Raw genomic sequence first — 72089 nt, 5'->3', positions numbered from 1 at the left:
GTGATGCAATCTGAGAAGGTCTCAACTAGCCCCCGCTGGCTTTAAAGAGGGAGAAAGGGGGCCACAAGCTGAGGAAGCTGGGGAGCATCTAGAAGCTGGAATAGGCAAGGAAACGGATTCTTCTTTGGAGTCAACAAGAAGGAGGCTGACACCTTGATTTTAGCCTCATGAAACTTGTACAGAACTGTAAGATAATAAATTTGTGTTGCTCTAAGCCACTGAGTTTGTGGTAGTTTTGTATAGCAGCCATAGGACCCAATATGTATATCAATCTGTGTACATGCAAATTGATATAAAAATGTTGTTCGATTACCGTTAAGGATGCATCTAAAAGAGAAGATAAGTAGTTTTTCTATGGGAGTGACGGTGGGGCTTATAGCTCTACCATCTTTTAACAGCCACATAGCGGTATATATTTGAACTCTTAAGGAAGTGGAATCAACAGAGAGTAAAAGTAGAAGTTGGCATTAATTCCCCAATACCACTTACTTCACATTTTGGAAATCCAATTTAAAACTATAGACTCATGAGATTGAATAACGGACTTGACAAAGTATTTATTCTGCTCTGGCTGAGAGAAGTGGAGGTGGGAGTTGGGGGGTGGAGAAGGCAACACTGTCCAAAGCTAGTGCTCATGCCATAGGACTTGCTTCTAAGAAAGGAAGACACTTGCATTGGTGAATTTTGAGAATTCTCTGATCTGCCAAACAAGGATTTATTGAAACTTTCAAAGTCAGATTCCCCTTTGATGCCAGAAAAATTATATACGTTCTCTCCTTTCCCCAATTTCACTCTCCTTTTCTCTCTTTTAAACATTTTAACTGTAAGGCGTTATATTGCTAGTATTGTTGAGTTTAAGTGGAAACCTAACATGGGATATTTATTTTTGTGATATTATTTTTGAAAAAAAGTAGAAAATAATGAGTGCTTCCAAAAATATTTTCCCTATTGAGCTTGCATTTCTTTTGCTTTGTTTTTGTTATTCTGATTTGATCTCTGTATGGACTGTGGTTTCACAGCTGAGCCTATGCTAAGCCTGACCCTTCCAAGAGAGTAACATTTTTGTATATTCTTTTGGCAAAATACATATTCAAAGATTGATATTCCCACTTTTCTTGGGTGCTTTAATGGGCAGTTTGACTCGACATCACAGTTCTCAAAGTCTAAGAGGATATCCTAACTTGGACAAAAAAAAAAAACAACAACAAACATATATACAGGGTTAGGAAAAAATACAATGTGTAGGAGCTAAAAGGCTTGATTTTCTTGGCTGGCAAAATATATTTTATGCAATTCCAGAGTTGAAGTAAAGACAAATGAATGTCCCCATAGTGTAATCACCGAGTTGAAAAATCAGGTGACTTCAGACTTCAAATTCCCTTTTAGCCCAGTAAGTTTTATGTTTTTTTTATATTTTGGTTGGTGGATGAGTCAATGTTTAAATGGTCATTCATCATTTACCATATAAAAGAAAAGCTATTACCTGAAACTCATTTTTACAGTTGCAGGAAAACAGAAATAATCATTTTCAAGGACCTAAAGCTGTTTCTTGAACAATGTCATCATTTTATCCTTATTTTACTTACTATTTACTTATATATGAGCCAGTTTTTGAGTCTGTACCCTGCAAGTTCTGGCTGTAAACAGTTTCCACCAACTTTGCAGCAAGTGAGGAAAGGGAATTTGACTTTCCTGAAATCAGAGTTATCTTTCAGACAGACTCAAAGAACTAGACCAAAGGCATAAAGGCAGCTATAAGCAGGCATGGCCCCCATCATGGGCCATGCAGGGTTAATTCTAGATAGCTAGGAAACTACATAGTTAGGAGGCTATTAAAGTGTGTCTACAGGAAGTTATTGCCCTTATTCGCAGGGTGGCCCTGTGGTTTTTTTCCAGATATTTCAATAATCGTCATTTCAAATGTATAGATCTGAGTTTTGTGAATATTTGCTGTCTTTTCTATGAATGAAATGAAGTAATCTATTGGTATGCATAAAGTAATAATGATATATAAGGAAGTTGGACAGTGGTCTTCATGAAAACTGATAAGAGTGCCTTCATGGAAAGTCTACAGGAGAGAGGGCTTGGTGCTTTAGAAAGAGTATAGACACTCTAGAATCACCTAGACTTGGTTGCAAGTCTTCCTCTGCTGTTTAATAACTGCACGAATACAAGCAATTTAGTGGACCTCTTTTGGCTGTATTTTTCTTAAGTTCATAAACAGGAGAAGTAACACTGTATCAGAGAGTAGCTGTCAGTGTGAAATAAAACATTCAAAAAGCCCTGCTAAGCTAGCTGATATGCCATAGGAGCTCAATAAATGTTAACTCAATCCTGCTTAGTCACTCTGAGATCCAAGAATTCTCTTTGGTTGGGTCAGAACAACAAGCCAACTATGGATACTCTTGAAATGTGATCCCGGGCTAAACATAATTCAAGCCTACACTAAACCATGTGGAATATACATAATGTATCTTGTTTTAGTCCCAAATCCTCACCTCTCCTTCTCTCTTCTAGGAACACCTGTTGGGTACCAACCCAACAATATATCAGGGACCATGCTAGACCCTTGTATGTTTCATTTCCTTTAATCATTATAACTGAAATAAAGGAGCAGTTGTTTTCCAAGTTACTACAGAGGGGACTGAATTTCTGAGAAACAAACTAGCTCAAATTTGCACAGCTAATTAATCAGAATTCTGTCTTCAAATCATGTCCCATTTTACCAGTCTACCTCCTTCTAAGTTTTGTGATGTCAGAAAAGTTTCTGAGGTGTAGTTTCCATAAATCATCCAGAGTGTTTACCATAGCAAATTAATCAACACATAAACAAAAAGTAGAGTCTTAGTATTACTCTGCAGCCAATGGATATTGGCAACACAAACAATTTTGTGCTTCTCTTGGCTAACTGGTCGATAGCACTGTCCTGGGTGTCAGAGACATGGTGTCATAATATGCCAGGCAGGGAGGAGAACCGCCACCAATGATCAGATGGTCCATAGAGAGAATGTGGGAGGCAAAGCTGGAAACGGGCATAGAACTAAGCTGAAAACAATCACAAGGCTAAGAATGTGGACTTTGTTCTTAGTGGTTTCCTGCCGCTGCCTTGTATCTATACTCATGTCCACTTTTCTACCACCTTTTCTAGGCTTCCAAGAAATACGAGCAAGAGGACAAAGTTACCACATGTACATCGTTTATTAAAGTGTCTGTCCATTTATTAAATGTTGTTCAGATCTGCTTGCACTCTCTGATCAGCAGAGCCAGATAGTGTGTAAACACCTAGGACCCTTGAATTCCCTCCCCTGAAGTCTAGACTTAAGTTAGGCCTGAGCAGTTTTCTGTTTTCCCAAAGCCTTTCTATAACCCACGAAGTCCTCCAAGCCCATAGTTTTCATCCAAGGAAATAGAGAAGGAGAGGAAAGGAGGGTGATGCATTAGACATTTTTACCCTTTCACTTTCCCTCCCAAGAGCTGAGGTCTTAGGCTCCCATGCGTCCCTATGAATCCACAGTAGACTCTCCCTAAAGGTAGAATAGGCACGTAATGGCCAGCAAGGACCCTTTTATTACAAAATACATTGAGAAGGTAGTTGCACCTTTATAATCAATTACTTGGTAGAATAAAGAACGAGAAAATTTTAAGATGAAACTAGTAACTTGCAATAGAAGCGAATCTGTATTTTAGTTATCAGAAGGACACTTATGCACATTTGAAGAATAGAGATAGTGATGTATCTAGTTGGGAGACTCAGCCTCCAGACAATTCTTAGTGTGTTCAATGGGATTTAAGGACCCACTGAAGTCTTTATGCAGCCTCCCCACAGGGGACAGACTCAACCACAGGTCAAGAACCCCTACCCATGGTAATGGGGAGCTACTGAAGATCATGATGAGTTATAAAAAATGATGTTTCAAGGAAATAGAAAGATCACTAGAGATATAAGAGGCTGACTATAGGGAGACTGATTGATGCTTACATTATTCTAAATATGAGGTTTGGGGGTCCAGGCCTAAGTAGTAGCAATAAAAACAAAATTTAGTTGACAGATAGAGAGGATTGGTACATTTGTTTTTTTATTTATTTTTATTTTTTGCTACTTGGATGTTGGAAGAAAATGAGAGACTCCAACTTTTCAAGTCCTAGTGATAGGGAGGATGATGGTAGTGAACCATCTTCTTTGGAGAAAAGATAATGTCAGCCCCAGCTATCTTGAAATAATGGTAGTATATTTGCTAGGTGGAAGTAGGGATGCTCAGCAAGCAGTTAGAAGTATGTGTTTGAAGTTCGAAAGAAAGGTCATGACTATGGATGGAGGTTATGGAGTCATTGCAGAAGAAACAATTAAGACCATAAGAGACCAAAAATGTACTCTTTGAGTGAAAGAATGCAGAACTGGACCAGTTAAAGATGAATCTAGAGTCTACCAGGGCCAGCCAACTCTTCCTGTAAAAGGCCAAAGAGTAAATATTCTAAGTTTTGTGGGCCAAAGGTCTCTGTTGCAACTACTTAACTATGTCATTGTACAGCAATATGTAAATAATAAATTGGCATGGATGTGTTCCAATAAAAAGCTATTACAAAATCAGGTGACTGCCTAGATTCGGCCCAAGAACTTTAGTTTGCTGACCTCTGGTCTAGAAACTTAAGCTCCATGAGGGCAAGAACCGTGCCTATTTGGCTTACTACTGTATGCTGGATGAAGGCTATGTTGAGATGATTATGTCTGTATTTAGCTTTGTTGGGGCAACAGAGAAAACCAGGAGCATCTAATTGTCATGAGAACTGTCAGGATTGTGTGATATAGACAAAATGAAGAAAAGAGTGTGCCGAAAAGAAAAGTCTAGTAATGATGACTGTGATAGATTTTGAAGAATGAGGAGTTAGAAATTATTTTGGCAATTAAAACAAGTCAGATACTGAGGTATACATGATAAGAATAAAAGGTCACCGGAAAGGTATCAAAGAAAAGATATAACCATGCAAAATAACCTGGGTGCGGGACACAAGTAGCTTAATGGAGGAATTTGCATGGTTTAACTCCAGTAGTTAGGGTGCTTAACATGTTTAGATTTTTAGTCAAAAGATATTATTTTAATTATAGCCCCAAATCTGTGGATTAAATTTTTATAAATCTAACAACATGATTTTGCGAACTATTTGAGGGAGAGTCAGTCAAACTTGTTTTTTGATGTTATGTAGATGAAATAACCAGCTTGCCTGATTTTTTTAAGTAGTTGTGTTGATATTTGTCAAGAACTTTCTTTAGCTATTTTTCTCTAAATTTGTGAGCTTAACTTTTATGAATTTCCAACTTTGCATTATGAAGTCAAGATTAAACATATGATTTAAATATTTTCATTTTATTATCAGTTTCCAACATTTACTTATTCCTTCCAGATTATCCCACACAGAGCTATTGGAATTACTCCATGATGATTTCAAAGAAAATTTTCTTCTCTAAACACTCTTATCCCAAGGTAAATTGATGGATTTCTGATGAATAAATTCCAGGAGGAAAGCATCAGCATTTTTTACTTCAATTCAGAGTATTTAATTCCTACACCCTTAACTGTGGCCACCTGTCATTCTAAGTTTATGCAGTAATGTTTAACAATGGAAAATTATTATTTTTTTCATACAATGTTGATCACCTTTGTGTCATTTGATACCTAGTGTGTTTAGTTTGTTATGCCAAATGCAAGTGGGAGAAAAACAACACTATAAACATGTCTAATCATGTCATTGAAGCTTTTCTTGGAATAATTGGAGTGTGATGATGGAGCAGGGAGAAAAGAGGGAATGGAAATTGAGGAAAAGGGTCTCAGCCTGAATTTTCCAAATTGGCTATTTATCTGGTTAATTCTTCATCTTTCCTCATCACCATGTCTGAATTGAGAAAATCTTCCTAATGATAATAAACTATGTCAAGAACAGATGGCTGATTTGATGTGATGAAAATAGCTGTGTCAATTGAGGGTATTTTTTTTTTTTCTTACCCGTTTTGCTTTTCATCACTCTGGGGTTGGTGGTTCACGTGTTGTTTTTTTTTTTCTTTTACAGAATCTACCCAATGTAATATGGTGTATCTCTCCCCAAAAACAGAGTAGACCCTTTTCTCTGAAAGAAGGGATGGAGAAATGGTTTAAAAAAAAAAAAAGCAATTATCACTTTTCCCACCTTTTCAGCTTTAGCTAAGTTACTTTTGGAAGGATCAGTTTATAACAAATGTTTAATGTCAGGAATTTTGCAGTTTCATAGGCCCTGACAGCTTGGCATGAAAAGAGGTGGCATTATGTCAATTGTAAATGAGTATGCTATTTACATACTAATTAAACTTTGCACTAGTGGGGTGAAAGAATGTCATTTGGAGCACCCCAGATATTCTGTTTATATCATTGTTGTCTATATAAAGAGCCTATTGTTTGGCATGTCACAGCCTCATTCCGTAAATGCCATCTTATAACCTTGAAGTACTTAAAAAATATTGCCCCACTGATGGGCAAAGCAAACAGAATCACTGTATCTAAAAGCAAAGGGAATTCTCAGATTCACCTTGCTTCGTAATAGCGCCAAATTTGATGATGGTGGTGGTGGTGGTGATGGTGATAGTAATAGCTTTTATCTATCGCTTCCTCTATGCCATGCCTGTGGCATTTTGCCAAGTGATTTTCATATGTTAACTTGCTTTCTCTTCAAGGTAAGGTGGGAATAGTTATTACACCCTTTTTACACATGAGGAAACTGTAGTTGTACAGTCTGTGAGGACCTTAGGACTCCATTGTGTGCTGTTATTCACCATACGATACTGCTTTCTGCTCTGCCGTGTCACTGATCCACAGAGGGTCCCCTGATGTCAGATGTGGCCAGGGTTACTGAAAACATACCAAGGGCAGGAGCGTTGCTTATCATCTCAGTCCATTTACTTAAGGAAGGAGGTGAGAAACAATAAACAGCATATGCGTATTCCCCAGTATATTATTCCTTATTTATATCAGAGGTACGTCACAAATACAGGCTCACCCTACATACATATTTACCACTGCCTTTCAGCTACATCTTCTCCTATTTTGTACCAAGGCCGGATGCCCAGTCTGTTGGTCGTGCTGTTACATCCAATTCCACGTGTGCTCTAGGAACCTGACTCAGGAACACTGGTAATGTGTCTGTTAACTTCTAAAATGAAAAATGATTAATAGCCTATTGAGCAATTTTATTCTCCTGCTTCACGTCTGCAGAATGTAGTTTATTGGATTTAGCTAAAGACATTTTTTCTCACTGGATGAGGAGCAGAATCAACGTTATATCATACCTGTGTGGGAGTTGGCGTAACAAGATTTGCAGCGATAAAGAGCAAGATCAGAACTTTTCCTGGCTGGGTTGGTGGAATGAGCTCACCATCCGTGTGGATATTTATACCCCACTGTCGAGAGTGCAGATTTGGCACTCCTTGGCATTGTCAACAGAGTGCTGGTCTGTACTTCTTTCTTCTTTAAAAATGACAGAACAGAAAGCTTAGATAGTTGACATTGAAATCACTTGCCAAGAGAGGGTTGAACATATGATCCTGTAGAGCTTTTTTTTCCTCACTATTTTCAACAATCTTCAAGGTTGAAATAATTCCATAATAGAGTCAAAAATCCAGGGGAAGAAAAGAAAGAAAATATACTTCAGCTCTCCATCATTCCAACTACCATACCACATTTCATGAAATGTGACATAGTTTTGCTCCACAACCTCGCCAAAGGAAAAAAAAAAAAAAAGGAAAAACCTAAATTTTAAGCTGATAACTCGAATGGTTCCAGAGATATCAACTTGTGAAAAGTCACAATTTTGTATTGTGCTGAAAAGCCACCTTACAACACAGGGACTACCATCACTCTTTAATATCCAGCAGAGCCCCCCGCTGTGCTTTGTCAGTCACTAGCAACATCCAAGTCTTCCCGTAAAAGTAATTCACACTTTTTTCACAACACTGTTGCTTTAATTACCACTGAACTCTGCTGATGCTCAGGCAGGCCTGGCAGGACCAAGGGAGGGTCAGAGCCACAAAAGAAGCAAATAGCTTTTTTCCTCCTTACTTTATTATTAACAAACCATCTTTGATGGAAATGTTCCTAGTTCTGAGGCCTAGACTTAACTCTGGGTCCCTTGGTGTATTCGTTATCAAAAGAGACCCACAGATGTCATTCTGAGAGATAGAGACGGAGAGAAACATTACCTATAATCCTAATTAGAAATTAGAAATTTTGGTAAAGGACAGACTTAGCTATTCAAAACTGGCAAACACTGATTGCATTTCTCATATAGCTTTCATTTCCCACAAATGAATATAGATTTCGTACTGTACCATCTTGCTGGACAAACGTCAATTTATCTACTTATTTACTGTGGATTTTTTTGTTTCAGGATTAGTTGACACAATAAATCATGTACCAAAGGAAACTACAGAACTGCCAAAATCTACCAGTGCATAAAAGTGATACAAAGAGCCTATGTATGCTTTATAAATAATATGACAGCAATATGATAGGCATAACATCTTATGTGCATAAGGCACCTTTCATTCCATGTCACAAAATATTTCTCCAATAAAACTGTCCCTGTGAAACCAGCTTTCACAGTCTCTTTCACATAGAATATGAGGGTGGCTATCACTAACTTCATACATACTTTTAAGGAAGAAATAAATAGGTCTGTGACCCTAGGCAAATGTCTTAGACTGCTAAGCTTTCTCCTGGCTCTAAAATTCTACATTTAAGACATTATAACCTAAAGTTACACCTGCATCATCAAGTAATTAATGCTACTGTTGTTTATCATTTATCATTTACTAATTCATGAGCTGATTTGTCACCACGGTGCAGGGTTTAGCTTGAGAGTGTGGTGCTATGATAAATTAATTAATATAGGTGGAATAATCATCAGCTCCTTTGCAGTCCAATTGACTCATATTCCGGGTCCCCTATGATTTGGTCCCAACCTTTTTAAATAGATGTCTTTACTCTCATCTATGTAAACCCTATGGTTCAGTGGTTCCAAACTCTGATTGATCATCAAATTTTCTTGGGGGAGGGCATTTAGTAAATTGGAACATCTTAGAAGTGGGATGTGGAATCTGTCACTTTAAGGGGGTTCTTGGAGTTCCAGATAACATGTTAGGTTTGAATAATTTCTTGAATCAAACTTTTCTGCTTATTTCCTTACTTCCAATATTTCTCAGCATCTTCTGCAGAAATCTTGCTCATCTTTTGAATCCTACTTCAAATAGCACACGTCTCATATAGGATTTACTGGTTTCTTCAGCTGCTAATAGTCCCTGCCTTCTTAAAATGCTGATAGTCCTATATACATTACCCAAGACTTTTTAAACCTTGTACGACAAATTGCCATTACCCATATTTTTCTCTTTATCTGTGTGCATACGTTTGTCTTATTAAAATATAAGATTTTTTCACCCAACAATAGGTTACAACATTCTTCTTTGAATTCACATAATATAGAGAATGCATCCTAACTGTTGGTGGAATGAATACCTGAATTTTATGTAGCATGTAAGACTGCAAGCAAAGTTAAAACGACTAACCCTTTTTATATGTTCATTTATATGACACAGACACTGTGTAGCAGGCTGATTTTTTTTCAAAGGTGGCTGACCCAACATATATTCCATCCCATGTGGAATATGCTATCCCAACTCCTTAAAGTGTAGAAAATTATGTTGAGAATCTCCCCACTGAGAAGTGGGGTCTTTGTTCTCATGCCTTAAACCTGGGCACATCTTTATAAATGCTTCAACTAAAAACACTGTGATGGAAGTGACTCTCTGTGACTTCTAGAGGTAGGTCCAACTCCTTCCTGGATCTCTCTCTTGGGAGCCACACCTTGAGAGCCCAGAACTGATGGGGAAGGAATCTGGCTGCTGTGGAGCCTCCATCCTGGAGAGATATCAAAGGAACTACATGGTGATTAAAAGACCCTCAGTGTTCTCCGTCCCCCAGCAATTTTGTTAATGTTTGGGGCCCCAAACATCATGTAGCAGAGAGAAGCCATTACCAGTCTTCCCTAATTCCTGATGCACAGAATCCATGAGGGTGACATATGGCCATTCTATGCCACCATATTTTGGGGTAATTTCTTACTTAGAAATAGTCATTGGAACACACCTAATGGGAGGCACTAGAGATCCAGAATGAGTAAGATAAACTATGTATCCACTTTTATGAACGTTATATTTTATGATAACAAACCAAAACAAATACACAAACAAGAAAGAAACCTATCATCTTGTTAATTTAAACTGTTCTGTTTATTTTAAGGGCTTTATTAAGGCATATTTGACAGACAATAAATTGCACATATTTTGAAGCACAGAAGTTACACAAGTTTTGACATATATATGCACCTGTGAAACCATCACTATGCTGAAGATAATTAACATATCTATCACCCTCAAAGTTTCCTCATCTCCCATTGCAATCATTTCCTGCACTCAAGCAACCACAGGCCTGTTTTCTGTCACCTGAGATTCATTTGCATTTTGTAGAATTTTATATAAATTATAAACGTACTGTGTTCCCGTCTTTGTCTAGTTTTTTTTTTTTTACTCAGCATAATTATTTTGAAATCTATGTCTTTGTTGCATATACCAATTGCTATTCCTTTTTATACTAAGTACTATTCCATTGTATAGATATGTTACATTTTCTTCCCACATTTGTGTTGTTTCCAGTTTGTGGCTTTGATGAACACAGCCGTTGCCATAAACATCATGAGCAAGTCTTTGTATGGATATATGTTTTTATTTTTCTTGAGTAAATAGGAGTAGAATGGTTTTTCCTCTGTACTGTAGCCCAAGAACTCACTCAAGGGAGTGAGGTGGAGCAAACTTAGGGTTCGCCTCATTTGCTTCCCGTCTCTCAGATATCATTCACTTTAGTTGCTTAATGTCCAATGTCTTCAAAGCTGTATATATAGATTCATAAATTCTTCCTTATTTTCAGTTGTTTCCGGTGGGAGGGTAAATATGGTCTGTGTTACTCCGCTTTGGTTCTGTCTCCTTTAAACTCCCTCCAGGTTAAGGAACTAAGAGGCAGAAGAATATCCACCTCCTCTTTGTGTCTCCCAGAAATTTGTTTTACAAATGCTATCGGGCATTTGTGCCCTGCTGTAGAAGGCCTCTGGAGTTGGTCATGATGTCTGGTGTAAGCTCACAGTTTTGCAGCTTACTAGCTGTGTGACTTTGAATGAGTTACTTAGCATCTCCAAGCTTCAGCTTTCTCATCTCTATCACTTTAACATCAATAAAAACAACAACAGCGGCAGTAGTCATAAAAATAATAGCAACCATAATCATTTCATAAGGTTGGTATAAGGTTAGAAGACAACTCATAAAAAATACAAAGCACGATGTTTGGAACCTCAGAGGCTCTCAATAAATGCTGCTGATTATTACTTGTATGATTTTGGGACCACACCCTCAGAAAAAAGAGAAATGGTGTCAGATCCTTGGATAAAAGGAATATGGCAAATAGCCCTAATATTGTTGTGGAAATACTTAGTAATAAAAGGAGGTGCCTCGTACACTATGAGTAAAGGCTCTGGGTTTCATTCCTTTTTCCAAATCCCATCACTAGAGAATTGACATTCTGCAAGCTTTACACACAAAAGCTTCAAGAAATTCAGTCAACTCATGTTAGGGATCTGGGAAAAGAACTTAAAGTTCGGTCAACAGAAATGATCCTCTCAGAGAAACTTGTTCTATCCACTAGGGCTGAAGGAGGGGAGATGTGATGTGGAGCCTAATGCAATTTGTAGAGTGAGTTTGCAGAGGGAAGCTCTCCATTTTGAACTGATTGAGGGTTTTCTGATTGTGCAAGCTCAGTAGCCAAACGGGTAGGCGAAGGCAGAGAAGGAACTTCTTAGACTCAATTTGCTGGTGAATACAATTTGTAAATAGGACGGTATTAAATAGCTACTTCAACTGTGTGTGTGTGTTTGTGTGTTGTCAGTGGAGAAATGAAATGGAATCTCAAATTTTTTTCTTTGTTTTATGGCGGTTTGAATCTTCATGTATGACCTGGTAGGTATAGACAATGTGGACTGCATGAGAGTTTGAAAGATCTTTAACTGATTGAAAAATTAAAATGATTAACATTAAAACCACAACAACCACTTTTTAAGGACGCTTCTTGAAATTGTGTCTATGCCAAATGCAAGGCTCCCGTGTGCTCTGATATGACTGGGGCCACCTGAAGCTGGTGAAACAACAAAGAGGAACTTTGATGCCCAAACAGGATCTCTGGGTTGTAAGACAGCATTTTTGATACTTCTCCTTGCAATACTGTTTCTAGATCCAGGCAGAAGCCGCCCCTGCCTTAACCCTGTGCTTTGCTGAGCTCATTGTGTTACTTCTTGGTCCCATTTTAGTTCTCATTAATGAGTCAGTTGTGCAAAGTACCAAGAAACATTCCCAACTGGATCTTGAACTCCTGCCCCCTTCTAGGCCATGCTCAAGATATACTAGACCCCCAAATTCCTGACCCAGGTGGCCCTAAACCCACTTCTAGGGTCTGTGCAGTCCTCTCTCCTGGGTCCATTTTCTCAGAGGTGGACCTTACCAATGGCCTCTACACCCCCAAGAGCTGAGTTGTGGACTGAACATGGAAATGTAGGAAGATGTGTCCACACACATTAGGAGCCTCATAATGCAGGGATGGGAAGAATAGGCTGGAGTAAGGCTTCCCTCTTCTGCCAATTCCAACAAAGAACTCCAAGGGGCCCAAAGATTCTAAATTGACACCTGGACTTCTGGATTGTCATTACATTGTTCTTGTATCCATCAACATAAGAAGATAGAATCCATTTTAGTCAATAGTTTCCTAGTTTGAATTGTAATGTTAAAATATTTTGCCACTGCAGTATGTGGGCCTCCCTTTGTGTTCTTCCTCCAGGCCCTTTAAATGTTAGGGGTCATTCTTACTTTGTGATAGGTTTTTCTTTCTCTTGGTTGCTTATCTTCTTCCTGTACAATGGAAAGATAAAACAGAGGTCAGAGAGACAAAAAACTGATGAGTCAGCCAAACCCTTCTGTCCTAAGGTGTCTACCTTACGATCTGTTGTGTAATCACCACATCTGCAGCCTTCACAGACAATGAAATGCTTTCTTCTTTGGCACCTTCAGAGGAGGGTCAGTAGCACGGTCTTTAAGTCCCAGAACCCCTGGGTTCCTAGTCAGCCTTAATGTCTTCCCTATCCTCTCCACAAGCTATTTGAGATTCTCCACCTGCAGCATGGTTGCCAGTTGGTAATTTTCCCGTGGGAGATATCATGTGGTCTCAACACTGTCTATTGCCATCACCCTTTCCCCTCGTCCTCCTGCATCCACCTCCCAGTGCTCTTGGTTACCTTTGACGTACCCCCCACGCACATCTGGGGAGGTGGGGGAGTTCCTCCCCAGAAATGTTGACTTCCTTATCTTCTATCTTGTGAATACTGTCATCTTTTTCAAGTTGCAGCTTAGGATTTCCCTCTTCTTAGGGAACACCTCTCTGATGAAGTAGGAAGGAAGGAGGTTTGGAGTCATATAGCCCTGGATTCCAATTCAGTGCTTTGTTAACTTACTGACCATGTCACCTCACGCAGTTCACTCAAACTTTCAGAGCCTGAGCCTATCCATAAATAGGTATGAGGACTCTTCCCACATGTCTATTGGGATGATTAGGTGATGTGAGTGATGTAAAGCACCTGGAAGGTGTTTAGATCAATTCCTGATGTTGATGACTCAGGTCAACATAAGCACTTCTTCCTATGTGTTTCCCTGGTTCATAAAACAAACCCCAGATTCTGAACAGCAACATAAAGACACCAGGCCATGAAAAAAAAGTATAATGTATCTAAGGAAGGGCTACCAGCTTTTAATGGCTGGACTTTAGGGTACATTCAGAAAATGTGCTGAAGAGGTAGACTGAAACCACGATGAGACAGGCATTTTAGATTAAATGAAGAAATTTGACCTACTGCAATTTCTTAGAATTCCTGGAGTGGATGTGGAAACTTCCCATCTTCTTTAGATAAAGCATAATTAAATATCGTAAAACATTTCGGTTTAATGTATACGTGGTGATGATGTGTTGACAAGGAAAACTTTGGGACTTCATTGCCTACAACAGTGCAACAGGTTAGTGTTACCAAAGCATGCTTGCCAGAAGATCAGTGATAGGCTCTAAGAAAATAAGCTATGTCAAACATGGTGTCGTGCTTTGGATTAAGTGAGACTATTGTGTTGTTAATTCACATTTCCCCCCAAACTAGATAAACCATTTCATAAGGAATTTTCTTAGTGCTTATATTTCAGAATGAAATTCCTATGAATTTGGGATACTAATGATTTAGCCACATACCAAGTTGGAGTTTCTCCAGTGTGCATGTGCTTCTTATGAAAAGGAAGAAGGCAAGTTGCCAATCAAAAGGCTAGTTGCAGATTGAAGGCAGAGACCCGACTGGTGATAATTGTTGGCACAATGTCCTACACACAGACATACTCAGAAAACGCTATTGGGTCCAGTCAAGTCTTCCATATGACAACTAAGAGCCCTCCCTTGAAGACATGGCTTCAAGACATTTCTTTAACCTAGAGCTGAAAGAAAGGCAGCAGTATGGACAGTCTCCAATTAGCCAGAAGATTTTAATCTACTTTGCAGAACTAATCGAATGGTTGTGCTTCCCCAGCGTTCACGTGAATTGCACCCTAGCTGGAGGTTAACGGACTAAACAATAGTAGCAGCAATTAAGTGGATGTAAATGAATGTGATAGGCTAATTCTCACAAGGAGAACATCAATGTGTCAGTGTCAATGCTCTGGTGCCTGGAATAAAAGAGGAATTGACTGAAATGAAGAAGGTAATATGTAGCAATTTTGCTCAGATGTATATGCTCCAACTTGACTGTTCGGAAATTCCTTGGATGTAAGCAGGAGGAATAAAAATAAGTAACAACAGTAGTTCTCTTCTGTATAGCCTCTTGTGGGAGGGGAAGAAAGAAAACACCACACTTTCATATAAATACATTCAAGGTATTATACCTCACGGTGTACCTTAACTATGAAATAGATTGCAGGATATGGAATTGAGGAAAACACAAATCTACTTACAATAAGGGGAAGGACAGTTTCACGACCTGGGAAGCTGAGAATTCAAAAGAGGACAAACTTCCCTGGCCTTTTTCATATTTGGAAATGGAGACTGATCGACAGAATAAGCAGGCTGTAGAAGTTTATCGCTGCAGGGTTTCAGCAGAGTCTATCTAGAAAGACGGAAGTTGTGGAACAATAGGAAAACTTGAGGTTTTGCTTGCATTCAGCAAGCACTTTGGTACTTTGGGGAAATTTCTACTTCTGTAGAATGGGGTGTGGGGCTTGGCGGGAATGTGAAATCTGCAAAGGTTTCTGTAAATTCTTTAGGATCGAAGCATCCACAAACATTGTGTGAGCTGTTTGAAAGAAATGGGGTATTTCAATGCAATGAATATAGCCTGACTTCTTGCTTCCTGCTCCTCAGGGCATCTCAAACTACCTCTGGAATGCACTGGGTGAAGGAAGTCCTGTGTCCAGTCTTTTGGCAGGGGGTAAGCCACAATCTACCTTTCCTCATAAGTCTTCAGAGGACATCCCTGGGTATATTAGCTTCCTAGCCTTTGATGGACATATCATAGATGGGCCTGATTACTATCACAATGCTTAGTCTGCCAAATATCAAAGGATGGAAAAGGAGAGCACACCAGATGTGTAAAGGAAGAAAGACAGCGCAGTGTATGAGATGTAACAAGTCTTCTACTGGAGAATATTTTCTCAAAGGCAACTGAACGATTAGAGTAAACCAAGGGAAATCGATCAAGATTACCAGAGAGGTATATTGAGAGAATGAAAAAAAAAAAATCCATCATCTGGAAAAGAAAGGTGGATATGTATATTTATAAAGTTGTTTTTAGAGAACGTTCAGATGATTTTTAACAAGCATAGAGAATTCAAAGTTTTGAGAGTAGGTGAAGTCCAGTGAGGACCCAAATTATCTATCATGATACAAATATATTAACATTGAAACCGAAATAAAGCTATACATGAAGGAAGTGACCGAATAGTTTAGTTTTTAACTCTTCTGTTCCTTTTTAAAATTGCTTAATAGAAATCTATAAGTCCTCGTGTCTGCCGAGATCAAACCTATGACTTTGTCTCCTTATATGAATAAATTTTATTGGGAAAGTTTGAACTTGAAGAGCTAAATTATAAGGAGTAAATACAAATCCAAGTTTCGTTAACTTAGTTGCATAGCTGATTTAGATCAGTCTCCCTGCCCCATCTTTTGTAGACAAAGCCTCAAAGAAAGGTGAAAGTAATATTAGTGACATCTTATTTGGCCAATTTAGATAGAAGTATGACAAATATTATGCATTAGCAATTCCTTTCTAATGAAGCAAGAGGTGAAACAAAGGTGACGAGTAGTGTAAGTTGGACTTGCATGCCTCGATGATTTCAATGGAATCAGGCATTTTTTGAAGCACAGAATCTTTGAGGTTGTAATGCATCTGACCTGTATATTTACTGAATGTTTACACCTACATGTGAGCTGGCAGGAGGGAAGAAAAGAGAATGTAAAGTAAAAAGTTCGGGTAGTTTTAAATATTATTTGCCAATCAATTTAACACATCTATATACCGTAAAATACTCAAATCATTCTTATGAGCAGATAATGTGAAACAATAAAGCATGGGGTAATAAGGTAAAGCACACAACATACATTTAAAAGGAAGGAGAAGGTAGTGGCACAAGTTTGGCTCCCTTGAGATAGATTACTGGTTTTATCTGGAGGTGGAAGGCAGTGCCTTAGACACCCCTTATATCATACGACAAATGTGGAATTTGAGGAAATGTTCATCTGTTTTGCTATTATTTACACAGGCATATGGTCCCCGAAAGAATACACTCTTTATCTGTATAAACTAGGTAAATCTGTGTTTGTATTATGCTAAAGGTGAGTCAAGGAGATGGGTTAGAACTAGAAAACTTTATGCCTTCCTTTTTCGTAAGTCAGTGAAATACCAGGTCCAACGATTACCATGTTTCTGATGAAATGAAAAAAACAAAAGGTGTGATAGCAGATTTTAAAATAAATTCTGTTTTTGGATTCCTGATAAAGAATAAAGAAAATAGTATTTAATGTACAGCATGATTCAAAATAATTGAATACTAGAAATATACTAGGAGAGTACATTTTGGGTGCTCCATCCCACACAGAGGAAAACCATATGAGGAAAAGATATGTTAATTAGTTTGCTTCTATTCATCATTTCACTATGTATATCATATCAAATCATCATGTTATATACCTTAATATATTCATCTTTTATTAAACCCAAACAATAAAAAAGGAACATAGTCTCTCTTTGCTCGAATATACTTCTCTCAATTTCTGAATTTTGCTGCCATTTCCAAGGGAGTCAGGAGGGACTAAAAGGGAAGTTGAAGATATTTATCTTATTTTTATGGGAGAAGAAAATGTGATTCACTTACCTGAATATAAACAGTCATCATGCATGGAGGTCAGCATACATAGCATTAATTTGATTCTTAAAAAGGTGTGATGCCCTTAGGTTTGGCAAAACCAATGCAAAACATCTTGCATGGTGGATAAAACAGTATGAATTCTTTCCATCACGCCAAGAGCTACTTTAGATACTTGATGTATATCATCCTATTACATCATCATAATAAGTCAGTAAATTAATGTCATTGATTCCACTTTAGAAATGAGCAAACTGTTCCTCAGCGAGGGTAAGAGCCTTGTTAATGCTCTCCCAGCCAGTGAACAGCTAGGGCCAGGATTCCTACAGGTGAACTGCCCACTGAAAGGGCATTATGAAGTCGATGATGGTAATATGCATACATTTTGGGACAGCAGTCATTGCATTGAGTAACATTATTATCAGGAAATATCTTTGAGTTTTAAGATCCATCAATACATAAATGGCTTCTTCACAGGTGTCTTGTCATTGGAAGTATTTTAGGTATCACAAAGAATAATTTTATCATGGATCAAAATGGACCAGATACCTGAATATATCTCTTTGGAGGGGGGGCAAAATCAAATTCCCATGTTAATGCAAGGAGTATGATAGAAGGAAGGAAGGAATGAAAGAGGAAGGAAGGGAGAAAGGAAAGGAGAAAGGAAGGAATGAAGCGAGGGAGAGAAGGAGGGAGGGAGGAAAGATTAAAAGAAAGAAGGAAGGAAGAAGAAAGAAGAGAGAGAAAGGAAAAGAAAGGGGGCTAGGGTAATATCTGTCACCATTATAAATGTTTTAAAAACTGTTTCTCGATACGGAAGGACATTGATGCATTTTGCTAACAATGGTATAAGATATATAATCTATGTATATTCAAGGAAAAATAACCTGAATTAATTGCAGTAGGAGGCCATCAATGCAAAATACTGTTCTATGCAGCCTTTGACCTTTATCAAAGATGAAGTGATTAAATAAACTATTAAAGACACATCGATTAAAATGGATACACTGGCCATTCTGAAAGCCATTCATTCCACGTGCCATGTGCAAACATAGAATGTTTCCCTCTAGGAGCAAGACGCACTTGCTGATCTGTGGCAAGTTCCAACTGTTTCACCCCAGGTTTCATGCATAGCTTTCTATTGGGTGCATGAGAGCACACTCTACTTAGACTCTAAAATGGTAACAGATTTACATCATTCCGAGCGTGAATTCCTATACATGGACCAGGTGTGCTTGCCAGTGGGTTTGCGGCAGGTATTCACCATTCCTGGTCTATGGTCTTAGCTTGACTTCTTCTAGGAAGGAAAACAGTCTCAGATTCCTAGGATTCTGCATCAGTTGCTGTGTACCAATCATTGACTTCTCTGTGTGTGATGTGAGGTTAATGAGAAAAGACAGTTTGCTTTTTTTGCCTCAATGTGTAGACGCCACTGAGCAAACTTACCCAACTGCCATTTGCTTGAGACTAACTTCTGACATATGGATCAGATTTCAACACACAAGCAGACATGCACTGGTTTCATATGAAGCAAGCGTTCACTTGATATCCTGTGTACATAGCAATATATATGTAACTAATCGAGGGTGGAATATACCAAGCTGCACTCACACAGCCGTCCACCTAGGATCATGAACTCTATTCAAGTGAACCAAACTGAAGACAGAAGCTTTCTGTGATGCAACAGAATATTTCTAAGGAACATGAGTGACTTTTTAGTAGTCTGAGATGGAATGAAAAACACAGTCACAGTATTTAAGGATGTACTAGAGTAAGAGACAGTGAGTACAATCATCCTCTCCCTGCCCCTGAGCTCCCCCCACCCCCGCCCCCATGACCTCATGATCTTTCTTAGCTTTGTCCTGACCACCTGACCTTACAGAGCTCTACCTGGTCCAGACAACCACATAAACCCCACAAACAAATAGGGGGTTGGTGCAGCCTTTTCGGATTTAGGATCATGTTTAAGCTTATGAATCAGATTTTTCTATGTGTGGACATGACAACGATGGAAAAACTGTAATTTAGGACATATTCTCTTTATCCTTTTATGTAGAATTTCACTTTAATGTGATGCAAATGACAGTAAGAAATACATTCAGTGACTGTTAAAGCCTTCCCATTAAAAATTCTGTATGCATTTTACATTCTAATTCATGTACAGTCAAAAACCCTGATAAAATCACAGTGCTGATTTGGCTGCTGCACTTATCGTATTAATGAGGATACTTTATGCCTTTTGAAAATTGGGATATGGTCCATTATGTGATTGTAAATGATGTGATTGTATCACATAAATTTGTTATTCAATCCCCCCCTCCCTCCAGTCAGCTTTGTATATAAGAAGATTCATTGGTGAGCCAGAACCGAGGGCAGAGAACTGAACTGCAAATTACTTTCCTTCTTTTGTCTTTTTTCCATGTATAGGAAAGAACATAATAAACATGCACATGTGTGCGTGTCAGTATTTATGTATATTTTGTCTTCTCATTTTATAACTTTCCCTAAAAACCAGAGAGTAAAGCTCAAAGTGAAAGAAAGGAGCAGACAGGCCAGAGGCTCGCAGAAGTACACGGTGACTTCTCCCACAGCCACAGCTACTCCCTTCGCTTCTGAGCTGATCCTAGACTGAGGATTTTGCTTGAAGATAGACCTTTTCTTCCCCCCTCTTGCAACAAGTGAAAGGTTTGAGAACTGTTGTTGTTTAAGGTTTCCTGATTTTGAGTTGCATTTACATTCCTAAAAAATACCAGCTCCTCTTTCTGTTTATTTATTTTTCTGTCATGCCTGCCTAATTAGTCATCATTTGCTCCCACGAGCACCTAGTGAGAGTGATCTATGAACACAGCTGCAGGGGGCCTTTGGCTTCTTTCTGCCCCTGTACCTTCTGTTTCTGAATCCTGCCATAGACGTCTACCTTGGTAAAGGTCAAAGAACTATTTTTTCCCCCTCACCAGAGACACAAACACCTCCCCAGCCATCAATATCTTCAAAGTCCCCACAGAACGAATTAGAGCATTGCCAGCACAAGTGGCCTTAGAACACTCAGGTTAAAACAAAGGAGGGGACCAGTGGCCCTCAGCTGAGTCCCTCGTAGTCTCGAAGGGCTGCACACTTCCTTTCCTCTTTAATGATGGTCTCCGGCCTTGTCATGCAGTTGTTTGAGAGTAGTCCACAGACCACAGAGTGTTCTTGTGCCCAAGTCTGGGCAATTGTCCATTGTTGCCTGCGCTTCTGTGTCTCTTAAACATTTGTCTTGGGATTCCTAAGCAATTTGTAGGCTGGATATTTTTTTTTCTTTTATTCCTTCAAAAACTTCTCTTCTATTGCCTGGAACCTGGAGAAGTAGTGGTGCCCCTCACAGTGGAGCAAGCTCTGGGGTAGAGTCCTTAGAGTTTGTAAATGCAAATGCCCAAGTTCTTGGCACACACCTGGCGATTTCACATTTCTGACTTTTTCTTGCTTATCTTAAAAGCTGAACTTTAGGCTTTATCAAGCTCTGTGTTTTCCCAGAGTTCAGCTATTATGGATGAAATTGCTTTTTTTCTTTTTAAGGTCTCTGTCATGTTGCCACATCAAAAATACAGTACCAGGGCTCCTGGGTGGCTCAGTCGGGAAAGCTTCCAACTCTTGATTTCAGTTCAGGTCATGATTTCATGTTCGTGGGATTGAGCCCCACATCAGTGCAGAGCCTGCTTGGGATTCTCTCTCCCTCTCTCTCTCTGCCCCTCCCTTACTTGCTCTCTCACTCTTTCAGACTAAATAAACATTAAAAAAAAAAATACCATACCATATGCTTCCTCTCCCTTCCCCCACCCAAAAGGAGAGATGCTACAGGGAACAATATGCCTAGGAGAATACAAATATTATTGTAAATTATATATTTTAAATGGCTTGTGGGAAAAGAGAAGTAGCTTGACTGAGATATACCAAAAGCTCATAGCGGGTCTTTTGTGATGGGAGGTAAGTTTTTTACCTTATTTCAGATTCAAGACCAACAAGAACTTTGTACAATCTTCTGGACAAAGCTTGCTCCATCCTAATCTGTGCAAATCCACTCTGTTCTGTTGACTGCTCTCCTTACTAATCAGCCCTACACAACTGTACCTTTCTCAGGAGTTATACACACTGCATTTTTATGCTTCTGTTACTGAGTGGCCTTTTTCATACTTTTGCTTTATCTTGCATTCAATTACTCACAACTTGGTCTGTAGAATAGGATACCATCGTTGCCTACATTTAAGCAACAGCACATTATGTCATCTTGCTTCATATATTTTACTTCTATCTCTCTTAAATGCAGCGCATTTGAGAAATCTTGGCTCTGCCTTTGGGGAGGAATCATTTACCTTCTTTCATTCAGGCTGAAAGTTGTCTCCTCACTCCCTTTGTTAATAAAAAAACTTATTTACATCTTCTCAGATCCTATTAGCTCGATTGCCTAATTCTTGTAGTTTTAAGAACAAGTCATTTTCTTGCTTTCAATCATTGCTGGTCTATTTTATGGGTTCCACAAGGCCACATTTATATGTCTGCTTACTTTCTTTGGAAAGCTTTTTCTATTTCACTCTGACGTGCAGCATCATGTGTATGGTCCATTTCCCTCCCACGAATAGGAAATATGAGGACATATGGCTAAACAGTCTTCCTGTAAAAGAGCAGAGAGGAAGATATTAGGCCTAGCAATATTGCCCATTGGGCTCTATGTCTGAGGATGAGCATATTTGATTCTATATGAATTTGCTCGGGTCTTTCTTCTCTCTTGTCTTTTCTAGTGTCTTAATACTTCCTTAGAATAAATTTTCCCACCTAAGATGGAACTCCTCCTTTCTCTCTTGACAATGCCGAGTAAATCAGGGTGTGGAATATTACCCATGAAACCCACTCTCTGAGAGGTATTGCTGGCTGAAGCCACGCTGTTCATACACCATTCTATACCCAACTGTGGATAATAACAGAATTGATTTTACCCGAGGAAAGACAAAGGAACCTCGGGGCTGCTTTCTGCATTATTTTGTTCTCAGGTTATTCTGCTCTGAATGGTAAGATCTCTCACCAGAATACTGGGTCACATTTAGCTTCCTTTATAGCAAATCCCCTGTAGGGTAACTTCTGGCATTGGGCTATGAGGTATTATTGTTCTGTGCCCGTGTGTGTGTGTGTGTGCGTGTGTATGTGTGTGTGTTATCATCAAATTATAACATAAATAAGTTTGTGTTTTCAGATCCCATGAATACCCTTCTTCTTTTTTATAACTATTAAGAAAGTAGATTTTGAGCTAGAGACTAAAACCTGGCTTTCAGGTAGTGTGAAAGGTGGGTTTAAAGAAAACTGTTCTTTAATAAATTGTAATATGACCATGAATAAGTCAACCTACATAAATTATAAGGGCAATACTGATAATAGCCACTATGAAGTGGGTGCTTAGTATACCTCATGGATGTTCCAGTTGTCTCCAGCTTATTAACTCACCAAATTTTCACAACTCCTTTAGGTATGTATTACTATTATCTATCCCTATCTTCCAGATGTAGAAATTGAGGCATAGAGAGACGTTTTACTTGTTCAAGCCATGGGTGGTAAGTGGCAGACCCACAATTCAAACATGTGGCATTGGCTCCTCGATTTTGACTCTTAAGTACCTCATTGAGAGGAAACTCTACAACCTTTCATATAGTGGTCATCGTATCAGCAAGATCTTTCACAAATAATTTAAGGAAATTCTGATAAAATCACGTGTAATGGTAATGACTTCATTCCTAATACTTGTGATTCTTTTCAACTACATTATCCCTTAATAATAAAACAACCCAACACTCTATCCTGAGTGCAAAGAATTCTGGAAAGTTAATAACATATAATGGTGATAAGGGTGGTGGCCTTTAAAAAAAATTCCAAACCTGGTGTGTTTGTGATATGATTCTTTTACTATTGCTTAGAATTCACGTTTCCATCTCAACATCTACGTTCTGTTGGTGATCCCTGATTCACCTTTATGAAGGTGAATAGGTGCCTAATACTCGGCAAGGGTATCTCTGGAAAGCTCAGAGAAAGAATCAGCTAGAAATCTCAGTTGTGCATGACCAGACGTGTGTTCCAGGGCTGATCTTCATAATCATAATTCTCTGTTTACAGAGAAAGTTAGCGAATGTTTAAGGGTCCGTGCTCATCGCAGCTTTCTGAGCATTGTTAACTTTGGGTCTAGTTCTTTTAGCTCATTGCTCCAGAGTTGCCATGAATGCGCTTTAAAGTCCTACATACACACAAAGAATGTATTAGATGTTCTGGAGTTGTGAAAGTTCGAGGAATATTGGATTTTATGTTTCATATAGTATCTATTACTAGCTGACTATCACTTGCTTCTAGCTCACAGAGAATTAAGAATAGTGAATGGAATGTTTTGCTGGTTTTGTATGTGTATTACCCGTTGGATTGTGTGAATAAGCATCAAATTACTGGTCAGGAATTACAAATTAGTACAATTTAGCGTAAATATCATAAAGCTTTCTGGAACCCCCAAAGAATCTTTCTGTCTGGCTCTGGCTCCTGCCGAGTCTTCACTATTTGATCAATACATCAGATCAAGAATAAGTGGAGCCCCAAAGTCACACCATCTTATCAAAATAATTATCTTTAATTAATATAATTATTGATCATGTAGTAGAAGTCACTGTCTACATGATATAAGGCTTTTAGGATTTCATGGGAATGCTTTACAATTTAATTATGTTTCCCTGGGAGATTATAACATAATTCAATTTATTTTCCCATGTGTTTCATCAATCATTATGTGAATAGAAGGAATATCAGAATCTCATTTCTCTGTCAATTCTTGAAGAATTTAGACAAGTCATTTCAGTAGTACAGAGCTGATTAGAAGAAGACAAGGTCCCTCCCACATGAGATTGATCCCCTATATCACTGTTGTGTCGGTGCCACATTCTGTTGCTTTTGTAGTATGTGACGAGGCTAACCGCACAAGCCTGTGAAAGCTTTTGTGTTCCAGCTTTCGTAGCAGACCGAATTCGGGCCTATGTAAAGTTCTCTTCATTGATGTGTAAGGATCTATGTTCTTCTCTGGGCCTTGGTTTCCTTATCCAAGGAGGCAGCTGGTATCTAAGCTTCCTTCCACCTGTAAAGTTCAGTGCTCTAGTTTTCCTTGTGCTTTAGCTCTTCTAGTGTCTACGGCGGTGCGTCTCAACGTTGAGTGTACTTCTGAATCACTGAGAATCTTGTTAAAATGCAGACTCTGAGTCAGTAGGTCTAGGTGGGACCTGGGCTCCTGCCTTTCTAACAGGCTGCCAGGTGATGCTGAAGCTGCCGGTCTGTGAATGACTCTTAGTAGCAGGGATCTAAATGATGCACAGAGACAGAGGGGGAAAGACTAGCTCTTTATCTTCCTTTGGTAACTTCTCCATTTGCTTTCCTCCCAGGGCTACGATTCTCGATGACTTTCTTCTGCAGATCACTGCAGCGTGCCTCCTCTTTCCTAGCTCTACCACACGGAATTGGGGCTTCAAGAAGACTGAGTGCATCCATACAGAGCACAAATCCCTTTGCCAAGAAGGAAATCACAGAGCTTATCAGGAAAGATGTGTGCCTGTAATGTCAGCCATCCCCGGCATGCTGAAATATGAAATAAATGAGGTGGAGTTTAATTTTAGGGTCTACAAATTTGTAATGTGTTCATCATTCCTGTTGCCATTTTGCATGGCAGGCTGAAGTTGGCGGATATGTTTTGTGAAGAGAGCTGCATTTGAGTTCTGGTTAAATCGAGCACTCACCCCCTCTCCTGTCCCTTCTCTAATCTCCTCTTGCAGTGATGAGAAAGAGATGCCACGTGTCTTCGAGGGGGTCCCTCCTGGAGATGTGCATCTCTTTTGCTTTCCTGAGGGCAGGCTCTTTGGGGGATTTTCCCAAGCCCCACTGCAGACTGGCCTTCCCCAGCAGAGGGCGCGCTTCCCCAGTGCCATGGCCCCACAGCAGTTTCCTCCTCTCCTGGGGTGGACTTCTCTCTCCCCACTGGGCTGGTTAGGGCTCCTGGAGGATCAGAAGTGGGCTCTCAGGAGGAGAAGAGATGAAGTCTACTCTAAAGGAGAAAATCAAATCAAATCATTTCCGATCTGAATCAGTGACTTTTAAAATGAAAGGTCTACTTGGCTACTGTTAATGGGCAGCTTTTCATAATTCTCAGCTATTACAAGACTAACTTTCCTTTCTTAAAGCTTCTCTGAACCTGGCATTGTCCAGCATTTGTATCCTTCACTTTAATGAGAGCTAAATAAGAATTATATAGGGAATTTTAATAATTCTCACTGGACAGTTAATTAAGCAGTGAGGAGTCTTTAGAACTGTTACTCTTTCTGCCTTTTACAGACAAGTGCTTCCACAGATTCCAACGAAAGAGGTCACATTTATACATATATATAAAACGATGTGTGGGTTAGTAATTTTTCTCAGTAACAAATGACCTCCCTAACGAGCAGAAATAGTGAAGTAAAAATCCACCTTTTGTGGCCCACTTTCCTTGAATTCTATTCTCCACTTCTCCTCAAACATCTTTGCGCAGGAAATGAATTCCCTCTACCTTTAGGGGGGTGGGTAGAGGGCTTAGGTGTGTTGATCTCAAGTTTTCCAAATTTGTTGTTCCTCTGTAAATCATACGGCCACAACCCAGCCCAGTCATTCATTGTGAAATTCATTTCTTTTCTTTCTTTATTTTTAAAAATCAGTTTCTGTTCTTCCTCATTTTTGATGGATCCTACCACAAACTTCAGCTAGAGTGAGTGCAGACGACCATAACATCACTCTCACATAGAGGGTATTTTATTAAGTCCAGCAGTTAAAAATGTACAAAGTTCCTTGTAATAATCCATTCATTCTGTTCTCGCCTGATTCTTGGAGTAAGCCTGCACAATTATTCAAATCCCAGCTTTTAGCTACAGCATACACCTCGCCATGGGGCTATGCCTCTGTAATCTTGCTTTGGTCTTGCATGTCAAATGGAATTAACTCCCATAAGAAATGTGTGCGAAGACAACCCAAAGTGTCTAATCCTGCTGCTGTCTTAAATTTCTGAAACTCTGAGCTGTCATCTTTTTCTATTGCTTTGTTGAAGTTCTCACTTATGCTTCAGTCCATCCAAAGCTGGAGTTTAGGAAAATTTGCATTTTTATATATTTTTTTCAGTTATGCTCTCCCTTGGCCTTTTCACATGTTCTCTTTGTAGAAGGATTTTTTTTTTCTCCCTTCAAATTCCAAGACCATTTTATACACAGTGGAATTTCAACGAGAGGTGAATTCACTTCTTTTTTTTTCCCTGAGAGTACACAACTTGAAACACAGACAACACTAGTTGAAGATTCACAAGCCAAATCCAAACAGACGTGGGCGACGGTGTGCGTGTGTGGATGTGTGTGTGTGAGTGTGTGTCTCAGAGTATTGGGTGAGAGAGAGGAGAGAAGGAATAAGGATACCATTATTACTGTACCTTAACCACTCGCCTAGCTAATCACAAAAACTAATTCTGTCTTGATTGAATCTCAAACCGCATCGTCTCCCTCCTGGATAAAACGCTTGGTGAAATGAGTTTGATGAGGCTACTTGTATGTTGTATTAAGAGTAGATTAACTTGATGAGTGATTTCGTACTCTTCCTTCTCTAGAGAGCATACTGTTTTAAGATCCTGAATGCTGAGAGTGGCCTCTTCCTTCTTCGCCATGTCCTGAACTCCGTTTGCCACCTCCTGCTATTCCTGGACATGAGGAATCTGGAAGAATACGCCGTATCTGGAACGCCAAGCAAGCCCTTAACAAATATGTGTTCAAGCCCTTTGAATGAGTAAGAACAGCTTGTTCTATTCTTTCTGAGTGACTTATCCTGTTGCCTCAATTTACAAATTATATCATTCAATCTGGAAATGAAAGCTGCCCAGATTTTAGTAAACTTTCCTCACAGCCTGTGTGTTCAGTCGGATAATTACACGTGGTCCCTATTTTTAAATCACCAGTTATTCAGCATCGTGGGTTTTTCGAGGCGTCTTGACTAAGTGAGGTGTGGAAGGGTAAAACTGTAACTTGGTGTGGTGGATATTTAATAAGTGGTAAACCGCAGCATTCTCCATTTGAAAGTTAATTAAGGCCACTAGCTGACCGGGCTTGTGCAGCAAACATGTTCATGGTTTAGCCATGGAAACAGTCACAACAACGCTCAGCTAAAAATAAATGGCCTTAAGAGACATTTTTTCACTGATCACTCTTGAATGCTTATTGTTTTTTTAATAAAGGGGTTGTCACATTTTTGAGGTAATCCCCACTAGCACCGGCTCCTTCAGAGACTTGGAAGTTTTCCTTATGCCTGGCCGCTGGAAATCAAAATGAAGAGTGATGTTAGGGGACAGACACATGACCAAACAGCGTTTTTAATGCTATGTGCAAGAATGTCTCTCGGAAGGTAATCATCTGTTGTGTTCTCCTGGGTCTCTTTGCCTAGTTGATAATGGCTTTTAATATGTGGATGCAACTAGTTTGGGCACAAGATTAGTGAACTCTCTAGCTCACTAATAGTTTATTTGCTCCAAATTGGGTTTAAGTTTGTCGAAGAGCCCTCCTTTAGTGACAGACAATATAATATGAATTACGTTTCTGTGTGCTCATTGTTTCTTCATGATGAAAGCAGTGTAATAAGACAATATATTTTACTGTACAATATACTACTTTGGCTAATAGGATTGAAAAAGCATATTAAATGTAAATGTCCTTTCAGCATTTGGATGGTGAAGTTAGATTGTCTTATCAGATATCTTGATACTGCTCTGGGATCCATCCGGCAGTATTTAGGGCAGCTGAAATAGGTGATAGCAATGTTCCAGGCAAATGTGAGACCGGGCTGGAACCAAGGTAAAGTGGTATCAAGGAGGCCGAAGCGATTCTGAGGCTTTGTTAGACTGCTTGATTTCAAGTTGTTATCAATGGAGCTCTAAGGATGCTGTCTTAAATCACTTTGGCAATGGACACACTGTAATCTTGGTCCATGAATCCTTCCATTTGATTTTAAACCATCTTCCTGACACTGGAACATATTGGGACCAGGTATTACAAGAATTCCTCTGCCTTCTCATCCATCCATACTCCAGTGGGTCTCTCTAGGCACATCTTGAGCAGAATTTTGAGCTCAAATGACAGTTCATCCTTGACAGGACTTGCTAGAGGAAACAATGGCACAATGGGACAAATATTCTTACCATCTTCCAAGAACTGTATCTTGTATGTTGCATTCACAAGCAAATAGAGATCCTATCGTGGTCTGAGGGCCATAAAAATTCAGGTCTCGATTTAAAACATCTTCTTGTTTATCCTGGCCATATCTGCATCAGAATATTCTACATGAAATTGGCCTGGAATTGTCATCCCGACAGATTCTCACTTGTGGCTCTTTTTAGCCTAAGATGGACAGCAAATGTCAATCTCTGCCGTTATCAGCTGAGTTTTTCGGGCTCCGTTTTTCTCATTGGCTACTTTAAATGAATACCATTTTTGCTGGTTTGTTCCTCCTCCTCCCCACTCTCCTTTCATTTTTGTTATTTGTTCTAATTTAATTTGAAATGCCCAGCATCTGACTGTAATCAGGTGAGGAGGCTCTGGAGACTTCCAGCAAGAGCAGGTCTCCTGAAAAGGGTCTTTTGGACACAACAGAATGAGCCTTTATTTATTATCTCAGGGATAACAAAACCGGGAGAGAGCAAGACTGCGTGGCGGCTGTCCTTTCAAGCGGCAGCAACTTAGTGAAACACTCCTGTCCCTAGGGTGTGAACAGACCGCCCCTTGGCTCAAAGTCATCCTGCTGTCCCTGGCTGCTGGTTCTCTAGGCCAACAAAAACAAGCATAACAAAACATACAGAGAAAGTGTCAACAGAAACCCCTCTCTTAGAGCCTCGCTTTTGGAAGTGGACTGGATTTCTTGCCACACAAAGGCTCTGGGCAGGGTGTCGTTGGCCACGGCCACCTACCTAACTCTGTGACTCCTGTCCATGAGGTGGGACATGTGGCTCATTAGGCACACGTGATCTCACCCTTCCGTGATTCCCTAAGGAAGACCCCCAGATACCCCGTGCACCAAATGAAGATTCCTGAAGAGCTATAAACGCTGGCCATTGCAAAGAATCATGTGCGCTGAAATTCTAGCTTCATAACCTGCAAAAATGACCTTCCCTGACCCTCAGTTTCTTCTTTGGTAAGCTGGGACAGCAATGTTTCTCCTTCTCATTGTGGCAGTCGAATGAAATACAGAGATGTGTTACAGCTGAGCAAAATATCAAAACGTTTATACCAATGTAAGGTCTGGCACGTAGGGCCAATGGAACCATGATGTAATGTGTTTGAGAGATAGGGAAGCAGGGCAGAAGTATAAGATATTACTGCCGTTAATAGTATCATTACCTTCAAAAGGGTAGGTCATTTTTCTCCATAGCAGAAAAGGGTGCTGATCCTCATCCCCAAATTCAAGCCTGGGTCTTACCATATCCACAGGGTCTTCTGCTCTCTGGCAAAGAGGAGACAGCTTACGTCTGCTCCTTCACAGAAATGTTGCGGAACGGCTCAGTTAGAGGAGATGTAAGGCAGCATCCCGAGGGTCCTTCATGCCATAGTTATTACAGATAAGCAATTATCTTGGGTATTTAATGTTCCTGTGTTGCGAGTTTTCAGGGAGGGGTGAGAAGAAGTCAAAAGTTCATGATAGTCGGTGGTTCCGTTCTTGCAGGAGTGAAGCGTGGTGAAGTGCGAAACTGACAGCTCTAACCTATCAGACCATAACCAGTGTCCAGCAAGATGAACTTTTCAGGATGTGGATATATTGGCTTTTCTGTAGTTAGTAGCCAAATGGATTTTTGGTCAGTGCAGGTGTTTCATCCTGCCACGTAATCTGCCTAAGACCTGTGTATATAAAGGGAGATAATGAGACTCCTTAGGAAACAGGGGTAGAACAAAGGAAGGATAAAAAGAAATGATAAAATCTATGGCCCAGGAGTGTTTATTCCCTTTATCCCTAGCATTTAACCCAGGGGCTGGTTTTATTGAATATTGCATGATTAAAAATAATTGTAGAAGACTGTGACCGTGCCATCTTTTTTTCTTTTCTTTTTTTCTTTTCTTTTTTTTTTTTTTTTTTAACATTTCACTCCCTTAAACCTATGCAGAACCCATCACAGTACCATATACAGGGTGGGCACCCAGTGCTTTCTGGAAAATTTCCAGAATATTCAACACTCACCAATAAAGTGGAAGGCCCTGGAAGTGTTGACAATGTCTAGATGATGTCTAGACATCATGTCTGTTTCTAGCAGTCTGTGAACTAACTGAACCATCGAACATCTTTGCATTGTAAGGGTATGAGTGGCCATGCTCTGAAGCCCAGACATCCACCTGAAATGCCTGGCATCTGGGCATTTCTCAGCTGCTTTTGCAACACACACCCACAAGCCTTTGTTGTGGCAGGTTGGGGGTGTGGAGGGGAGTGGAGAAGCAGAAAGTAGAAGCTGCCTAAGCCCTGTGAGCCTTTGTGTCCTCATCTGTAAAATGGGCTAGAGCTTTTGGAGTCCCAGAATTGTAGGAAATGAATGAAATAATGTAGGTTAAACCTTATCCCAGTGTCTGGCTTAGAGGAAGCATTCAACAAAAGGGAGCAACTTTTATTAGGAGGAAGCATATAACTCTTATCTTTGAAAAGAGCCCCTTGTCTCTCCCTGCCTCCTCCTTCAAGCCTTTGAGGCATTTCTGTAGTAATTGGCTGCTGGGGCTTGGCATCTATCTGTAGAGAAATACATTTTTGTGAAAGGGCTCTGAGGTGGTGGTGTGGAGCATTTATTAGTGATCTAAGGCAACATAAGTTGCCTCTGGTTTTTATTGACGGTTTCTAGCTGGAGGCACAGAAACGCACAGGCACTAAAGGGTGAGTTACTGTTGGTTGCTACTCTCTGGACCAGCAGGGACTTGGCGAGCTCTTGGAGGACAGAGTGTCTTGCATCAATCAACAGTGACCCCTCTGGCTGAATATGTACAGGCATAAAGAGGCTCCTAAATTAGCCCCTGTTCTCCTTAGCTGGATGGATAAAAGATGAAGTGAAATCCCTGGAGTGGGAGGAAATGTGTGGTAGAGGACTGAGCCACACTCTGGAAATTCAGGCTGACCCCTCCTGCCCAAAACAAATCCGAAGTGGTTCTATTTTCTGCGGGCCTATTGAAGTGTATGTGTTTAATAATCTGACATCATGGGAGAAAAAGAAAGGAATGGAAGATCCAGGGATAGAAGAGAATGGACAGGGGGAATAATACCCAGAACTATATGTCTGATGAATGCATTAAAATGGAGCAGGGGTGGCTTAGGACTAACTTCAATATTTTTCCCAAGTGTGTTTTGATGAGAGGGACTAACACTCTGGGCAGGCATGAGAGGTGTAGTATTAAGCCAACTGATCAGTTTTTAATACGATGTAGAAAATTTTCATGTGTTTATTAAAATTTTCACTGAATATTAATTTACCTAAGACTGCTGAAGAGCTGGCTAAAGTCCATAAAAGCCAGGAATCATAAAAGCCACTTTTCTAGGGTATGGTGAGGTCCCTCTAGAAATAATGCTCTCGTTTTAATGTTTAATGTTTAAAAACTGTTAACATAGGGGTGCCTGGGTGGCACAACTGGTTGGGCGTCAGACTCTTGATCTCAGCTCAGGTCATGGTTCGTCAGTTCGAGCCCCACATCGGGCTATGCACTGCTTGGGATTTTCTCTCTCTCTCTCTCCCTCTCTCTCTCCGTGCCTCTCTCCTGCTTGTGCTTGCTCTTTCTCAAAGTAGATAACTAAACTTAAACAATTTTTTTTAAAAAGAACCTGTTAACATATACCGAAGGAGTCTTTTTCTCCCCACCTCCCTAGTTGTAATTTCTCCTTTGGTTGCAAAAGTGAGGAAAGGGAAGGATTCTCCAGGTAAAAGCACGCCTTTGTGCCTCACATTTTCTAGAATTTTGACATGGCTCCGTAGCATTCATTTCAATGCCTGTTTGAGAGCCATTAGTACTCACCAAGGCTAGTGAGAAAATAGTGAATCCATGAACTCAACCTTTTTGCCTGTGTTAAGAAATGTCCTTTACTTGCTTTCTATGACACGTAAGACCAGTGTATTGAATCCTGCTCCAGATGGGTATGTCACAAAACTACATCCAGGAGCATGGAGTCATCCCAGAGACTACGGAACCAGATAGGGTGGCTAACTCAACACAAACCCAGTTCTGCCGCTGCCAAAGTGAATTCAGAAGGTTTGTTACACATATGTGTGTGCATGCATCAGTCACCACCACACGCGCCTGAACTACGAAGAACCATGAGAAGGGTTTCTTTCTCAGTTACCAGGCCATCTCGGGATTATCTTCCTTGAGTGGGGATAAGTTGTGAACTTCAGAGGCTGTGGTGATCTGGATATACATGAGGATTCCCCTCTTAATAACAACAAGTAATGCTTACGGGGCACTTAATAAGTGCCTGATGCTGTTCACATCCCACTTCATATATATAGATGTGTTTAAATCTCTTAAGAACCCTATGCAGTTGGTCCTATTATAATCCCCATTTATGACGAGGAGTTTAAGGCACAGAGGTTGAGTGATTTCTCCAAGGTCAACTAACCAGTGGTAGAGCTGGGATGTGAATCCAGGCTGTTTGACTCCGTGTCATAAGCTCTTTTGCCCTAGGTTTGCACCGGGAAGCCTGGAAAGTAAGACGGACTCTTCGTCTACAAATTATACCTCTTTTAATCTGGGGGAAAGGGCTACTAAGGACATCCAGATTTGGAGAGCATTCTTAGAATTGCCCTTCTAGAATCTGTGGGTCCTACATCAAACAAACAAAAAACCCAAATTCAAGGGACAGTTTCCAGATTCAAAGTTTTCCTAAATAGGACTCCCCCTGGGACCACTCTTAACAATATAGACACAGGAGATAGCCTCAGGGTTCCCACGAGGAGACCCTTAGCTCTCAAGTACTTTTGACTCTATTGAAGGGGGTCCATTGCTGTCAGTAGCAGCAAATGATACAGACAAATGTCAACTTGAAGGTGTGTACCATGTTATCACAGGTGTGGGATTAACTTGTGAAAATTGTGAGTATTCAGGAATGCCACACCGTAACTCCATTCATTTCTGTTTGCAAATTAATTCAGGAAGAACCTTTGAAATTTATGTTTTGCAAAGATACAACCTAGTTCCTCCTCTTGTACCTCCCCCTTACTGCTCACCTTCCCTGCCTTCCACCACTAGTACGTCCATACATTTTTAAAGTCCTTTAAAGTTTTCAAAGTGCTTTCATATACATACTCCATTTTTTTATGTCAGGTCAGGGCAAAATCTTAATTGCATTTGGCCAAAGGCCATTTTGAAACTTTAAGACAAAAAGGGACATACAGTGTGATCTTTGAAATAAAGGGGATTAAAACAGAGCAAAGTTAAGGTTAGACAGAATTTTTGAGTTTTATATATATGTAATGACCAAATATTTGATGTGTTTTTCTTTTAAACAGTTGGGGTTTAAACAAAAACAACTAGAAGATGTAAACAAATTATTTGAAAATAGCATTTATCCGTCTTTGATTTTAAATAGCTAATACATGCTCATCACAGAAAAATTGAGAAATGTGAAAGTGAAAAATCAAAAATATAAACATCCATAATCTCATTAGGCAGAAAAAATGGTTATGTTTAGAGTACAATCCTCTAGTTTTTATGATACACGCACACACACACAATGGAGTTGGAAATTTCTTCATGCTACGCTCAGATATGCAGAAAATAAATACGGCCCTTTAATTTCTAAAAACTCTGATCTGCTCCATGTAATTCCACTTCACTGAGTGGTAAAAACAACTTATTATCTATCCATTAGCAACATTTCAGTCACTTCTTTCATTTTCACATTCAATCTGTTCAAAGTTATGATTGTTCATATAGAGTCTTCTTTGAAAGACTTAGTGTCTTTAGGAAAATGCTCAGTCTTTCAGCTCGTTCGCGTACTCCCCTACTTCTCTTCCTCAAGACACTGTCCTGGTGTCTGAGAAATAAGGCTAAAGCTAACACAGACTGCAACTTAGAATGAAATATGAAAAGGCAAAGAAGGCCTCTCTGCTGAGATAACTGATGTCAAAAAATCTCCCTTACTCCAGACTAGGACACACGGCTTGCCAAGCAAGGGCAATACCTCGCAGCACACATCAGCGCACAACTTTCCTAACCCTAAGGTACCTATTTGCCAAGGGGCTTGATCCATCTATATGGGGGCAGAGGATGGGGGTGCTCGAGTCCTTGTCCTGTGTCTGGCCCTGCCACTCTCTGTAGCAAGGTCTCTCAGACTGGCTGCTCTTTGGCCCACAGGTGTCTATAGAAGGTTTGAATTGAGACCTGCTCTTCTATTGTTTGGTCAGTACTCTCAGATAACCCCGGGATGCCTCTGACTCATCTCAGGTTTTGCTGATGCTTTTTGAGTCTGTGCTATATAGCGTAACCAGCCTCTGTCTGGGAAAGTCCTCTTGGAGTGTCTTCTGGGAAGGCACCATGCCCTCCATCACAGGGGGCCCCATGCTAAGCCCACAATGCTCAACTAGGCCACTCTGAGTCCTCTCTTTGGGGGACATTAATAAACTTCCGAGTCTTGCCTATGCCACATGGGAAGTGGGAACAGCTTATAGAATATGAATTCTCCACCTTCCTCTTTCAGCCTAGGCAATACCAACGGGTTCCTTTTATGCGGCCATCCCCCATTGTGCATCTGAATCATTTCAGCTTCTACCTGATTTAGAACTGTTGAATTAACGGAAGGTCAAAGCGGTAACGGGAGAGGTTTTAAAAAAAAACTTCTGTAAAATTTACAGCATGTATTCTGTGTCTTGTCCCAAGTTCACACTTTTTCCTCATAAAGAGCTTGAAACTCTGTGGAAGTGTTTTAGTGCTGCACCTCTGGAGTCCCGAAGAATCTTCAAGGGAATCATTTGCTTCAATGATTTTGGCTTCTGCTAAGTTTATGTTTTTTTATCTAGAACAACTCTTGGTGAAAACTCACAGCATGATATACAGAACCAATTTTAGCTGATTATTTATACAGTTGATTGAAAGCTTGCATTTCTGCTCAAATGCTCACTTCTTTATTTTTTAAAAAGGAGCCCTTCTTGAGTGCTCCTTGCGATTGTTATGGAATTTAAACATCAGCCTTTGGAAACTTATACAGGATGAAACAGCAGAATCTTCAGCATTGAGAAGAGGTTTCCCTCTGGTTAATTAAAGGAGCAAGAATTATGGAACTTTATAGCCATTTAATTATGTCATTAACATGAGAGTTGGCTAGCAACAAGGGAAGAGACAGCCACAGGCCGCCGCGTAAACTGAGCCTGATCTTTCAGGGCCGTGTCAATGCTCCGACCGTGACTCACTGCATTTTTGAAAGATTGTGTCTACATTGACCCATTTGTTAGAAAGATATTTGATAACTTAGTTAAAACGGCATCAGTATGTATTTTCCTAATAGGTTTTCATTTTCTCTGATTAGAAGTGTTAAATAAACACGGACAGGTCACCTCTGAATATTAAAAGCTAAAAGGCGAAAGTTTTCCTTCTGTGTGGTCAGCAGCGTGGTTAGGCACACTTCTGGATATGTGTGTTGATATGTCTGGTGGGGAAAAAAAGTAGTAACACCTTTGCCATACTAATTAATCCTAGGTGGCATATTTATTTATTTATTTATTTATTTAATAAATGAATCTTATTTATTTTATCCTATGTACCAAGGCCTTTATTTTCCCTCGTTCAATATTCACAACAAACTTACGAGGTCGGTTTTATTATACCTGCTTTACAACTGAGCCTCAGAGATGTTCACTAACCTGCCCATGTCCTACAGCTAGTGAGTGGGATTCGATCGAGGCATTAATGACTAAAAGGCCATCCTCTTACCTACTTTGATGCGCCACCTTTCTTCCCTCCCCCACCCTACCAAGTTTGTTATGAAGATCAAATACAACTTTGTATGTAAATATATAAGCTATTTTCAACTAGGCAGATTCTTTTCAAGGTTTCTTCTCTGCCTATGTTCGGTTGTGTTATGTATCTTTGCATTGTTGATAAAAATATGTAAAGGAAGACAATGGAAAATAACAATCATGACGTGATGACATGATGATTATAAAAAATTAAAAAGAAAAAAGATTATAATCATGGCATCTGCCTATTTGCACCATTTTTTAAATTTGCCTTCGGTTTCTGTCAGAAGAATCATAAAATTATTTATAGTTTGTGTATTAGAATATGTGGTTGGGAGGGAATGCCTCTGATTTTCCATGAATTGTATCTCAGTTAATAAAGAAATGTGACCGAACTCCTCATTAATGTTATCCCTTGAAAGAAAAGTTGTCTGGGAGATTCTATGTTCTCTGGGAGATATGCTCTCCTACTAAAATGATCTTCGAAAAAGACATACACATACATGAGAAAAAATTTCTTTTCAGGAAATTTTAGAATAAGATTTGCTATTAGAACACTGAATCTGCATAGCCCTCCAGGATGGTAGGAGGAGAAGTTGGAGCAGAGTGATAAAGAGAGAAAGAAAGATAAATATTGTTCAAAGACCAACTTTTCCATGTCACTGGCACAATTTTGTTCTGACAAATATGAAAGATTAAGAACTAGAAAACAGACATAAAACAAACACTTTTGGGGATATACATTTACTTCACAAATTCAATTAACTAAACACTTTCCAGCTATCTTCAAAATGCCCTTCATTAAGTCAGAAAACTTTTAAATTGGCTGCATAAACTCTTGACCCCTTGGCCTCAGGGCACCTTATCTTGTCTAATCAATCAACCCACAAGAATTGTTTCTGAGTTTCTCTGACATGCTCCAGACTCTGATGATCCTCTGTCCCTTCACACCCTTGTCTTGGCAGATCAAATTCCATCCTGGTTTCTCCTTTATTATAACATTTGGTCTTCTTTTCGCATTCTAGACTTTCTTCACTAACTTCATAATTTCTGTTTACAGACTCCAAGTGCCTTTCCAAGAAAAAAAAAAAAAGAAGAAGAAGGCACTTTCAACAAGTGGACACACTGCTTCAATCAGTAGATTTTTGCTTTTCTCTTTCCTGGAACGATTGCTGTTTTTTTGCTTCCTTGCCATTTCAACATGTTCCTTGAGATTGTGGTAAGGTATGTATACTATATGCCAGGAGACAGTCATCTAGGACTCTGCAAACTCTTCTTCTTTCCTTTTCCATTAGTACTAAAGTGTGTATCTGGTCATCCATGTAATTTTCCTTCAGGGATACTCTGGTATTTATTTTCTTATATGGGGCCACCTTCCTATAAGCATAAGCAAAAACATGTTTGGGAACATTTCTCTCACATCATTATCTCCCTTCTGTATCTCCTCTTCTATTTCAAATCCCACTCTCTGTTGGTCCCTCAGTATCATTTAGATGCCCTACTTTTGTGTTCTTATTATGTACTGTTCAATTGTACCATTTACTTTAAAGCAACTTAATCTGATTATTTGTCTTCCTTCTCCAGTAGACACCTTGGTGGCAAGAACTATGTCTCACTTATATCCCCAGGCTTTTGCACAGCATGTAGTCCATAGTAAGGACTGCGTGACGATAGATGGAAAATAACCCGTTCACTGGAATTACTGCATTAAATGAAGGGTGGGATATTTGAGTTAAGGGAAAGGACGGCTAAGGAAGAATAAGAAAGTAACATGAGTTGATTTGGAGAATATAAAAACCTAAAAACCAGTTCTCTTAATATCAGCAGAGTCTTCTCCCTTTTCATCTGTGGAAAGAGAGGAGAGTACTTCGGTTGACCCACAGGCATAATCTAGCTCCTCCCAAGTTAGAGAGTTTCTAGCAGAGTGGAGAATTAAGCACAGGCCTGCATTAGTCGCTGATGTCATCTTAATATCTTCCATAACTGAAAGCCAAGGAGGGTACAAAAAGCTTCTATGAGCTCTGAAAGTCGATTCATTTGCACACACATGTATTGAGAGCCCACTTTGTGCTGCAACTACAGATATAAAGACAACTGGGACATTGTCTCATAATAATTCTCTTTTCTCAACCAAATTAGCTATTCTTATCACTACAGCTGTCTCTATATCAGACGTTCATAACACCACTTGAGGAGATCTTTAATACTTTCTTGTGAAGAACTCCAAATGGCTTCTTTTCCTGTAGGTATGCCATTCTTCTCTGCCCACTGTGAATTCAACCTTAGGTTTGCAGTAAAAGAGATAGCCAAATAGGGTTCTAATAGTGTTAAATTGGTAGTTCTTACCGTATATTACATTTTTCATCTGTTCATTTAATATATTTGTTGTGCAATGACCATATGCCTAGAATGTTTCTGTACATAGGAATATATACATGAACAACATAGTAGACCTTTTATGCACATGTGGGCAGACAATAAACAAACATGTAACTGGCGTCAGCCAGCATTTTTTCTACAATAATGCTGTGAAACAAATAGCTCTAAAATCTCTGAATTAAAACACCAAACATTCTCTTGTCTCATTAGCAATTCTGCGGATCAGCTGGAAGATGACTGATCTTATCAAGGTTCAGCTTATCTTGGCTTGAAACTGTCAGTTGGGATCTGATCCACTGGTCCAGAGACACCAAATCCACGGACCAGAAGCTACCGGGGCATGTGCTTCTCATGAGGGATGGCAGGAGTGCAAGAGAAGAAGCCAGATCATGCCAACAAGTCTAAAACTCTGTTTCTGTTACATTTATTAAGATTTTATTAACCAAGACTATTCACATGCCAAGCCCAATATGAATGGATCAAGGAAATATTTTTTCATTCAGAGTGGGAAGACCTGAAAATCATATGGAAAAAAAAAGTGAATGTATAATTTTATAAAGGAAATGAATGAAGACTTAAAAATAATAATTCAATCTCTCTGGCCAGTGTCTGCCCTCTTGGTCACAAGTTTTCAGAATCCCTCTGCACTTAGGACAGAGTCAGTGCGATCCCATGAAACCCACAAAGGCTCACCCAGATAGAGTTTCAGGTTCAAAGTCCATGATCTCATGATCCGTGTCAGGTCTAGGTGGAACTACTCTTGAGCTATACATCTATAAATTGAAAAGATATGTTATCTGTCCCTACATATCTAATATGCAATGTTGGAATAGGGACAGGATAAGAAACATTTGCATTCGATGTGGAGAGAACTGAAGGAAAGATAGAAGTCACTGCTTTATAGCAATTTTGAAATTCTGCTAGCCAAATTTTGCCAGGTTCCCCTACAGGGAGGTTGGTTTATATCTTGGTTAGGCCCTGGTTCTACACCTGAGAGGTAATCACCAGCCTACTGTTGTACATGGGTCTTTGCTCTGCCCTTGGAACTTCTTCCTTTTTCATCTTGGCTTTTCTGATGAGTACTGGAGAATATGCCCTTCTTTGTTGATGAGCAGATTTCTCACCCTGCTTCCTGCCTGTGAAATTTGGGGGCCCAGAGATCTTTATATATCTCAAACAGAGATAGTCTTTTTAAACCTAGGCAGGTGGCAATTTTTCCAATGCAACATAAAACTCCCTCAAAAATTTTGTTGGTTTTCAATGTGGATTCTAGTCAACTGTGTGTGTCAAATGCCTCACCCACAATTCTTTTAAAGACATGATTCCTTCTAGATGTAAGTGTAGGTACTTTGCTCATTTATGAGTTGCACCTTTGATCTCCTTCATCTTTTCAGGGGTCTTGACAAAGGGTGTGACAGCCACTTTTTTAGTTTTGTCTTTGCTGTATGGCAGTGTTCTAATGCCACACCTTTAGAGAGAAGTGGTTTAAGGTTTCAAACTTACAATCCCCAGAATTTCTAGGTTCTTTTAATTCCCCTCAGTCCTGGGGTGCCTGGGTGGCTCAGTCGGTTGAGCGCCCGACTTCAGTCGGTTGAGCGCCCGACTTTGGCTCAGGTCATGATCTCACAGTTCGTGAGTTCGAGCCCAGCGTCAGGCTCTGTGCTGACAGCTCAGAGCCTGGAGCCTGCTTCGGATTCTGCGTCTCCCTCTCTGCCCCTTCCCCGCTCATGCTCTGTCTCTCTCTGTCTCTCAAAAATGAATAAACATTAAAATATATATATATATATATATATGTATATGTATATATATATATGTATATATGTATATATATGTATATATATGTATATATGTATATATATATGTATATATGTATATATATATATATATATGTATGTATATATATATAAATTCCCCTCAGTCCTGCTTGAAAGCTAGTCAATTTTTTTCCAAGCTCATTTCTTTCGTGTAGTTACTTATCAAATGTGGATAATAGCAGCCAACTCATACCACAAATATTCTGCCTCAAAAATTTCCCAGCCTGTGCTGTCAGTGCACTTGGCACATTCTTTTGCCTTCCAAGTCATTGCAGTCAGTGGTTGTATCAAATGTTTTGTTTCTATACAATATAGGTTGTCATTTTTCCAGCTTCTTATTATAGTTTTTTATAGTTTCCTCTACTTACTACATGATCCCAAGTCAAATGATGCATTTTTAAAGGATTTTGACAGCAGAAGGCCATTGCTGGTGTAATTTCTATATTAATTAGCAATTACCACATTAATGATGGGTGATAAGCCTCACACTCAAACCCAAACATCAGAGGCTCAAACAACAACTGTTTATTTTCGTAGTGATGGTCCCATCAATTGGGTGAATTGGCTGAAATGGCACTACTTCAGGTCATGGGGGGAATTGGTTCTAGGCCTCCAGTTAGGTTCAGTTTTGTTCCAACAATGTCTTCATTCTTTGAAAAATGACAACTTACAACATATTTTTTATACAGAATGGCAAGAGCTCCAGGACGCAAGTAAGACACACAGCACGTTTAAAGTCTCTGTTTTCATCAAGTCTACCAACATTTAATTAACTAATGCAAGTTAGTCACATGACTAAGCCTAACATCAATTGGGTGGGGGGGCACCTGGGTGGCTCAGTTGGTTAAACATTGGACTCTTGATTTTGGCTCCGGTCATAATCTTACAGCTTGTGGGTTTGAGCCCCAGGTCGAGCTCTGTGCTCATAGTGCAGAACCTGCTTGAGATTCTCCCTCTCCCTCTCTCTCTCTGCCTTCCTCCCCACTCATGCTCTCTCTCTCTTTCTCTCACTCTCTCTCTCTCTCTCTCAATGTAAATAATTAAACTTAAAAAAAAAAACATCAATTGGGTGGAGGTCATTTTTCTACCCATAGTTACACAGCATGCATATTACAGTAGCAGGGGAGTGGGAATCAAGAATTGAGAACCGTTCGATCTAGCACACATGCAAACAAGAAAATATCAACTAGTATAAATGCTGTTAAGGAAAAAAAGTAGAGTAGTGTTTGGAGACTGCCCAGAAAAGCGTTAAGAATAGTTTCTTGGAGATGACATTTAAACTGAGGCTGAATGTCTTCCAGGCAGAGAGAATAGAGTGTAAAGACCTGGACGCAGGGATGAGCTTGGTGTGATGGAGGAACTGAAATAAGACCATGGGGAGGATGGTAGGAGATGCGATCGATGAAGCAGGTAGAGGCCAGGGTATTTAGACTTCTGTTATAATTACTGCTATATGCCATATCATACCGGACATTTCGGAGGATTATTTACCAAAATGCTGAAAATACATTGTTTGTGAGTTTTACTGGCTGTCATGATAACCCATGAATAGGGTAGCTGAATTCAACCAGTCTGGAAGGTTTTATACATTGAATTGTGTAATCAATTCTAAATGATTTACCCTTTCACTGGGTCTTATTGGAGTGTTGGCCTACTAAGTTGTTTCAATGGGAACAACTGAAAATGCTAAGAATTCTTGACTAGAGAGGTACCAGCTAAAATACTCAAGAGAGAAAATGGTGGCCTCTGAAACTGTTTGGCTTCTTAACAACTCCAGGTATTTATTTCCCCCTGGGCTTCTTAGAGCTAAATGGAGATATAAAGGCATTGGAGCCTCCTTTCTCCCCTTACTCTCACTCTTGGGAAAAACCTCATATTCCTTTGCTCCCCAGAGGGTTTTCTAGATCTGAAATAGCAACAGCTCTGATTGCGGGTGATATCTCTTCCTGGGGAAGTTATGTGCTGGCACTCTGGACAGGGTGGCGACCTAGGGTGTAAACTCTAGAAGTACAGCCCACGCCCTTGGGAAGTTCATGACTAATCAGAGTGAAGGATGACTTTAACTGTGGTCACATGCAAAGTTGGTTGTAAGTACCTCCAAATTTCACTAAACCAGAAACACAAAGATTCTAAACACGCAAATTTCCCAAATCATGAGGTCTTGAACACTTCCTAGAAAAGACCATTGATCTTTGTCCTATGTAGAAAATGTTGTTCAAAATTGGTATTCAATTAACAAGATTTTCTTCTGTCCTCATCTTTCTCTAGACTTAAAGAAAAGAGAACCATTCCCTTTTCAAATACATGAAAAAAGTAAATCAAAACCAGTGACAGGGACAACCTTCCGCTGTCCCTGGGTTATAATGACACCTCTATAGGTGTGCCCTTGATTTCTATTAAGAACGACCAGCTAAACAAGTGAAACCCACAGCTGTAAATTTTCACCGCAGCATCTTTTAGCAAGAAAGGGGCTGTGTCTGGATGAATCCGAATATGCCGGCTGGCAGAGCTCAGACACAATAAGGCGGTTTTTCAGGAGAAAGAAATGCGACAGTGTTTATTTCACACGCATTTGTTTGTCAGACTTCAAAGCACCGGACAGAGATCAGTTAAGCATTGCCACCTGTCCCATAGGCTGCGCCTCATTTTCAGGTGGGTCTCTGAGGTCATTAGCACTGAGGCAGCTCATCCTCTGTTCAGCTCCTGTGCCACAAGGTAGGATAGGAATCCCGCCAGGAGGAGGACGTGGGTCCTGGCTCCTAACCATCCCCGCTGGACTCCAGCTGCCAGAACCGCCCAAAGAAGAGAGTGTGCCGCCTGGCCTGAAGAAAGCTCCCAGCCCAGGAGAGTGGCAGGTTAAAAGCCTATAGGATGGTTCAATCAAAGGCATTGCCTTCCTCTGTCCTGTGCCGCTATTGTACGTGGGAACACATGCTGCTAGGAGACAAAGAGGACACACGTTTATTTTCAAGCGTAGGACTTTGGAACCACTTGGGAAGAATATTCTTGATTGAGAACCAAAACATTCCATGATGCTTAACAAACCTGCAAATTGAAAAATCAGCATCGGCCTGTGCAGCCAGGAAGCAGGAGAAGGACCTATACCCTGAAAAAAAAAATTCAAAATATTCCTTAAATGATATTTGTGTGCATTTGCAAAATTACCGCTTTCTGAATCAAAGTCTCAAGCTGTTTTCATCTGAGAACATATGTTGTGCCGTTAGACAATATCTCAGCTGCCGCCGCCCATGACATACCCCGCCGCATTGCATAATGGACAGTCCCGCGAAGAAGGCGCTGCGGCTCAGTCAATGCCCCTGTAATAATATTTTAAAATAAATGATATGCATCATTAAATCACCGAGGATGACTAACTCAATTTTAGAAAACCCACAACTCCAGCAATCATAGTTACAGCTCTGATTTGAATATTTTCACTTTCACCTGAGCAGCCAGTGGGAGCCAGTCAAGCAGATTCGCATCCAGGCTGTACTCTCAAAGGAGCAGGAAGGAACCCGTGATTATGTAGTTACAGTAACGTCGGCATCATGCCTCCTGTCCGCCTGGGCTTTTTAGACTTTTCCTTCCTCCCTTCTTGCCTTCTTATTTACATATCACAGGCATCCTCTTTGTAAAGTTATTTTAAATAATTTATTAGATTGATCTTTTTAAAATTCTACCCTGGCTAAATGTCATAAGGAGAGAGAGAGAGAGAGAGAGAGAGAGAGAGAGAGAGAGAGAGAGAAAGTCTTCTAAACTTATTTAAAGGTTTCTACTGGAGTAGGGCAGTTACCTGCTTCACTGCTGATATTCTAAAAATACCTCCATGTCCGTACTATTATCCATTCTTCACGTCCAATTGCTCTGTTATGGTAATAGTCAGAAGCACACCATGCAGTAATTACTTACAGCTGACTGAAGAAAAGAATATTCAACTCCCCCACTGTTCCACTAGAAGGTCTTTATGCACTATTAACTCATTCCTGTTTATTAATACTCTACTGGTAATTCAGACTGCTGCCTCTCAGGTTTGTAATAGGAGGACTATTAAACAGCAATTACTGACCATATGGGTTGGTGAATATTTGTTGTGGTTTTTTTTTTTTTTTGGTGGGTTCCTCCCCCACCCCCTTCCAACTTGTTTTTTAAGAAGCCATATTACAACATGGTAAAAGTAACATCGCATCTGCATAAGATTAACAGGCTTGGCAATATTTCTCCCTTAGAAAATGCACATTTATTCCCAGATTATCATTGCTGGCTTAGGAGGACAAGATCATGGGAGAATGAGGGAGATATGGAAGACTGTGTACGTGTGGGAAGACCCCTGCCTTGGAAGATATTTTGGCTCTTATCTTCCCTATGTCTCTCGGTAGGCTGTTTTCTCTTACTGCCTTTAAGAGGCACTGACCCGTCCTCAAATCCTGCAAAAATAAGCAACATGTATTGAGGAATCCAAATGGAACTCCCTTTTCCCTTTCAAGTTCCTCCAAGCATTTGGAAGTAGCCACTTTAAATTGTAACATTTCGTAAGTGCATCTCCCAAAGAGCAAGTATGTATAGGACCCTGGGAGATGGCGAAAGGCCCCTCCTGGGCAAGGGATGGCTTGAGTAGTGGGTTCAAGTGGGGCAGGCAGTTGGAAAAGGAAGATTATGGTAATAATAATTCGTGCCTCTCTCACAGGTAGTGAGCTCTGAGCACGTGACAAGCGTTAGAAGCATTCAAATGGAGATGCATCTTCCAGATAAACAGGAGCCCAGGAGCTGATCTCCATGCAGAAGATGATGAGTTGAGATCCTGCCCAGGTAAGTCGCTTGGCGGGCCACCCCACGGAGGCAGGGGCAGAGACGTATCCGGGCTCTCCACACAGCCAGCTTTTGCTCCAGAGCAGCCAGCCTCCTTAGTGCTCCGTGGGCTTTCTCTTCCACTTTCTCTCCTTTCCCATGAGGGCCATTCTCTGTGTCCAAACCCTTTTAGGCCTTCAACAAACAGGTCAAACCTCTGAAGACTCCAGCTTGCCCCAATCTCACCCTTTCCATTCTGCCAAGTGAATTGAATTTATTGTTTACCTTTGGTAGGTGATCGTTGCTGGCTTAGCACTCTCCCTTTGTTACCTGCTGCTGTTGTGTGTGTGGGAGTGCTTTCTCTCAGACACACTCTAAATCCTTGAAGACAGGCGGCATGTTCTTTAAACTTTTCTTCTATTTATCCCTGCACCTCGTTTGTTAGTGGACAGTCAGTTGGTGTTGAGCAGAGGTTGGAAGAATTCAATGGAAATAAGGAGAAGAAAACACTAGTCGCTAAATTTTCTTCCTTTATGGAGGTCTAGGAGTTAGTTTCTGTGTGAAGTATGGAAAAACAAACAAACAGTAACAAAAATAAACAACAAAAACAAAATGACAAATATCATCCCCAAAGCATAATAGTACCAAACTAATGCATAACATATAATTGACGTTCATTGAAATGAATTAAATATGTTAAATCAGTTCAGAGCTTCTTCACAGTGGGTCTAAACCCTGAGCAAATCTGCACTTCATCCATGACCTGATTTGAACTAGAATCCTGGATTGCCCATTGCCTGGATGATCCTCAAGGGGAAGGGGTGCTTCTCGCAGAATCTCTGTGGTGAGCACCTTTGAAAAATATAGCACCATAGGCTCAGCCTGCCCCCAAATGTTTCATGGATTAAAGGACCTAGTAGGCATCTTAGAGATTAGCTACTCTGGTGGATTTCCAAAGTGATTGTGTTTGTTTTTATTACTGTTGTTTTTAAAGCAGAATTTATTTTTTCCAGTTAAGCATGATGCAGGATACTGATGCAGATTAAGATAGGACAGCTCTGGTTGAAGTCAGGTTGAGAGTTATGGATGCCCAATTTGATAACTCAGCTGATAGAGCCACAGAGGCCCTTCTAGGAGACCCTATTGTTCCTATATGAAGATATATGAACATTATATGGAAAACACTTTTCTACTCCAGCCCTCTTTTGATACATATGTGTAGACTGAATGCCTAATTTCAAATCCACACAATTAGAGAGCGGTGGAATTATCCCTGGAGTTCAATCTCTTGGATAATCAGCCAATTTTTTTTCCTGTATTCCCCACCTGTGCTAATGGGTTACATCTTTGCCAGCAGCAGGCCACTGTTAGTAGCTATGCACAGGACACTGGAGGACCAACACGTTGGGCCTCCTCTTAAGACAGAGCTGAGCCAGGTTTGAAGTCCAATGAGTCCAGGCGAATTGGCTAGAGTAAGCAGAAGCCTTTGACGACCCTAAATGCCAAACACATGTGGTGTGGAGGTGGCTCTCTCCTACTTGGCCTGTCCTGCACTTCATGATTAAACTTTCGGCACTGGCTTCAGCTCAGTTTGGGGGCTGCACATTTGCCTGGTCCTTGGTCACACTTGTGTACCCATTTCAGTCCAGCCTGAGTTCAGTGGAACTACCACAGAGACTTGCTAAGGGTGCTGGAAATTATGCTTCTGCTCACAGCATCATATAGGTTATGCTATCATCTTTTATAGTGTTTAAGAATTGTGCGGCAAGGGGGTGGGAGTATCCATATTGCAGACCACCCTTTCACTCTTTCACGGATAGAGGCAGCAAGACATAGAAAACAAAACAGCGTGGGGGCTCAGGGCACCTGTATTCTGGACCAGATTTTTCACTGGTTAGCTGCATGTCTTAGGGACATATTATTTAACTTCTCTGTACCCCCATGTCCTCATCTGTAAAACAATGCCTTCTGGCCTAGATTTGCTTCTAAAATATATTTGGCTTTACTGGGCCATCAAAAAAATATCTATAATGGTCTTTATATAGTAACTCTATGTTAAATTGTATTAAAATAAAACAAATGATTATGAATAGTCACATTATGAATAAAATGCTCCTCTATGCCAAGAATTTTAAATTCGGCTGCATGACAAAAACATTTATTTCTGATATCAGTGAAAACTCGAGATAAGTCAGTAAAGATGGTATTAAGCCTTGTAAATATCATCCAACTGTGACTTGCAACTGTGGAGCTCTCCCCATGGGTGAGAACATCTGGGCAGTCTGTTGGCTTCGTTTCAGGCTTTCATTTATTCAGTGCATACTCACTTGTTTCCTATGCTATCTCATTCTTCAATTCATAAACATTAAGTTGATGCCGTTGATTCATTCAATAAATGCCACTCAATGCATCTTTAAGTAAGAACCTGCTGCATCTGCAACAGTGGTTTAATAAGAATAAAATGGTGAGTCCCTGACTGTGAGGGGCTAACACTCTCACTCAGGAGGGACAATGTATATGATAAAAAGATGAATAGCTTTACGTGACAGTGAGTGATTAGGGTCCAAGAGAAGGATAGAGGCTATAAGGGTTGGGAGTTGGGGGGGACTGGTTATGTGGCTAGTATGGACCGGAAGGGTTCTAGCATGCTTCTGGTTATTCCTTGACGCGTGCTATTAGCACAGGTGGAGAGGATGAGAGAGGTCACTTAGGTAGGGGAACAGTATGTGCAAAAAGCAGTGAATTGGAGAAGATTAAGAGGTGTATGAGTTTAGTGTAGATCTCCATCTGGAGAAAAGGGTTTCCATAAGAGATTAGCGGAAGCAGTGAGTACAGAGTCTTGCATTTTGGAGAGGTAAGGAAAGTCAGGCGAAGACTTTTGGCTATCATCTCACTGGCAGAGAGGTTTGTTTTGCTTGTTTTGTTTGGTTTTGTTTCTTTATAGGCTGTTTTAGTCAACGGAAATGTTTTTATTAGTGAAATCACAGAAGAGTCCTCAGGACCAACACAGAAAGAAAAAGGGAGACTGCAGAAAACCACTGGGGAGTCAGGTGAGACAAGGGAGAGATTTTAAAGCCTCAGAAAACATGACTGAGGCAGCAGAGCTTGGAGGGCCTGTGGCAAAGGCAGAGAGCACACAGAGCCTCCATTTCGGGGTTTGGTTTCTCTTGCTCTGGTTACTGTGGGCTAGAAGGTAGTGTGGGGTACACAAGGAAATGTCTGGAGGAAGGCACTGGAGAAAGAGGAGAATAAAAGGAAGAAATGGGGAGGGGATAGATAGAGACAGAGAATCAGACAAGAGTAAGGGATGAAAGGAACAAAGAGCACATGGTCAATGAGGTTTTGGGAGACAAAGGAAATTAATCAAAATCATTATGTGGCAGGTTGGAGTTCAACTCACAGATTCAGGTTTGCAAGTAAATATGACCATTTTTTTTGTAAATTTATTCTTCTCTGTCAAGGCCCTGTTTTGCAGGAGACAGTCATGTCAGCTCAATGTCTGTAACTTCCTCCCATCAAATCCCTGAGGTGGTCTCTCATTTGCAGGACCTTCGGTGGTACCGAGGTGATGGAGGTGGCTGGAGGGGTTGGGGCCTCTGCCCTTGGTTGCCATCTGTCCGCTGGGCATGTACCAATCCTGCCAGTCACCAATCCATACAGACCACCCCTGAGGCAAGCTTTCGTTCTTGCCTATCAGGCCTTCAGGGCCTCCCAGGGCTGCTTCCATGCTCTTCTCCCCCACTGTAGAATCATGGTGCCTGTGCCATGCTGGGGGTGGGGAAGTTCACAAGCCCATCGGCCTGAAAGGACCACGGAGTGCCATCTTCCCAACAGAATTGCTCTATCCCTGGAGGGCTCTTCCTTGCTTTCATAAAACAAAGGTATCTGGGTTTTTGTCCCCCTGCCATCCCCCCACCCCCAGAGACCCAACCCTGCAGTAGGACCAGCCTGTTTCTACTCCAACTGTCCTCCCGCCCTATAAATGTAGGCAATTGTCTCTATTATTGAGCACATCCCATTTATGATGAGGCTGAAACAATTTATAGGTGGGGAAAATGACATAGAGGGTTATGTGATTTGCTCAAGGTCACACACCTTGTCAGTGAAAAAAATGAATAAAAATGAAAATATGCTAGCTTAACCTCCTTTTTCTTTTCCTTCCACTTTCCCTCCTTTCCTTTTCTCTCTGTTCTTCTCTCTCTTTGTTACTTTCTTTCTCTTCTTTCCTCCTGGTCCCCAGAAGGACTTATTACGTGCCAGATAGTATATAGGTACTGGGTATACTATACCAAACAAATGAAACATACTGCTTTCATGAATTGTGATTCTTATAGGGGAGATGGACATTGTGCACGTGCATACACAGACTCATAATTTAAATTGTGGTCAGTATTCTGCTCACTCTGGCAGCACATATACTAAAACTGAAACGATACGGAGGCTGGCATGGCCCCTGTGCAAGGATGACAGGAAAATTCATGAAACATTCCATATATTTTAGGGAACAGACCAATGGTTACCAGAGGTGGGTGGGGGGATGGGTTGAATGGGCAATGGGGATTAAGAAGGTGCACTTGTGGGGCGCCTGGGTAGCGCAGTCGGTTAAGCGTCCGACTTCAGCCAGGTCACGATCTCGCGGTCTGTGAGTTCGAGCCCCGCGTCAGGCTCTGGGCTGATGGCTCGGAGCCTGGAGCCTGTTTCCGATTCTGTGTCTCCCTCTCTCTCTGCCCCTCCCCCGTTCATGCTCTGTCTCTCTCTGTCCCAAAAATAAATAAAAAAACGTTGAAAAAAAAAAAAAAAAAAGAAGGTGCACTTGTGGTGAGCACTGGGTGTGGTATGGGAGAGTTTAAGCACTGTGTTGTATACCTGAAACTAATATTATACTGTATATTAACTAATTTAAATAAAATGTAAAAAGATAAATTGTGGTCAGTACTGTGACTTCTATGAGAAAGCCCAAGGGGGAACTTAATTTAGGTTAGGCAATCAAGGAAGATCTTTCTAAGGAAGACACATTTGAGCTCAGAACTCAAAGACAGGGATGAGAGCATTCCAGGTAGAAAGAATGGCATAGGCAAAGACTTGATATGTTCACAGAGCTCAAAAACACTTGTGTGACAGAGGTACTTCAAAAAGGGAAAATGGAACAAGATGTGGTTGGAGGAAGAGACAGGATCAAAGTCTATAGGGCTATTTTAGGCAAGTCAGAAATTTGGATTTTATTTTAAGCTTAATTGAAAATCAACTTAAGCAGTGGAATGACATAATCTGATTAACATTTAAAAAATTCTTCCGGCTGCTCTGTGGAAAATGAATTGAAGTGAGAATGGATGGAAAAGGAGAGAGTAATGGGAGTTGGGGTCTCTTCAGGTAGTCCTGGGAGAGATGATGTGGCTTTGGACCAGGGTCCTGCAGGTGCAGATGGAAAGAAATGGAAGAATCAGGTCATGTCGTTGGAGGAAGAGTTGACAGATTATTGGATTTCAAGTGTTAGGGGGACAGATGTCCCAGGTTTCAGACATGAATGACTGATTATATGTGGTTCTATTTACTGATGAGGAAGACTAGGAAAAGAATAGGTTTGGATGAGAAGAGTTTGGTTTCCTGTGAGAAGATGTTTCATCTTGTGGTGTTGTGACTGTAGCAGAGACAAAGGCGGACACTAACGCAGTGTTTCCAGTTCCTGAGCATGAGAAAGAAAACGTTTACTAGCATCCCTTGTCCTCAATGGAAATCTTTCAACCAAGTTCAGGAAAATGAATTTTGAGGGAAATAATGTCATTTTCTGTCCAAGTCATGTGACCATCCCGCCTCTTTCTGTAGCAACTTTAGAGGCAGCCTTTTCTAGATGGCACAGCTGAAAGATGATGGAACCTTTTTAGCCTGGGTTCCCGAGTGACTGCCTCAGAGCTCTCTGCTCACCCTCAGTGTATGCTTCATATGAGTGGGGATATGCTGAGATTGTGAGGATCGATTGTGAACTCTTCAGGAATTTTCCAAGCTGCTTATTGGGTACAACCACTATTAAAAATTAAAAAAGGAAAACTTAGAGAGATTATGTTACAAACAAAGGTAATATGTATCCAACACATATCCCTTCCCAATTATTTTACCAGATTCATCTATACTCTTGAGGTGTTTAGGTCAATTGTATTCATGTGGTAAATAACACAGGATGGTGTGATGCTATGCATCTCTCTTTCCCACTCTGTGTTCAACGGCATTGCGTTGGGAGCCCAAACTCAGCCATGGTGTGGGCATTTATACCTTGAAGGTCAACACATGCTGTAAATCAGGGCTTGAAGAATTGCTGCGTTGATTATTTAGACATATGAAAATGGTGAGAAAAATGCCAGAAATACAGATTAACAGTACTTTGGGTGTGTAGCTGTTACATTGTGAATAGCATTCAAAGTTAAGAAAACATTCAAAACTATTATCTTATTCAGCAAAGAAGTTGCCAATGCCATTGACAGTGAAGCTCTAAGAGTCATCTTGACAGTTTCACTTTTGTCTAACTTGTCAATGGAAACAGGTTATTGAATCAGAGATGGAATAAACAGCTGTGGTTTTTGTTTGTTTGTTTGAATAGCAAGAGTGAGTGATGCGTTTCTATGCTCTCTATAGACGGTCTTTATAGCCATGGGTTTGTTTGCCTTTTTTTATTTTTTGATATGGGGTAAAACACTTAACAGTCTCAACAAAATCCTGTGCTGGGACACCAGTAGAGCTACATGAATTCAGGGTAAGGAAGGAAAACCTCTCTCTCTCTCTCTCTCTCTCTCTCTCTCTCTCTCTCTCTCAGACCCAGCATCTAACTCCTCACGACCTGTTGTTCATTCTACTTCCTAAAGTCTCTCAACTTAGTCTTCTGTGCTCTCTCTCTCTGCTGACGTTGCCCTATTTGAGCTCTTCATCATAGTTTGCTGAGCTCAAAATAGTTCCAGGGTGTCCCTCTGGGTCTTCCGCCACATTGCTGCTGGAGGTATTTACTTTAAAATGATGAAACTGGATTCAGGGATTCCACAAGTGTGGGATAGAGATGTGGTAGAATATTATTCATCCATGAGAAAGAAGGAGAATTCCACTGTTTGTACTAACGTGGATGGACCTTAAGGGCATTATGCTGAGTGAAATAAGTCAGAGAAAGACAAACACTGTATGATGTCACTTGTATGTGGAATGTAAAAGAGCCAAACTTAGAAAGACAGAGTAGAGTGGTAGTTACCAGGGGCTTGGGAAAATGGAGCGATATTGGTCATAGGTTGTAAGCTTCTGGTTATAAGGTTAATAAGTGATGAGGTTAATAAGTTTGGGAATCTAATGTACAGCATGGTGATTATAGACAATAATACTGTATTGTATACTTGAATGTTAAAAAGAGAATGATCTTAAATGTTCCCACCAGAAAAAAAAAAAAAATAGAAGAAGAAGAAAACAGCAATGTGACACAATGGGGGGGGGGGGAGTAGATAATACTATGGTGGTGATTATTTTACAATTTGTAAACATATCAAATGAACACATTGTAAAACTTCAACTTAGACAATGATATGTCTCATTTACGTTTCAATAAAGCTATCAAAAATTAATTTAAAAAATAATAAATACTGGTCCTCCTGGTCCAAAAGACAGTATCTGGACAGTTCAGCATGTATACAAGGCCCTTGACCATGTGTCCTTGTCCTACTCTCACACCTTCACTTCCATCTCTGTTACTCCTTCATACAGCCCCTGCCATGAGTGACATCACCACTTGCTGGTCGCTGAACATGCCATGCACTTTCACACGTTCATCCCTTGGGGTGCCTGGGTGGCTCCATCAGTTAAGCGTCCAACTCTTGATTTCAGCTTATGTCCTGATCTCTCAGTCTTGAGATCAATCCCCGCACTGGGCTCTGTGCTGAGCGTGGATCCTACTTGGGATTCTCTCTCTTCCTCTCTGTTTGCCCATCCCCTGCTTGTGTATACACATGCTCTCTCTAGATAAATAAGTAAATGGCAACAAAAAGTCTGTCACTTGCCCCACTTTTCTGCCTGTAATCTCATTATTTAAAGCCCGGTCAAATGTTACCCTGTCATTTAAGTCTTCCTAAGTCTCTCCAAGTTGTGGTCCTGCCAATGTGTCCCTAATGCTCTTCCGTCTGTGCCTCTGTTGAGCAGAACATTGTCTCATAATCAGTCAGGTGGGTGTCTGACTGGTCCACCAGCCTTGAGGGCAGGCCCCTCAGGTAGCCCAGTGCTCAGCACAAAGCAGACACTCAAATTTTTTTGGATATTTTTTTTCCATGTGATTTGCATGGAATTAGGAACCTTCAATGATGTCATCTACAGCCCTGAAATGAAGTACCATTTATTGAAAAGCCCAGGGCCCCTGACCAACTTGCTAAGTAGTGGTTTGCCTAAAATGAACTGCATATGTGGCAGCTTTTCCAAGGTCTTTATCACAAGTCAGGCAGGATATACCACTGACTTATATGAAGGCATTTCATGGTACACATCTGGACATTTTTTCTTCATGCCAGGAGATTCCCAGAGCACAGTTAGGTTTGATGAACATTCTCATACGCATGTGTCTAATTATATGCTGAACAATTGATCAATTAATTTGTTGCAATTTAGACAACTTACTCTAATGTCATGTTTGTTGTTGTTTTACTATTTTAAAAAGTAGTAGATCCAGAATGATCCTTGGGAGTGAGAGCTCAATGCTCTCTAGTCCAAAAAAGTGAATGGTATCATAAGAGTGTTACATCCAGGCTCTTCTCACTGATATATGCTCCTCCACACTCATGCATAGGGTCTGAGTTTCCAGACATGTGGTATTAGATAGTTAAAGCACATTGATGTTAATTTGTGAAAAAGTGTGACTAATGTAGCCATGCTATATGACTATGTATGTGTGTGTGTGTATGTATATAGTATATCGTGTGTGTGTGTGTATGTGTGTGTGTGTGTGTGTAGTATATCTAGCCCAAGACTAGATTTAAGAAGAAGCAGACAAAATGGGATTTGTTCCCATGTATTAGTTGCATGACTTAGTGTTATGGGCTGAATTGTATCCTCCCAAAATTCATATGTTGGAGTCCTAACCCCCAGTACCCATGGCCCACAATTCAGAGCCTGTTCCTTTAGGAAGGATATGAAATCATTGCTAAATATTAGCTTTGAAGGCATAAGAGGAAAATGGTTGTTATTTTCCCTTCTTCTCTAGAAACCCTACTGAATCCCATTAAGAAGAAAGTTCAGCTATTATAATAGAAAACTATGTGAAATGGCCTTTTCTAGAATAGCAGATATCAGTGCTTTGAGATGTATGGCGTCAAGAGCACTGTATATTTTGTGGCATATAGATTAGATAACAAGTGAATAAATAAGGAATCTTGTATAAGAAATATGTTTACACCATCCGAGGTACTTATTAATAATGATCTTTTTTACCAAATAGTTCCAAAAATTGTTACTAACATCGATCACAGGACACAGTTTGTAAATTTTCAACCACATTTATGCCTCTTGCCTATATTTGATCCCTGTGATAAATAAGGTGGATTTTTCCCCCATGCAATAGAAATAAATAGGACCCCAGTAACTTTTGACATTTGCCATAGATCAAATAACAATTTGGAGCCAGAGGAATGACTAGAGCCTTCACCTTTGTAACAATCTTTAAGATCTAGGGAGAGACAAGAGCTGCCTAACCGTCCTTTACACATGTTGATTCATTCCAGTTTGGGTTGTTTTCACTGTAAAATTTAGGAAGACAGTGTGTAAAATGGTCCCTGGGCTTTGGTGAGATTTCTCAAAGGCAGTCTGAGGTCCATGTTAGCAGTATGTACCATCAGGATGAGAATAACAACCAGTATTTCACAGTATGTGCTCACTCCGATATCCAGATTCTTATACGGTCTTCCAATTTGGGCCAGTTTGACATCCTAACAAAAGGTAGTTTAGTCACCTTGTAAATGACTTTATGTAGGTTATTCTTACAGGATGTAGTTCTACGGAGCAGAGAAAACAAACTTGAACATAAACAATGCCGGAGCAGGTGTTCTAGCCGTTGGAGAAAAGTCATTAGAGTGACATTACTCAATCACTTTGTTTCCCTTATAATAATATATTATTTATTAGAAGCTTTGCTTTTTTTTCTGTCTGTGTCACTTTTTATAAATTTCACATCTAACATTTTCCCCCTTTGGGTGTGCCACAGCAGAAGCAAGTTATGCTTGCAGAAGGTGAGCCAGAGAAATTTTAATCCTGTTTTGACTAAACCTCTTCCCTAAGCTTATTTAGAAACCAACAGAACATTTAGCAAGACACTGCTGATATATATATATATATATATATATATATATATATATGTATAATTTTTTTTGTCTTTTATTTGGGTTTCTCAAATCCGAAATGTTGCATTCCAGAGCTTAACGAAAATTAAAACAAAAGCAAAAACAAAACCTATTCCTCATGTCCCTCCATTGGAAAACATGAAAGGAAGAGGAGCTGCATTAAATGATTCTATGAACACCTTAATAAGCACACCAGACCCAGATATTCGTGGTAGTGCATTTTCTTTCAGTGTGGAAAGAGCAGTGATACTGTGGAATGTTTTCCCCTCCACATACCAATTGAGAGTAAAAGGGATTCTATTTTCTAGGTATCTTATTTAGTAAAATTAAGCAAAGCTTCTGGATTTAAAGCCTTCAAGTGAAGACAATAGAGTGTGTTAAGTAGCCAGCTAATATTCTGCTAAAAACCTGACAACCCTCAGGGAGGCCTCATAGAATGTCTATTATTGGATTGTGAGTCTCATCCGACATGTTTTTGATTTGGATAACTCCAATTCTACCCCATTCCCTCGCCATTTCAAGCAGCACTATCGCAGTTCAGGCAATCAACAGAGACCTGGAGGAAGAGAACATTAGATCTGCTCTTGGGAACACAGGGGAGACAGCATGTTAAAACTGGGGCATTCGCCTCCAAATTGGGGCATGTGGTGCCCTTACAGAGAAGACTCTCCTCAGAAACTTCCTGTCATTCCCTCGAGACTGTATCAAGTTATCTTGGATGACACTATGAAAATGCTACAGATGCAGCAGGAGAAATAATTTTTTTTTCCTAAGATGATTATCGCAAACAAAGAATTCATGTCAAAAATAAGTAAACTTATCTGAGGAGTTTAATAAGCACTGGCTGGTGGAAGGAGAGGGAAGGTGAAACTTGGAAATTTTGTACTTCCTACGTGTTCATCTTCTGTAGTCTGGCTTGGGTGAGTAGGGTCACTTAGAAAGGAAAGTAGGCCAAAATGAGAAGCAGACAATAAAAAGGAAATTTTTATCAGGAAGTTTCCTGTATTATTGATAGTGTCATTGCTAGCGTCTAGTGTTTCCACTGGAAACATCAAATATGCAAATAAAAAGGTGCTCATGAGCACAGTCACTTCACAATTAGCCACACTGAGGGAAGACAAAAATTCTTGGGGATTTTGGGAAGTAGAGAGAATACATACACTTAAATAGATAATTTTTCATTACTTTTGGCTCCTCTTGGCATTGAGACATTGCCAATGTCTCACAAGGGCTTACAATTTAGGGAATAGGTTGGGTAAAAACGAACAGGTAAAATATAGTGTATAATGAGTGTATATAAATGCCATCCAAGGCCAGTATGATTATTGCAGCTTCCATTACAATCAGCGAACATTTACTATCTCTTCATAATGGGCCAGGCAAAGCTCTAAGTCCCCTCCTACGACAAGTTACTTAAATCCCCATGACAATGGGAATTGCTATCTCCATTTTACAGAAAGTGGAACTAAAGCACAGAGAGGTTGAGTAACTCGCTCTTAGGACCATGGTGCCAATAGCAGAACTAGAATCCAAAGTACATGTTTATGGTTCTTCACAAAGATGACCCTGTACTGCAACTGTACTGGGAGAGCAAAATGGAACTCAGGCCTGAATGGAAAACCTATATAGCAAACAGGCTGTACATGGCTCACTAGCTTACCTGTGGTGTATTATGTTTGAAGGGTTGCCTAATTGATGGTTTAGGAATAAGTCAATTCTAGAAATAGTTTAGGAATACGTGGTTGAACAAATAATGGTATAATACCATGCTCACTATAATACATTACATGTGCTTTTTATTCTTTCTTTTTAAAGTAAACTAATTGCCCTCATGAACAATTGGTCATACTAGGTACTTTGGCCCAGGTACATTGATTTGAAAACCATCTCATTGAAGTACTGGGACATTCCACTTTTAAATCTCCAGCTCTCATTCTGACAGGTTTTGGATAGGGATTGTATGGAATTCATCCTAAAAAAATGTCCTATTTCATTGAAGATGTTACTAAGAACTGTGCCTAAATGTCGTTTGTCTTCTAGAAAACACAGTAAAGAGAAGAGCTCAAGGATTTTAGAGAAGGTTTGGCACATGATGATGAAGGAATAGGTCTTGGGGGAAATGAAGGGACTTTCTCATCCCTGGTTCACCTGAAATGTGCACCATACAGTCCAGTGAAGGTGACAAGAAAGGATGGTATTTGTGAAATGCACCCATGCGGTGACATCCTCACCTCTCTAACACTGATGCCATTGTAGATGTTTTTTCCAGCCCTCTTTTCGCTATCCACACAGCATGATGTACCTTGGCAGGGCTTTTACCTAATTTTTCACCCTCAAAGATGCTGAGATGGAGCTGAGCATATGGTACAAACAGAATGAATGGCAGAAAATAAGTGCAAGGAGAAACATTTATTTAACCTCAGGAAGACAAAGAAGTCTTTGGTAAATTGGTATAGAACTATTGGATCATTCTTTACGTGATTGTTCCTTCTTAATTTTAGTAAAATATTTCAGTTTGGGGGAAATATCGTTCCTCACCAATAAGATATAAAAAGAGAACAACTTGGGGCACCTGGGTAGCTCAGTTGGTTGAGTGTCTGATTGTTGATTTTGGCTCAGGTCATGATCCCAGGATCATGAGATTGAGCCCCGCATCAGGCTCCATCCTGAGCATAGAGCCTGCTTAAGATTCTCTCCCCTTTTCTCTCTCTCTTTCTCTTTTTCCCCCTCTGCCCCCTGCCCTACTCACATGCTCTTTCTCTCTCTAAAATTAAAAGAGAGAACAACTTTAACTTTTTGCAGCTCTTCCTTTAGAATTTCATGCTAACGTTGCCTCTCTCCCTCCTCTTTATATTTCTTTGTATGCAAATAATTCTTGCATATTTCTTCCAATGTATTTTTCATGAAGAAAACATAATAGAAAAGTGGAAAATCAAAGGTAAGCAGAACAGATCAAGGCAGAGCTTCACCTTTCTCCATGAAGTGCTTCTGAACTTCTTTAGATGTAATGCTCTTGAAGGCAAGAAACATGTCTATTTTATCTTTGTTTGTATCTGCAACATATTAGGTACACAGCAAATTATCTGACTGTATCAATTAATGAAGAAACAAGAATGGATGAAGAAAGTAGATGTTTTTGTAAGGCGCTCAAGGAAGATTTATAGAACATTTTGGAAATAGGCCCACTTTGTTTCCGAAGGAAATTTTACTTTCAAATTAAAAAAAAAAAATTTACCCAAATGAGATTTTGGGGGATTTCATGTGATTAACTCTTTACATTATCTTGTAGTAATTATACAGAAATCTCTATTTATGTAAACATGGTGAATGCATCATAACACTAGAATAAGTGTACAAATACTGCATGTCAAATTAGGTTATAATCACTTTCAAGGGACGTGATTTCCTAGTTAAACAGATTCGTTTACATCTTGTGAAATAAAAAATAAGTGAAAATAACTATATAAAATCAGGCTTACAGCTGGACAGATCTTCTTGGCAATGGTCCAGGCATTGAGCGGGGGTGTTGTCGGGGGGGTGGGGAAAGCCCCTCCAGCTGAAGGATTCTCAGGAAGACCAAGATGACTCTGTAGGCTCGGCCCAGAGAGGGGCCTTGGGCTGCTGTCCTGACTGCTGTCTGTCCCTGGCTGTCTGTGGGGAGGTGGGCTGTCTTCACATTTCAGATGAGACTCTCTACTGGGAGGGGTTTGGGAAGGGGTGGGGGAGGGAATGGAAAGTTGCTTGGTAGAGGAGAAAATGAAGTCAGTTCAACATTTCACCCATAGGTAAAAAGCATAACACAATAAGTCAGGGACCCTCTAACTAAAAAGCGAATAGTTGAAGTAGCATTGGAATCATAGTTTAGAGTCAGAGTTTGAGAACCATGGATCATCTGGTGCCATGCTCATAATACAGATGGGGAAACCAGCCACGAGGTGAGAAGCAGCATGAGAGGGAGACCCATAACTCGTCTTCCCAAATCTGGCACTTACTTATGAGGTGACTAAAGCTCACCCTTTCAGTGAGACGACTTTTGAAAAGCTGCTCATTTTTTTGCATATTTTTGAGAAATACTTTTCACATTGCCCTGACTTAGCCAACACTTTCTGCAGTGCTGCCTTATTTCAATGGCAGAAAGGCATGTTCCTAACCTCGGCCAGACGTGGCATGTAATATGGTGGCATTCTCTATGGCTGATCGTACATAGTTTGCCTTTCCCTAAGCTTTGGTAAGCAGGGGCTTTGGTTACCTTTTCACTGTGTCCCCATCATATTCAACTGCTACTTATTTTTGTTAATTACAAGAAGTCACCAAAGCCGTGATTTTTTTTTTTTAACCCATGAATTCTGACTTGGATATAGCTCCACATTTCTGCAGTTGAGTAAATTTTTTTTTGTTTAGTTGATACTCATGTTTGTTTAAAATGTTCGTTGAACACTTGTTCTATGCTGTACTGCATGTACATTACCTTCTTCTCGTGTTCCATTGGTTGAATTGTCCTGAGCAGGGCTTGGCAAACTATGGCCTGTGAGCCAGATCTGGCCTACTGCCTGTCTTTGTAAATAAAATTTTATTGGAAGACAGTCACACTCATTTGTTTGCATATTGTCTATGGCTGTTTTTGCACTACAACGGCAGTGCTGAGTAGTTGGGATGGAGACTATATGGCCCATAAAGCCTAAAATATTTGCAATTTGGCCCTTCACAGAATATTTTGCCAACCATGGTCTTGAGTGTGAACACTCAATTATCTGGCTGGCTTCATAAGAGAGCCAAATAAAATAGATGACACTAAATTAGCCACCCTGAGTGCTTCTCACTCTCAAGTGTTTGTGGCCACGAGTCACAACCATGGCACTAGGCAGTGAGGAGAGACCTGGCAAAATAGTCTCCTAAGAAATAAAAGCCTTCTCCGCATTCATTTATTTTCAAGTCCTGTTCCTAGAACCATCCCTAATCTGTACTAATACTACAAACTTGTAGCTTTTGCATTACGAATTTATTGTTATTTCTTTTACCTCCTTTTTTTTTCAAGGAAAAGGTAATTAGGCTATAAACAGAGGCCTGACAACTAATTTCAGTCAAGGCAAAATTAATACAAAGCAAGCAGATAATTTCAGTCACATGAAATTAAAATAGATATTTTTTAATGACATTCTAAGAAAAATCCAAGTCTATTTTTTTCCCTTTGTTTTCTCTTACCTCACCCAGTTCTCATGCAATCCCCTACTTGTGCAGGTAGTGACATGTGCTAATTTAGGTGAACTACCAGCCCACGGCTATAGCTGTCCTCACGGCTCCTTCTTTCTGTCCTCACTGTTGATCTTTGCATGGAGACCTGCTTCTTCTCTCTCCTTCTCAGGGATTCCCGCACACAGAAAAGACAGGACATTTGAGGGAAAGGTAGTCACTACCCACCCCTTAAGTTTCTAAATTTTCGTGGACATTAATAAGAGCCCATTCGCTAAATCTGTTTTAGAACTTCAAGAATGTAAAGGTTAGTGCCACCGTGGGTGTGTGGGTGTGTATTTCTGGGGGGAGATTCCAACCTTGCTGTGTTCTGTCACTCCAAGAACATATTAAATATGCATCTCAATGTCAGCAGCACCTTGAGATGCTATCTCCAAAATTATCACCTGCCTTCTGAAAACCATAACCCTAAAAATATTGATTGGTTAAAAGGCAGGATCTGAAGGAATGAGCCAGTGTCTCTGTGAATTATCCTAATCAAATAAGGTTAGTATTAACCTAGATACTCACTGATCTGCCAGTATTTGGTTTGAAATGTAGGCATCTCAACTGAAGTTATGTGTTTCATTCTTTTGAATATTTCTCCCAGACATTTAAATACATTACCACTAAGCCAGAACCAAGAAAAGCATAAAAAGCATTTTAGGGAATAAATTCAGCAAGTTTCCATTTGTACCAGATAGTAAAATTGTTGACATGCATTATGAGGCATGTGTATTTTTCAGCCTGTCAGGTCTCAGTCACGTGCTCCAGGTGGAATATTTTGGCTGCTAAGGGTTAGGCAGGAAGGTCTCAGACCATGTAGGTAGTAGTGCTTCCTAATAAAAAGAGAATTTCCAAGTCACCTGGCTGGCTATTTAGGCAAGTCAGAAGAAAAGCTTATTTCATTAATTATGCTATAAATGTAACTTCACTGAAGGGTAGCCAGCTAAATATAAGATGAAAGAGCTGGTAGGGATTCTCTCCATTGAAGTGTTGAGCTTTACGCAGTTTTGTTTAGAGGCACTTCCATTACTAAGGAGGCTATGAGTTGATCGACTGTGTCTTAGAATTAACTACAGTGGTGAAAACACAAATTGCAAACCAGCATGAAGTCACAAAGGGAAGGGAGAAGAGAGAAGAAGTTAAAGTCGGGGACTCACATGTACTCTCCGTTTTCCTTTACAGAAATAAGTGTCGGACCAGCTGCCTGGAGTCCGACGTTAGCCGGAGCGAGCCTAATTACTGGTAGGCAAGAGGGCCTGATGCGACGTGCTACACGCACGGCCTTCCTCTCTGCTCTCATTCGCTTCTGGTTTCAGAGGAGCCTGGAATTTTGTTGGAGGGAAACAATTGCGTTCCCTCTGCTCGATATGCTAAGATGAAATATGATTGGTAAGGAAAGAAAGGACCTGGCCCGGAAAGTGTCTTGGCCACAAATTATTTGTGTGGGCACCAGAGGAAGGTTCCAGTGCTCTACTGTGTGGACAGAGGGGAGGAGGCCACGAGGGCTCGGAGCGGGCTTAGCGCCACCACCAATTCTGAAGCCTTTTGTGGGCACCCCTCATTCCCGCCAGAGACTGTCAGCCCCAGCCTCGTCAGCGTTCCCTTTGTGCTTCCCAATGGAGAAGGCAAGTGCAGATCAAAATTAAGCTTTAATCTTCTCAGAGAGTAATACTACTGTTTTTTCCCCCTTTTCCTGATTCCTTGACCGATTTCTCTCAAGATTCAGGGCTCAGAAAAATGTTTAAGTTTCCCACAAATGGCTGGGATGCAATTTTTTCATGAAAACACTAAATCACAGTCTATCGAAGGGTAATTCTTTGTACTCTGTTATGCACATCTCTGTGTTTCCTATGGTGACATCAAGACACTGTTGGTGACTAAATTGTTAAATAAACGCTGAAGATATTTAGCTTTTATTGGCGTTTCCTTTTCAGTTTGCCAATGATTCTACAACTGTTAGTTCTTTTGCTATTAGAAGATAAGCCCACAGCAGAGCAAACTTTATTCTCATTGCAGACATGAGGAAATAGATTCCACGGCAAAGATTTGACACAGGTTAGATGTCTGGTAGTTGCCAGATTCTTGACTAAAACTCCTAACTCTAGATTTGTAAGCATTATGCTACTGGATGGCTCTGCCCCCACGGGCCAGGGGAGACCATTCCTTCCCACCTCCAGGTTCAGTGATGTCATGTCAGTAGCTTGAAATTGGCCATGACAGCAGTGTTTACACCATGGAAATTGTCGAACGCCACAAATCAGAGAGAGTTGGTTAGTCACCTCCCAAGGGAGTTGGCTGTCGACTCTCTATCGGCATACCACCGGTTAGAAATCTGGGCACTCGGCAAAAAACTCTCATCCAGGTTTCTTCATGTTTAGGTTATGTTCCAATGTGCTTGATTTGTACGACAGTAAGTTTCTTTGTAAAACCTTTTAAGTATATCCTTTTGCAGTCTTTTGAAACTACACTTAGGAGAACATCAAAGTATCTTCTTGGAGAGGGAGAGCGAGGTCTGGGAATAAAATTAGCTACTTGTTTAAGGCTATGGGTGTTTGTGAACATGCAAGTGTGCTTTAAATTACACATAATTTTAAACAACTGTGTAAAAAGAGTTTTAAAAGTTTAATGGTGCTGAACCACGAATAGGAATTAAAAATTGAAAAGGAAATACAAAACTATACCTTGTTTTTCTGCTTTAAAAAATAAGTTCCCTTCTCATTTGCAATTAAGATGGAAGAATTTGCATAAAATGTGTAAAATTAGAGATAATTGAACTACAGTAGCTATAAAAGTAGCTTTTCCGCTTAAAAAATAAATCAGATGTCCACTAAAAGGGTGTAAGAGCCATGCCCCCCTCCCCCGCCTCCCTCTTGCATTTGGGTCTCTGGTATTTTTCACACTTTTATAGCTGATTTTTATTGCCAAACAATCCTTGGAGTTTGTGGCAGTTCGGAGACAGCAGCAGGCCCAGGCAGGCCTGTTAACTCTGGCATGTTAAGGACCTTTCAGAAGATTTCAAATCTAGCCTCAGCACCCAGGTCAGTAGATCAAATCTAGGGAGACCTTAGGGAGGCTGCAAGTGGGGGTGGGAGGAAAAGTGAACATGGGGAGAAAGGAAGACAAGAAAAGCCAAAGTACGGAAATGCCTTTAAAGTAAACATCAATAGCTGTTTTTGTTTCCCCCGAACCAGCATTTCCCCCAGGGAACCTCCAGTTGAAAAGGGCCAGTCTGGAAAAGAGTGCGCCAATGATCAAAGTGGCCACATATGATGGTCCCAGACTGATGCCTGTGTTCCCACTGAAGGAGACTTTCTTCCCGGGATGAGATCCAGCCTCCGCTTTAAAGGTAAGCTAGGGAGCAGCCCTGAGTAACTTCAGGAAACACGCGCTAGGCCTATTCCTGATGGCCCCCCGCAGAGGTGGGCTTTGCCTCTCCCATGGGGGCCCAGGCCCATGACGATGCACCCGCCCATGGTGCGCTATTTATTTGATGCTCTCCAGAGCCGTTTGTAATATTCAGTGTTGGTAGGGTATTCTTTCCGTTTGCCTCATCTGTCCTCTTCCTCGAAACCATAAGCACTTCAGGGGCAGGACTACGCCTGTCTAAGCAGAGCACTGGGGGCGGGAGGGGAAATTTCACAGAGATGAAACGTGATATCGAAAGTGCCCACGTGGGGGAAAATGTTCAATTCTCAGAAATGTGACAAAGCTCTCAAAGTGGTATAAATGGAAAAATGCTAGTTGTAGTTCTATACTTTCTGTGGCTGAGTACAAAAATCACAGTTTAAAAAAAAATCACCATAATAAATAAAAACAAGGAAAAGCGGCCTCTCCAAGAGCAGTGAGATCTCTCAGACTAAGCCATTTTTTCTGTGACCCTCGAACATCTGCTCATGCCACACCTGTGCATTATGCAATGGATGCCAGGGCATCTAGGAGGTATGTTAAAAATGTTTGTTGATTGGATTTGACATCCTTTACCCTCCGGAACCCAGAGCCTTCACGGTCAGCTCTGTCTGGAGAGGCCTTTCCAGCATAGATCTGTGCTGCTAACGCTCCTACTCCATCTACGTTCCATCTCTTTAAGATAAATAACAGGAAAGATCCTGCAGTTCCCTTAGCTCGTACCCTCTCTTTGGAAGTTATCAGCTGCTTTGATATTAGGGAATAAGCTTATTGATTTAGTGCGTACCCCTGCGTGGTAGTTTGCTTGCCTTCAACTTGAGGCATCCTGGAGATGATATGTCAACTCATAGTAGCAATTCTGCTGGCATCAGAGGCCAGTGGGGGAGAATATTGGTAGGATGCAAATATTCTGAATCCCAGCAAAACTTTACTACCCAGAGAGCTGTCTTCTCCATTTTTCCATTAGGCCAACCTAGATGTGCTCCCCGTTAGCCATGGGTATGTCCATTTTACTTACACCACGGCATGTCCATTTCCCAAAGAGAATCAACATAAACATAAAATTATTTTTACATATTCCATTTCCCATGTGAAGGTATGCGGCTAAAACCTGATTCATATTTAATAACACATATAACTACTGTGAATGGTGTACATTCATTCTTTATATACTCCAACCCAAAGTTCTTAGCACGCCAGGGTGAAGAAGTTCTGAAAGTGTTCTGTGAAGTTGCATCTTGAAGAATGAGGAATGCAGAGGGGCCTCTCAGACCACAGAGGATGGCAGTGCTGTGAATGACGTCTGGAACTGGTCATTGGCACCCGAGGGTGGAGAGAGCTGGAATCCACACCACCATTCCCTTCTTTGTGCATGTTGAGACCTCCTGTGACTTCAGAATCTTTGTCAGCATAGTATTACAAGAAGCAGTTAATTGAGGTTGGCCAGAGCAACAATGCTTCTTTGGCACTCTTGGTATTTATCGTAGGAGAGTATGGTAAATAGTGCTGGAAGTAGAATGTGCCACTTTCTGGATTATTTTCTTCTAGTTGATGAGTAGAATCTCTTCCAAACCTTGGGAAAGACTTGTGCTTTATAGATATTTTTTTTCTTCCTAATTATATTCCACTACCAGCTTTTCAGCCTGTTTACATGGGTATGTAAAAATACAGAACTAGCTTTCATTTAAAGCTAGAAAAAAAAAAAAAAGAAAAACATAAAAGTAAAATATATACTATAGGATCTTCAGAGCTCCTGCCAGTGGACCTCAAACTTGGATTTCAGTTTTTTAGCTCTCTACAAAGAATGGCCTTCACAAGCCCATCCAATGACTGCAACAACAAAGACAGGGCCCCACAATACTTGAGGTCATCGAGGGGCATCGTGGCACATTTGGGGCCACCTTAACTTCGTCTCTGTGCTCAGACTGTCCTTGAGTAATCACTGAACTCCCTTACCGTCCCGTGGGAAATGACACCTTAATGCCTTCTTTCCAAATAGGAAACTTCCACTTTCATGGAAGCGATATCAATTCTACTCAAGGTAAATTCTATAATTTTTCAAGAATCTTTTGTTTAATATGGAAACTTCAAGCAGAGGACCCAGGGCATTTTCTTTCATCAACGTGATTCTAATTTTATCAGAGCACTAAAAAGAAATCTACTTGGTTTTTTCTTGTCCAGTACTCCACTTGCTCTGAAGCACATTCAAAAGCCACCTCTCTGATCTGAAGACGTCTCCGCAGAATTATGTAATTGGACCAACGGTTGCCGGTTCCCCACACTCTTGCTACTTCGCATTATTGCAGAGCAGACTACTGTTTTGCAGACCTTCCTTATTGCGTAAATGGCTACATTATCACTGTGTACACATTAGGACAAGCAAATGGGCCCCTTAAGGCAAATAAGGGTTCAAATAACCCAGACAAGGTAGCCCAACTGAATTGAGGATTCACCCTTGTTACAACCTCGTTGCTTTATGGCACATGAACTAGTGGAAGGGACAGACTGCTTCAAGTGTGTTTCTACTGATCCTGCTGGCAAATCACAGCTTTATTACAGTAATGAGCCTGACCATATTTCTGTGCTTATGCATATTAGGCACCAAATGTATTTTCCGGCCTGCCAGCCTGTGGTAGTAACTAACACGAGCAATTTGTCCTGGGTTACAGTGTGTGTGCATGCATTAGGTATGAGCATGTTAGTTGCTTTGGGGTATAAAATACTACATGTTTCATCATGAGTATTTTTATATGCACAACTTAACTGTATGCAAAATAGCTTGGCAATTAACCAACACAACTTATTAGTTTACTACAAGATTATTGCATAAATATGTGAACTGGGGACAGCCACAATTTCAATTTGGCAATATTAAAAATTTTGTTGGATTATTAAATATCTGAAGAAATATCTCCCCCCTCTATGGTATAAGTGTTAAGGTTCTTTAAAAAAATATCTTGATTCTTCTCCCATTTTCATTTCCATAAATAACCCTGAGCAGGACCCTTTTCGGGAGGCTGTGGGATTTGAGCCGGTGAATTCCCCCATACTCATTGCGAGCTGACATTTGGCCTTTGACCCCATCAGCTTTCAGGCGAAGGTGAATGGTCATTATTGCGATTTCTTCCTCAGGATCACATTTTATGTATGCTAGTTATTGGGTCCAGGGTTATTAAAAAGGAACATCAGCATACTTCAGCTCAACCGCTAAGAACAGTGTATATGTTTCCTCTTTCTGTTGACCACTGGGATCGTAGAGCTCAGTGCTGTTGGCTTGTGTGACTGCCTTGGAGGCGTACAGGGCTTACTCCAAAAGTGCAGACACACGGAACCACCTCTCCCTGAACTCTTAATTAAAATGAACTCTTTCTCTCGCTTTGCTGCAAAACAAAGAAACGAACAAAACATTAAGTACGGAATACAGGATTGGTACAAAATAAAGGGTTAGCTTGGTGGGAGGCTGCTGCCAAGGGAATGGCTGCTCTTGCTACTTCCGCACGTGTCACATGTCGTAAGGTGTCAGAGAATTACTTTTTTCCTCCATTCAGGTTGGATTTATGTAAATGACTGCACAGGACAGGTGTCTTTATTTAGTTGCTACTAAAGCCGGAATCATGTTGTACAAGAGCTGATAACATGAAATAACACGAAATAAGTGGGCTTATCCCTTCTGAAGCTTGTTTTACAGTACTGGTATTTCTCTTTAGCAAATCCTGCTGCGTTTTTAAGTAATACGATAAAACAACATAAATGTCTTTGTGGCTAAAACTGATTGTTTCAGGAGGAACATGGCTGTTTTATTCATGTCTTTTATCTCCTCTACACTGAATTTTTGAAAACATGACCAGCTCCCTGGCCTGTGTGTATATAAATAGGCTATTTGTGTAGAGACCCCACAATTATTCATGCATCAAAGAGAGGGAGAATGGGAGGGAACCCCATGCTGATAATAGCAGCACCCCAAATCAATATAAAACCAAGACCGAAATGTGCCTTTTGCAGTCCTGTCACAGATTAATATGGTTCATGATAGATACTTAGTTCTCTGACAGTTTCCCCTGCACCTTCGCTGGGAAGTTGATAGAAATTACTCCAGCTGAATGCTTAAAGCAGATGTTTTCCCATTAATTAGCTCTGGACCCGGGTACACTCGAGACTTTCCCATTTTCAGGCCGAAAGGAATTGGTCCCAGTGAGCGTGCTCTATATCCACATTTAGTATCATCTCATAAACAGCAGTGAAAACACAGCAGGCCCTTGATGAAGATACATTAGCTTATTTCTAATTTAAAGTTATGTTGCTTAACCTTAATGTAATTGGTCACCGGTGGCCAACTGTTTGTATAGTGTGTTGATGACCAAAGAGATGTAATAAATTATAAAACTCTCTGCTTAAATGGAGGGAATGACTGTTTTGTTAAAAGCTTTGCATGTAATAATGGTAAAATAATTACACCTCAAGCCGAATAACTGTGAAGCTGTTAATACTAACAACAGAGTTGTTCTCAGGATAGCTCGGTTCATCCCCATTTAAAACCAGTACGTGAACCTGGCTCTTGTATTTAGCAAAAGAGTAACTTTGAAAGTTCAATCTCACCCTGATTAAAATAAATGGGTAAATCGTCCTGTTATCTTAGTTGGGAATGATGGTGATGGGTAGTAGGGTGGTGGGGTGAATTAAAATAACCAATTGCTATGGTTAACTAGGAGACAAAAAACACAAACCGGTTCGTAGTCACTGCCAGACACGTCTTTAAAGAAGACTTGATTAGCTGGTGGAAAAACTGGGATAATCATCAAATATGAAAGTAATTGACACAACTTTAATGTTTAATAATGAATAGGCCGCCAGAGGCAAAATAAAGGGAAATGGTCTTCTTTTCTCAGAACAAGTTCTGACTTAAAATTTCTTAGGCCAAATATAGAGAGCGATTGCTCGAGGTTTGTGAACTACAATTCCAAGATTATAATTAAAGTTATAAATATGGTTAAAATGAAATCACACGATTAACAATATTCAATCTATCAGGGGTAATGATATTCATTCCATAGGTTTTCTGTATGTCACTGTGAAAAATCTAGTCCCCCCTCTCCCTGTTAAAGGTTTGTGACTTATTTTGAAATGCAAAAGTGAAATAAACAGAGTCGTGCTTCTGTCTGGATATGCGCTTTTTTTTTTTTTTTTTTTTCTGTCCTGGTTGGACTGTGTTCACTAGCTTCGCTGTAACAAGTAAGAAAAGTAAAGTTTTTGCTTTTCTCGAAAGATTGTCCTTTTCTCTAAATATTTGCATTCTGAATTTGGATCACCTCCAAAGGGTACTCGCTTCACAATAGAGAAAAAGCACTTCTCTCCCTTCTCACATTACATTTCTTAGAAAGACCTTCGAATAATTTAAACTATTTACAGTACCTCCAGGTCATTATTTCCCCTGACTCCACTGAAATACCTTGGGACACTATTTACGGCTGACTTTCTGAGTTACCCCACAGGATCAGTTTACAAAATGAGACTTCACCATGTGAAAGTCATTATTTTGTTTAACACAACTCGTAATGTTAAGGGATTCCACCCCCCTTTTCTCTTAATTTGCCACTTTCACACAAACACTGTCATAACTGGTAGTGTCAGTTATGAAAACGTCAGCAGCTCAGATATGAAGAGATGTACTCTTCAGGGCCAATATATCAGTATTATTTGGGGCTAATTCATAAAATCAAAGATATTGATCTGAAAACAACAGGAGAATTAATAGATTTATTTTTTCTTCCAGGAAAACAAAGGGGGGGGGGACTTCCTATGCAATGAACAATTCTGCATTATGGATAATAACCTAACAGACACTTCCAAGCAATCAGAGGACAGTGTTCCATGCCACGAAGACCACGCTAATTGAAGCTGTAAAAGGGGAAGTCCCCAAGTTTGTACAGAAAACAGTTGTGCTCTGGGAATAAGTTCAGAGCTACCCTTCTTAATGGTAAAAATGACTCTGTGGCTGTTCCAACTAAAAATCAATGTGGCTCACAATTTTAATAAGGAACATGAATCTGAAAACGTGTTTAGTATCAGGTTATATAAACACACCCTAATGAGATACCATAAAATCCATCACATTAAAGGCTGGTTTCCTGCAAGGTATATTAGCTAAAAATGCTCCATATATTAGGTCAGTATACAACGGAACACATAATAAAGCAGCTCTGTCAAGATAAGATGCATGTTTTACCCCTTAAAACTGTTATGTTTTGCACATTTTATAAGGTTCCTTGAATACATGAATAAGATAAGTTATTCCCATCTCTTTCTTAAGCAATCTCAGAAATGGCTCTGACCTGAAATTGGAATTCTTGTAAACACCCATCCGAAGAAAATGTGTGCGGCTCTGTCTTAAAGAGACGGTACATGTTTAATTATCCCAACTTCTTCTAGCAGAATACTATTAACGTGCACATTAGCATCATCTCATTGGCTCATCGTGCGGCTCCGCCTTAGGGGCAACAGTAGGAGCTAATCTTATTGCTCCCATGCGCATAATAATGAAATTTGGTCTTGTCTCAAGGCAGCGTTCTTTGGTCTAAAGTACAGCTGGAGACATTACCGTTCTGGAAAATTTCTGACCGATTCCTTGTCAAAGATAAAGAAATAAAATAAAATATAGTCCCAAACAACGACTGTGAAATATACTGCTTTTACCTTGAGTATCGAATATTCAGCGATTAAAGATACGGACGACTTCATGTTTGAATAAAGACAGGAGTGGAAGCTACATTAGTAGATACCCATGTTTGTATACATACCAAGGAGCACACCCCACATGTAAACTCCAGATAATCAGCGGATACCAATGCAAGTTCTGCTTCTGAACGCTATCTTCGGCTGTGTATAGGTGGGTTACAAAGAAAGCAAAACCATAGAGAGAACCCTTTTCCTCATGTCTTTTTCATCTGTTTGCCAAGAAACAATGACAAGATCTCATGGAATATAAAATACCCTTGCCTTTTTGCATGCAATGTTGGAAAGCTCTAATAAAAGAAATATGCATACACCGCCTAGCACACACAGAAATACACGTGAATTCAAGGCTACTGAATTAAGGGAGGTTGTTCCAACATTTCCCCCACTGTCCATTATTTGTATTCAAGGTTTTTGAAATGACATTGTAATCTGATGATGCACCAGCCTATTATATTGTCTAGCAGGACAAATATCCTTGCGTTTTCTCTGTAGAACTAACACAATTTTTCCATGTCAGAGGTGCATAATATCCTGGCGGTCATAAGGAATGATGCTATTAATCCTCTTGGGCAATCTCCAGGTCTGATTATTAGGGAAATAAATTTGCATGCTGCATATGAGCTAGGTGAATCACCGAGAGCACAAATTATATTTCCTGACAGCAAGTTAGAGGATGGAGCCGTGTCGCTTTTTTATCTTTCCCCCCCTCTGAAAGCTATAGAATTTCAATTCATTACATGAGATTGGTTAGAATTCAAGTCTCTTTTTAAGTTGATATTAAGTTGAGTCTGTTATCTCTGTGAAGGCTGGTAGGTTCCCCAGAGTAT

The 72089-nt window shown here is 40.3% G+C and overlaps 2 long non-coding RNA genes and 1 other non-coding gene across 5 annotated transcripts; 2 read left to right on the top strand and 1 right to left on the bottom strand.

Moving 5' to 3' along the window:
- Window positions 1-12068: 12068 nt before the first annotated feature.
- On the bottom strand, window positions 12069-17845 carry LOC132661128 (uncharacterized). Of its 3 annotated transcripts, none has more exons than XR_014137363.1 (5): window positions 17567-17845; window positions 15152-15303; window positions 14020-14162; window positions 13419-13550; window positions 12069-13020 (listed from the first exon to the last, which is right to left on the bottom strand). It is a non-coding gene; the product is annotated as an uncharacterized LOC132661128 (long non-coding RNA). The 3 variants fall into 3 exon arrangements; XR_009602072.2 differs by having other exon boundaries at window positions 12069-13024; window positions 13430-13550; XR_009602074.2 differs by lacking the exon at window positions 15152-15303 and having other exon boundaries at window positions 12069-13024; window positions 13430-13550.
- A 19788-nt stretch (window positions 17846-37633) lies between these two features.
- On the top strand, window positions 37634-66244 carry LOC132661121 (uncharacterized). Its single transcript, XR_009602070.3, has 5 exons — window positions 37634-37790; window positions 45444-45565; window positions 62308-62514; window positions 64317-64471; window positions 65716-66244. It is a non-coding gene; the product is annotated as an uncharacterized LOC132661121 (long non-coding RNA).
- LOC132672628 (U6 spliceosomal RNA) lies at window positions 49939-50042 on the top strand. The gene has a single exon (XR_009607603.1). It is a non-coding gene; the product is annotated as a U6 spliceosomal RNA (small nuclear RNA).
- Window positions 66245-72089: the final 5845 nt, after the last annotated feature.

This window comes from Panthera onca, chromosome A3 (assembly GCF_046562875.1).
Source record: "Panthera onca isolate mPanOnc1 chromosome A3, mPanOnc1 haplotype 2, whole genome shotgun sequence".
Lineage (NCBI taxonomy): Eukaryota > Metazoa > Chordata > Mammalia > Carnivora > Felidae > Panthera > Panthera onca.
Note: the sequence above shows the minus strand (reverse complement) of the source record. Positions and strands in the feature narration are given on the sequence as shown.